Source organism: Rhinoderma darwinii, chromosome 7 (assembly GCF_050947455.1).
Source record: "Rhinoderma darwinii isolate aRhiDar2 chromosome 7, aRhiDar2.hap1, whole genome shotgun sequence".
NCBI lineage: Eukaryota > Metazoa > Chordata > Amphibia > Anura > Rhinodermatidae > Rhinoderma > Rhinoderma darwinii.
In genome coordinates this window covers 46,036,247-46,108,335 of record NC_134693.1, presented here as the reverse complement: position 1 = coordinate 46,108,335, position 72,089 = coordinate 46,036,247, and the positions used below count along the sequence as shown (strand labels likewise).

Below are 72,089 nucleotides of genomic sequence, written 5' to 3'. Positions count from 1 at the left end.
GGTCTTTTCCACTTGCATTGAGAGCTCCTTTCACTTCGTGTTGTGGGTTCACGGCAACAGCGTCCAAATGCAAATGCCACACCTAGAATCAACTTCAGACCTTTTACCTGCTTATATATATATGCACAAACACTATATGTATACATACTATATATATATATATATATATATATATATATATACACACACTATATATGCACACATGTACATATCACAAACCCACACAAATATGCACATTACATGCACACATTATACACATATAAACTACACATTGTAAACACACATGCACTTACTTTTTATGTAGGATAATTGTGAAGGGAGTTCTGCAGCTTGACGGGGTTGGAGCCTACACTCAGCATTTCTCCTGCTCACAGCCGACACAGTGCCCGCAGACAGTCTCCCCTCCCACTCCCTCACGTCCCAACTGGTAACAGCAGCAGGAGGAGGAGGAGAGTTGTGAAGGGTAGGGAAGAGGAGGCTGGAGGGGGATATTCTAAAGTAGCACAGGGAGTTTAGTTAGATAGCAGCACAGACTACAGCTGCTTTTACATGAGTCGGACAGCAGTTCTTAGCTGCTGTGCCGCCCTCTTAGAATTGCGGTACCATGCCATCTGAGGCCGGCCGCCGACACTGATCGTTTGGGCGGCCAGCAGGCGGTCCACTGTTCAACGGCCCATCTGGCATTTGCCTGAACTGCCAGATGGCCAGTCCGGCCCTGGATATCATGCTGCAGCAAGTTATCAGTCACGTTAAACTTTGCTACATTGTTTTACATTCTCTATAGTTGTCCTGAGTTCCTCTTAGCAGATCTACAGACTCTCAATTTTGCTGGGGCCTGGCAACTTCGGGACTCATGAAGTAATGCATGAAGGTTCCTTTCACCTGTAAACCATGGTTGGATTGACTACCAGAGCCAAAGTTGACGTCAGAGTTACAGAAAGCTAGCTGTGTCTCCACTTCCATGTCCGAAGTGTCATAGGCACTGACGTCGATAGCAATATAGTAGGTGGTGTGCGTGCGAATGAGTCACAAGTGTGAGTGGTGTATGTGCGCATGTGTCCTAGGTGTGAGTGGTGCATGTGCGGCATATGTTCTAGGTGTGAGTGGGGGATGTGTTCTAGGTGTAAGTGGTGCGCGTGCGCATGTGTCCTTAGGTGTGTGCGGTGTAGTGTGCGTGCGCATATGTCCTAGGTGTAAGTGGTGTGCATGCGCATGTGTCCTAGGTGTGAGTGGTGTGCGTGCGTATGTGTCCTAGGTGTGAGTGGTGTGCGTGCGCATGTGTCCTAGGTGTGAGTGGCACGAATGCAGCATGTGTCCAGCTTGTGGGTTGCATCTGTGCATCATGTGTCCAACATGTGAGTGTGTGTGTATATGGCTGAATATAAAAGATTAGTTAAATCTCACCCACTTTGCTGCTACTGTATTCTCCTGCATATTTTCCGTCTGCAATTCTGCTACGTGTGGACAAGCTCTAACACTGCAGTCAGATGTTTGCTGAAAGTCATTGCTGAAATATTAAAAGCATTACAAACATTGCATTTTTTTGTGGTGTTTTTTTTCTTTGTCTGCCATTTTTTGGCTTAGTGGCGATTTCTCAAAATCACAGCAAGTTTGGTTTTCAGTTAGTGCCATTGTTCTCTCTCCATAGGTTTTATTCCCCTTCTCTAAAAAATAATGAATGTGGCCTAAAATATGTCTCCTTGGAGACCACACACTTTTCTCAACATTTTCATAAATCTGGCGACTGACTAGAAAAGTTGCAAATTGCCGCATGTAACCCAATGACGTGATGCACCCAACTATGTGTTGTCTGTATTAAATACAACAAGAATGCTCTATAATGAATGCAATGTGTTGCTGATTGGCTTATTTAGGGTGCAATCAGACATTTGCCTTGTATTTCCACAGTGTAAAAATAAGTTGCGTAAAAGTTTTCTGCATCATATTTAAATGCCGCGGAAATACAAGGCCAACGTGCCACTTGTGATTTTACCTTTATACTCTGTTATTAACATTAATTTAAATAGTGTCATCGGCTTTCTTAGTGTTGGGGTTGCACATTATAAGAATTACAAAATAAAGTGCTTTAGTGATCTGATTACTGTGATGCCCAGAGAAGGAACCAACCAGACAGCATATTTTCATGTAGCAAACCTCTTTCCCACAACTTCGGTTGCGAGTTACTGAGCTGGCCCCAATACTTGGGTGCTGTTAGCTAGTCCGGTGGTTAATTCACTCAGATAACAGCTAGTGGGGTGGGATCAGAAAGAAAGGATACAGTTGAAAGTATGGTTGCTATGAAAAATGAGAAATGTAAAGTCACTATGAACATACCGAGAAGGACGTACAGATGATGTGATATCAGTGGTGAAACGTAACATGTATGGGGTTTAGGAGAGCAGTCAGAAAAGCCAATGTTCAATAACAGGTTTAGCAGAGTCGAGTATACAGTACGGCAAGGACGTGGCAGAAGAGTATTGTATTAAGACAAGCCAATATTCAGTAACAGATGTGTAGCATAGCCGAGTAGGCAGTAAAGCAGGGACAAAGCAGAAGAGGAGTCACAACGGGAAAGGTCAAATAGGGAGTAAAATAATAATACTATACTAATAGTGAGCGAAACACAGACCTAGCTAGTGTAAGCGTAATAACTAGCGCTGAAGTAGAAAAACGGTGCTGGATTACGGGGAAGTGATTATGTTACACCTGCCCATACGAGTTTAAAATATATAAGGAATAAGAGATTTATACAGTACAACAGGACAGGGAAAGGAGTAAGCAACACTAGAAATGTCAGGTGGAGGCTGTGGGAATACCGATTTAGGAACAATTTCAGATCAGTTTATTTGGTGTCGGGAGGCGTACATTTTTAGCGTGCATTTGAAGTTTAGAGAATTGGAGAGTGTCCAAGGAACGAGTGAGAAATATCTAGAAGAGAGGATAGGCATGACAGTGAAAGTATAAAGAAGTGATCGGAGTGGTAGAGACGAGATTGTAAATGCGAATGTAAATGAGAATGCGGTAAAAGTTTTTGTGTTGGAGACGACATGAGGCAGTGTGATTACTCTAAGGCTGGGTTCACACGACCTATTTTCAGACGTAAACGAGGCGTTTTAAGCCTCGATTTACGTCTGAAAATACGGCTCCAATACATCGGCAAACATCTGCCCATTCATTTGAATGGGTTTGCCGACGTACTGTGCCGACGACCTGTCAAACGACGACGTGTAAAAAAGGCGGCTCATCAAAAGAAGTGCAGGACACTTCTTGAGACGTAATTTGAGCCGTTTTGCATTGAATCCAATGAAGAACAGCTCCAAATTACGGCCGTAATTGACGCCTCGCAAAACGCGAGAACATGCAATTACGTCTGAAATTACGGAGCTGTTTTCTCCTGAAAACAGCTCCGTCATTTCAGACGTAAATGCAGTTATCGTGTGCACATACCCTTAAAGGTAATGTATCAACATAAAATGACATATTATTTAAAATCAGGTTTTTACTATAAACTTCTTTATATTTTTTGTTTGCTATGCATAATAATCTTGAAATAATTCACCACATTTTGATTCTTCCTATTAATACATTTATGGCTTTATTAATTTTCTTTTTTTAACTGTTTTTCAAAAGTCAGCTTGAATATGAGGGTTGCTGTAATTGGAGCTGGAGTAAGCGGCTTAGCATCCATTAAGCGCTGTCTGGATGAAGGATTGGAGCCCACCTGCTTTGAAAGAAGCGATGATATTGGTGGGGTGTGGAGGTTTACTGTAAGTACATGTGAACTTTTAATGTTTGCAATTTCATGTCATATTAATTTTCCTTTGCTATTCTAGATAAGTCTTGAACATGAAATCTGTTCCCAACCTATAATCATACTGCTTTTATAATTTTTATCATTTAAATAAATGTCTGTTTTTCTGTTGAACAGCAGCACTCATTATCATTAAAATGTATATTTTTAATTTTGTGACATTTGTATGTTTGGTGGAGTGTAAAAGGTTAAAGGATTTGTGTAAGTTTGCAAAAAAAATGTTTATTGCTGCAATGCATCTAAGAAGGAAAAAAATTAAACAACTTTGCAAAACGTTTTGTGTTCCGCTTAAATGCAGACCTATGTGTCTCCATAGTTACAGACTACAAACAAACATTATGTGTGGTCTGATCCTGCATTGGCGTCTCTTTCTTTCCTATTCCTTCTATTGTACTGTTTAAAGATTGGCAAGGGGAAGGGACAGAGGGAGTGATGTAGGACAAGACTTTAGAATCAGACTACTCAAAGGGTTTGTTTGTAATCTGTAACCATGGAGACACAAAGGTCTACAAAAGAGCTGTAATACCCAAAAGAATAGTATCTTTAGTATCTTTCTAATGAACACAAAGTTGCAATGGAGCAATAAAAGTAGCAAAGCACTGCTTTTGGGTTCGTCTGCTGAAATGTAATACTAATATAAATAATCTGCACTTATCAATGGCATAAAGTGCACTGTGAGTCGTCAACACAGATGTAGTGCAATTCAGAGTATTGCAGCCTTCTCACATTCACTTCAATGTGAGAATAAAAAATAAAAAAACACACTGCAGGTCAATTTTTTGCGCTGTGTGTGGATGAGATTTGTTCACATCTCATCCTCTCTGCTGCTACTGTTATACGCTGCGGATTTTCCGCAATGAAATGTGTTGAATAAAATCCACAGCGTTCATGCCTAGTGTGTTCCTACCCTAACGATAAGGCCCAGTTCACAGAGTTTTTGGGCCTTGATATTGACTCGGACACTGCGTCAGAATCATGTCCTTTCTTGCCGCGGTTCCGCCTCTGACCTCCCATCAAAATCAATGGGAGGCAGAAAATGCATTTTTCGCTGCGCTTTTTGTCTGCGGTCCTCAATCGCCGCGGGCAAACAACGCAGCAAAAAACGCGGCAAGATAGTGTGGGCAGGTCAAAATCTGCCTCAAAATTCTTTAAGGAATTTTGAGGCAGATTTTTTTCTGCCTGCAAAATACTCCGTGTGAACAGGGCCATACTTAATCAGCACTTTCAGACACTTTACTTACTGTGTCAGAAGAACTGCTGGCTCCCACTCCAGTCCTCGTTGTCCGGCGATGTCTTCCAGGTCCAGTCTTCCATGTCCAGTCCTTCACCTCTAGGCTCCAGAAAATGGAGGGGATCGGAGAACGCCTGCCGCAGCCCTGCAACTTGACTCCTCCACCTACGCAGCTACACTCTGGAGGAGGAGGCCCAGGTGAGTCGTGTGTGCGCCGGTGTGCGCGGTCGCTCGCAGGTGTCCGCGGGTGCACGTGGTTGCGCACGTCTGCTAGCGGGAGCGCGCGGTTGTCTGTGGGTGCGTACGGGCATTCGCGGGTGCGTGCGGTAGCTCGCAGGTGCGCGCGAGTGGGCGGTGTTTGATGGCCAGGCCCCCATGATGAGAGTGTGGGCCCGCAACTTACGACTTTCTTTTGGTGAAAATAATGGGCCCCACTGTAGGGGCCTGTTTTTTTTCTACCAAAGGCAACTCGCGGCAATTTCCGGGCCCCCTTTCATTTAGGTTTGGCCAGGCCCCTTACAGCAGTACCCCTAGTACTGCCCTGATGGTGGCCCTGTGTACGGAGCCAACTGCTTCCATCTCCGTATATCGCATAATGGGCCATAACATCCGATGTCTGCAAGCCAGCATGACCCGCGCTCGATGATATACTGATGACCTATCCGGTGAATAGGTCATCAGTTGTCAGAAGGTGGAAAACCCCTTTAAGTCTTTAGAAAGCTCAAAAACAAGGAATCCTGGTACATAAACAAATAAGCATTGGTGCAAATGAAAAAATTCTAATTTGCAAGAAAAGTTTGCCAAGTGTCTCTTTCAGGAGTTTTCCCATAAATTACGTTAATGACATATCAATTACATATATTAAAGTCAAATTTGTGTCTGTCTGTTAGGCCTTATTCACACGAACGTGTTTAACGTCCGTGATACGCGCGTGAAAATCACGACTTGTCCTATACTTGGGCGTCTATCGCGCATCACGCTCCCATTGAAGTCAATGGGTGCGTGAAAATCACACGCAGCACACGGAAGCACTTCCGTGTGTCGCCCGTGATTCGCGCAACACTAGATAAAGAAATTAAGGAAAAAATAAAAGCACTTCCTTCATTTCTTTTTGTAAACATCAAAACCGCGTGTCATAAGCATGGCATATGCGTAAAAATCACGCAGCAAACTCTGATGACACACGGAACTGCAATGCGCAAAAAAAATGCAGCATTTATGGCGCGAACAAAATGCACACGTTCGTGTAAATAAGGCCAATGCCAAGAAAACAAGGGCCCTGGTGCAGATTTTATTGGAGGGCTCACTGTGCATACGGATGTTGCCACCTTTATCTTGACGCTGATAACTTGCTGCAGCATGATATCACACAACAAAAGCCATTGAAAAGTCATTAAAAACAACAATATAAGGGCATGTTCAGACATGGTGGAATTTTTCTGCTGCAAATGTTGGTGCAGATTCAGGACAATTACGCAACAAATCTGCACCAACATTTGCATATCTGACAGGTAATTCAGACGTTGCAGATATCACAGCGGAATTGCCACAGATTTCAGTTTTTGCATTGCAAATCCTGAAATCCACATTGAAATTCCGCTTCTCTCCGCAACATAATGAGCATGCTGCGGAGGGAAAATTCTGCACCGCAGCATAAATTCCGTACAGTTATTTTCCACAACCTCTGAACTAAGTCTCCTAAAAATGTATAGAAACAAATGTAAAAAACGGCTGCTGCAGAATTCCACTGCGAACTGTCTGCAGCGGAATTCAACCTCAATTCCGTCATGTCTGAATGTGCCCTAAGGGAACTTTCCACTGTGTATTTAATGCTTTAATAGTCAAGATAAAGATGGCTTTTTTTTTACAGTTGTGTAACTCTGCTACCGGTCAATGGAAAAATCATCCACCAGAGCCCCCCTGTAGATAGCTCCAGATACAGCCCCCATGTACATAGCAACAGACACAGCCCCCTGTAGATAGCTCCAGACACAGCCCCCCTGTACATAGCGCCAGATACAGCCCCCCTGTACATAGCGCCAGATACAGCCCCACTGTACATAGCGCCAGATACAGCCCCCTGTAGATAGCTCCACACACAGCCCCCCTGTAGATAGCTCCAGACACAGCCCCCCTGTAGACAGCTCCACACACAGCCCCCCTGTACATAGCTCCAGACACAGCCCCCTGTAGATAGCGCCAGACACAGCCCCCCTGTACATAGCGCCAGATACAGCCCCCCTGTAGATAGCGCCACACACAGCCCCCCTGTAGATAGCTCCAGATACAGCCCCCCTGTAGATAGCGCCAGACACAGCCCCCCTGTAGATAGCACCAGACACAGCCCCCCTGTATAGCTCCACACACAGACCTCCTGTAGATAGCACCAGACACAGCCCCCATGTATAGCTCCACACACAGCCCCCCTGTAGATAGCGCCAGACACAGCCCCCCTGTACACAGCTCCAGACACAGCACCCCTGTAGATAGTGCCAGACACAGCCCCCCTGTAGATAGCGCCACACACAGCCCCCCTGTAGATAGTGCCAGATACAGCCCCCCTGTAAATAGCTCCACACACAGTCACCCTGTAGGTTCCACATTGCCGCCAGAGCGGAGAGCGGTAGAGGTAGCCGGCCCTACTGCTGCCACTCTCCGCTTTTGACGTCGCTCACCATCAGAAGTCAGGAGTCTTGCAGCGGCGTTCTCACTGGTGTCGATGCCAGCCCGGGAGTGGACCAGTCCAGTCACCTGACCGGTGAGGTCCACTCCCGGGCCGGTATCGTTCGCAGTGAGAACACCACCGCAAGACTCCTGCCTTCTTCTGATCACTGCTGCAGTCAGCATTGATCAGCTGTTTGGATGCAGCGCCCATCGGGACATTTTGCAGACCACCGGGACAGCGGTGAGAAACCGTGACTGTCCCACCGAATCCGGGACGGTTGGGAGGTATGAGTAATGTAATAATTTCCCTTATTATATTATCACAAAACAAGCATAAAATTTGCAGCAAAAACTGCAGCAAAACTTTGATAAAATGGCAAGCATGAATATGGCTTAAAGAGGCTCTGTCACCACATTATAAGTGCCCTATCTTGTACATAATATGATCGGCGCTGTAATGTAGATTACAGCAGTGTGTTTTATTTAGAAAAACAATCATTTTTGACGGAGTTATGACCTATATTAGCTTTATGCTAATGAGTTTCTTAATGGACAACTGGGCGTGTTTTAATTTTTGGCCAAGTGAGCGTTGTGGAGAGAAGTGTATGATGCTGATAAATCAGTGACCAATCAGCGTCCTACACTTCTCCCCATTCATTTACACAGCACATAGCGATACAGCTATATCGCTATGTTCAGCCACATAAACACACTATAACGTTACTGCAGTGTCCTGACAATGAATATACATTACCTCCAGCCAGGACGTGATGTCTATTCAGAATCCCGTCACTTCTGTAGCGTCTCTGTGATATTTACAGCAAGGCAAGCGTAATCTCGCCATATTACGATGTAACCTGTCATTTCAAACGAGATTACGTTTGCCTTGCTGTAAATATCACACAGACGCTACAGAAGTGACAGGGTTCTGAATACACATCACGTCCTGGCTGGAGGTAATGTATATTCATTGTCAGGACACTGCAGTAATGTTATAGTGTGTTTATGTAGCTGCACATAGCGATATAGCTATATCGCTATGTGCTGTGTAAATGAATGGAGAGAAGTGTATGATGCAGATTGGTCAGCGTCATACACTCCTCTGTATAACGCCCACTTGGCCAAAAAGTAAAACACGCCCAGTTGTTCATTAAGAAACTCATTAGCATAAAGGTAATATAGGTCATAACTCCGTCAAAAATGATCGTTTTTCTAAATAAAAAACACTGCTGTAATCTACATTACTGTGCCGATCACATCATGTACAATATAGGGCACTTATAATGTGGTGACAGAGCCTCTTTATATAAAATAAGTACACCCAAGGATATGATTAGTCACAGTCATAAAATTGGCCAACGAACAGCATATTACACTGTGCTGTATTAGGAGCTGATGTGATACTGATACCTAGATTCATGTTTCATTTGAGTATTTGCTGGACCCCTACCCATCGAATATTAATGTTTTATTTTAATAATATGTCATCATTGTTCATACTGAAAAAAAAAACCTCAAGCACCAGGCCTATTTTGGCCTTAATGACCAAGCATTATTTTTAGATTTTTCCTCTTCGAATTCCAAGAGTCATATATTTTTATTTTTCAGTCGACATAGCCGTATAAGGGCTTGGTTTTTGCAGGACGAATAATATTTTTTAGTTTCAATAGATTTTTATTTGAATTTTCCAACACAAAACATAACACGTATGCAAAGACCTCTAAACATTTCGAGATCTGTCAATGTTACATGTATATATAAACAAGAAAATTATAAAAAATTATAAAGAATAAACAAACAAGAAATAAACAATGCCTCCATTGTAGGGAATATCCCACTACACCGCATTCCTGCTGTTTTGTTTGAAATGTTTAGAATTTAACCACCGTTCCCATAACTTTCTAGTACGGAGATGAGTCTGAGCTTGTGATAGTACTGATGTTTCATAATGACAATTCAAATTTACCCTCCTTATGACTTCAGCTATGGTAGGAGACTTAGGGGACTTCCATGCCTGAGCTATAGTTAGTCTAGTCGCAATTAGGATGTGATAAATCACCAATCTCTTGTCTGGTGGGATGTCTTCAAGCAAGATATCTAGTACTGCTAAAGAAGGATTAGGATTAATCGTGAAGTCTGATACTTCTGAAATTAGATTAAATGTCTTGCTCCATAAAGAAGCTATCATAGGACACGACCACCACATATGTAATAGAGATCCCATTGCTCCACACCCCCTCCAACACAATCTGGAAGACCCCTGATAAATATGTCCCATCCTAATAGGAGTAAGGTACCACCTTAGATGAATTTTCTTCATTAATTCCATATGATTCACACATTTGGACATTTTAGATGACCATGTAGAAGCTTTAATCCATTGTTCTATAGGGTAAGAAGTCCCCAATTCTCACTCCCATTTCTCCATATACACTGCTTTCCCATTTTCCCCCACCTTAAGAATAAGGTCATAACTACCCGCCATGCCTTTACAATTACCTGACCTTGCCCACACAAATTTGTGGAAGGCCCCAGCTTTATCTGGAGCCCTTGGAAATTGTACCGATTGCATTAGATGTCGTATTTGAAGATATTGCAAAAAATATCTAGACGAGATGTTATATGTGCTTGCTAGATTTTCAAATGATTTAAACATGTCTCTTTCAAAAAAGTCAGAAAACCACTCAATCCCCACTTCCCGCCATGGGGTAATTGATAAGTGAGGGAGACAGATTTCAATAATTTGGATTGGGATTTGAGTCTTTGGTACATGAATCCATTTTTCTTTACACACATATGCACTCCAAACCTGTAGAGAATCTGACATCGACCGCAAAGGCATAGGAGGTATTTTAGCCCCTAGGTAAGCAGCTATCATGAAATGCTTCATTATTAAGGAGGGAAACATTGCATCTTCTAATTGAGCCCATAGAGGTTGTTCTGAAGAAGCCCAACTTGGTCTCATCTGATCCATTATGGCCGCTATATTATATGCTTTTAAATTTGGAACTCCCAATCCTCCATGCTTTCCCCTTTTAAACAATATCAGTTTAGCCACCCTTGCTCTCTTGTTATTCCATATGAATTTCATAAGTACCGTTTGTAGTCGTGACAGCAACGAGGACGATATTATGTAAGGTATTGTCCTACAATAATATAAATATTTGGGTAGAAGTAGCATTTTTACTATATTAATCCTGGCCATCCACGTTAATTGGAACTCATCCAATCTGTTACATTCCTTCGTTATTTGGGATAGGAGATTTGTGTAATTTATGTTCATAACCATTGATGGGTCAGGAGTCAGTAGGATACCCAGGTATGGAAGACCATCATTTGCCCAAGTAAAATTGAAGCTAGCGAGAAGTGGTTTTAGTAATGGAGGGATATGAATGGGCATTAACATGGATTTCGATACATTCAATTTATTGTATGACATCTCCGAATAACAGTCTATAATCCTGGTTATTTCTGCTAATGAAGACATAGGTGACTGACAAATAAGAACCACATCATCCGCGTAAAGACCAATTTTGTGTTCTCTTCCCCCTACTGTAATACCTGAAATATGTGGTGATGTTCTAATCATTTCCGCAAAAGGTTCCATACATAAATCAAAAATTAAAGGGGAAAGCGGGCATTCTTGGCGAGTGCCGTTGCTTATCAAAAATGTTTTGGACAAGAATCCAGATGTGTATACCAGAGCCGATGGAGTGGAGTATAAGGATAGGACTGCCTGTTTTATAAATGAGTGGAAGCCGAATTTATTCAAAACAGCTTCTAAAAAACGCCAATGTACCCGATCAAATGCCTTTTCCGCATCTAATGAAAGGACTACCGTGGGTTCTGACGAATCATAAGCTATCTGAATCAGGTGTAATAATCGTCTGGTACCATCCCTGGCCTGACGTCCTTTCACAAACCCTACCTGATCTAAGGATACCAAGGAGGGTAAGCATTCATTAATCCGCATTGCCAATAGTTTTGAAAAAATTTTGATATCACTATTTAGCAGTGAAATTGGCCGAAAATTCTCAGGTCTATCCATCATTTTGTCTGGTTTAGGGAGAGTTATCAATATTGCCTGCAGCATTTCCGATGGGGGATACTGTTTGGCCGCTATCACATTAAATATTTTAGTCATATATGGAAGAAGTACTTCTTCAAATATTTTAAAGTATTCATTAGGGAGCCCGTCCGGACCCGGAGCTTTATTTAATTTTAACCCTTTCATTACCTTTTTAAGTTCAGCTTCCGCAATTGGCTCATTTAAGTTACCAATCTGTGCTTCAGATAGTTGTGGGAGGTTAATTTCAGATAAGAACTCTTTAATTGAGTCCGATGTAACATGGGGTAAAGAAGAGTCTTCTTTTAAGTTATATAGTCGGCTATAATAGTCTGCGAAGGAATCTGCAATCTTCTGGGGATCGTATACCTTTTTTCCATTTGGAAGGGATAAATATTGGATTTTTGATCTTGCTGTCTGTACTTTTACCCTTTTCGCTAAAATTTTACCAGGTCTATCCCCTTGTGTATAAAAATTCATTTTGAGGCGTTTCAAATTTTTATCATATTGAAATAGGTTCAGAACTTGAAGTTTATCCCTCAAATCTCGAAGAATTTCCCTTGTACCCTTTGTAGGGTTAGCTTTCATCACAGATTCATTGATCTTAATTGCTGTTAATAATGCATCCATTTCTTTATTTCTATCTCGTTTCGCCCTAGCCGCCTGTTGAATGAACAGACCTCTTACAAAAGCTTTATGAGTACACCACACCATTTCTGGCGTAGCAGAGGGAGCGTTTAATTTAAAGAACTCGAGTAATGCTGTCCGTATCATTTCCTGATTTATCTGAGATTTCAAAAGGAATGTGTTTAATTTCCAGGAGGGTAGACAGTATTTTGCCTTCAGGGTTAAGGATATAGGGGCATGATCCGACCAGGTAATAACCCCTATGTCAGTTTTTTCCGAGTTTAAGAGAATCTCACTATCTACTAGGAAAAAATCTATTCGGGAGTATGCTGTATGAGGTGCCGAGAAGAAAGTGAAGTCTTTTTCAGATGCGTGTTGGTAACGCCATACATCGTGCAAGTATTCCCCTGCTATCAGAGATTCCATCTCCAATCCTCTGCCTCTCTCTGGGTTAGATCTATCCAATCTATTATACATAACAGTATTAAAATCCCCACAGATTAGTAAACCTCCCTGTTGCATTGCTTTAGCTTTAGTAAGAATTTTAGTAATAAACGGAATTTGTCGGTTATTAGGTACATATGAAGAAACAATAGTATACATAACCGAATCCAACTTGCATACCAGAATTACATATCTACCCTGGGGATCTATGGAAGACGTAATTTTTTCAAACACTACCGAATTTTTAATTGCGATAGTAACCCCTGCTGTTTTCACGTTATTTGTGGCTGAAATAATATTCTGAAATTTAGGGTGTTTAAGAAGATGAACATCTTTGGTGCGTAAATGTGACTCTTGAATGCATATTACATCCCCTCTAGAGTTATTTGCTTCCTTCCATAACATAGAACGCTTATAAGGTGAGTTCAAACCATGTACATTAATTGATACAAACTTAAGACCCATTATAGTTGAATAAGGTTTCCTCAAGTACAGCAGTAGTCTTAGCAGTGGGGAGGCCGAAAAATAACCAAAACACAACGCAATCTACATTGTAGAAACCAATCACCGTCTGAACTAACGGCTTGCTGAAGTAACCCAACAGCATGTTATTTCCCTCTTTCAGGGAAAAAAATAGGAGCTAACAACAGTAGGACCTGCCTTCCTTAAATAGGTATGAACTACCTCTTCAATCTACCAACGAGCATACCTAAGACATTTGAAGCTCTTATACAGTTAGCACAATATGTTTATACATATATCCATCTATCAATCTCCCGTTCTTTTTCTGGACCGGCTACCTTGTTCCGACCACAGTGGAGTGATTACTTCTGGACGTGAGTCTTCTCTGCAGCGAGGACTCTGTAGTGATGACGCATTTATCAGTCCCCATTCTTGAAGTATTGTTTTCGCTGCCTCCGGAGAATTACACACATGCACATTCCCATTCTTGGAAATTATGAGTTTCACTGGAAATCCCCATTTGTATAGGATTCCTTTTTCTCGTAAAATTTTGGTGAGTGGCATGTATTCTCTACGCCTTAACATAGTAGCTGCTGACAGGTCTGGATAAATCGCAATTTCCTTGAAACGGTCTGGCAAATCTGGAGAATTTTTCAGAGCACGCAGGAACTCCTCTTTTATGTGATAAAAATGAATCCTAGCGATGGAATCTCTCAGGAGATGTGGCGCGATATGCCTCGGCTTAGGAATACGATGAATCCTATCTATAGTCATATCCAAGTTTGTTTTTTGAGGTAACACCACAGCCAGGAGATCTGTTAGGTATATAGAGAGTTGGTCCGGGGTCACCGATTCCGGAATACCCCTAATTCGGATATTGTTCCTGCGTGATCTATCTTCAAGATCCAACACTTTGTTAGATAACCTCTGTACTTCCTCCTCTAGCGTTGAATTTGCGTCTATTAGCAGATTATGCGATTTAGCAAAGGTTTCGAATTTATGTTCAATATGGTCTGTTCGAGATGCTATGGCAAGAATGTCAGTTTTCAATTCTCCCAAAATGTTTTTGATGTCTGACTGCAGAGAATCCCTCAAAGAATTCAATAGCTTTTTAATTGTATTCTCCGATACTGGCTGTATGTCTGAATCCTCTCCCATGTCATTATTTAGTGATTCTGCTCTGGAGGAAGATGCAGGGGACAGTGGAGGTAGCGATAATCGCCTCTTTGCTCCTGCCTTCCTGGAAGGAGAAGTAGCAAAAAACTCTGTGAGTTTAGTAGGTTTGGATTTCTGATCCTTTTTTTTGGTAGTGCCTCCCATTGGGAGCTTTGTGTGCTGGTTATATAAAGATATAATCAAAAACGACCCCCCTCTGTCTGTTTCAGACCGTCAGATTTTGAGGCTGGAGGCTTGCCTATTACACTTTGTTTGCAGTGATGTAAAGGAGGGGGGAGAAGGGGGAAAATGGCGCCTGTTCCCTCCAAAACTGTATGTTCACCGTTCTCTTCTCTATGTACTCGTATTCCAGAGTAGAGATGATAAGATGCAGAGGTATTTATGGAAAGGAAGGTTTGTCAGTCTATGTTGTTTCCCTTCAGCATAGGGCAGATTTCTAGGACATACCTCCTTAGATCTGGATGCACGGGATGCACAAGATGGCGGATCTTCTCCCTCTACCCGTTCTCCTCCTCTCTGCACCTCTCCCCCTGGATTTGTCGACAGCCGTGTCACTCCCCACGTCGCGTACCCCAGCCGCTCCTGCTTGTCGCTTCAGGCTATGAGCACTCAGCCGCTGCTCTTATAACACAGTCCGAGCACAAGCCCTCGCACCTCGTGACACCACTCCGCCGTTGCAATGGAGCCCAGCTCCGAACCCGCTCCGGTCCGCTTCCTGTCTTGCACCTCCAGTCGTTCCCTGTTCGCCAGACGTCCGCACACTCCGGGAGAGAGAGGTAGGTACTGGAGTTTGGGTTTATTTATGCCGCTTCTGAGCTTCTTAGCCACGGAGCTCCCGGTCACACGTCCGTCCTCATGCAGGTCCCAGCCACGCCCCCCGAATAATATTTTTTAATGGCACCATTTTTTGTACATATAATATATTGATTAACTTTTATTGACTTTTTTTTCGGGAGAGAAAGAAAAAAAACACTTATTCCAGCATTGGTTTTTAGCCTTATTAATTTACGACGTTTACTATGCAGCAAAAATAACATGATAGCTTTATTCTAGGATTACGGTTATACCGAATATGTAGAGGTTTTTTTTTATGTTTACTACGTTTGCACAATAAAAACACTTTAAACAAAAAATAATGTGTTTTAGCATTATCTAATTCCAAGAGCCATAACTTTTTTATTTTTCTGTCGATATAGCCATATGTGGTCTTTTGGTGCACAAAGTGTAGTTTTAATTGGTACTATTTCGTGGTACATGGGACTTATTAACTTTTATTATATTATTTAAATTTACTGTTGCCTTTTGCATTTTATTTGTACAGCATTCGCCCGGCGGTTTAATTAATGTGTTAATTTTATTGTTTGGGTTGTTACGATTGCGGTGATACCATGTATGTGTATTTTTTTTTTACACTTTTACCAAGTAAAACCACTTGTAATGGAAAAAAATGGTTTTATTTTATTTATACTGTGCACCATATTTTTTGTTTTTTTAATAAACTTTATTTAACTGTTTTGTTTTTTTTCAGTCTTATTAGGGGACTTCACAATGCGAGTTTCTGATCCCTGATATAATGCTTTGGTATATTCAATATACCAAAGCATTACTGCCTGTCAGTGTAAAACTGACAGGCAGTCTATTAGGCTGTGCCTCTGGCACAGTCTAATGGCATATAGTCATGGCAGGCCTGGGGGCCTTTGTTAGGCCTCTGGCTGCCATGGCAATCCATCAGCGCCCAGGGATTGCGTTCACGGGCTGCCGATGGGTGACAGAGACAGTCCTCATCCTATGTCAAACCATTTAAATGACGCGGTCAGTCACAGCCAGGCTTCCACGACAATCAAGCGGGCACAGCTTCTGTGCCTGCACTATCACCATCATGTACATATTGGAATGCGGGACGGTGACCCTGAGGGTATGTTCACACGCAGTGTTTTCAGATGTAATTCTGGCGTTTTACGCCTCGAATTACGCCTGAAAAAACGCCCCTAATACGCCTACAAACATCTGCCCATTGCTTTCAATGGGAATTAAGATGTTCTGTTCCCACGAGCCTTTATTTTACGCGTCGCTATCAAAATACGGAGCGTAAAATGCAGGACACTGCTTGGGACATTTTTGGAGGCTTTTTTCATTGACTCCATTGAAAAACAGCTCCAAAAACGGCCGTGAAAAACGCTAGTTGTTAAAAAAAAAAAAGTCTGAAAATCAGGAGCTGTTTTCGCTGAGAAAACAGCTCGGTATTTTCAGACAGTTTTGCTCAATGCATGTGAACCTACTCTTACCATGACGGAAATGTACGGGATAATGCGGGCAGGGGTTAAGTAGTAGTCCACCCTTATAAAGCCTAATAACAAATGATGCGAATATTCTTTGTGTTTCAATTCCTTACAATCCACTTTCAAGATCTATTGAGTTAATCCCGTCCTCAAATAGCCCTATTTACACAACTAAGGGTATGTCACAAGGTATTAGTCTAGGCAATCTTTAGGGATCAAAGCATCTGCAGAAATCACTCCCTTGTTTTGGCCCAAAGGGTTTTTAGCTCGTATCTATATGGATGAATCATATTCTTAGCTCTGTAATCAGGACATTCGTGTTTAAGACAAACACGAATGTCCTGATCACTCAGCTAAGTATATGATGCATCCATATAGATAAGAGCTAAAAACCCTTAGGGCCAAAACAAGAGGGTGATTTCTGCAGCTCCCTAAAGACTGCCTAGACTAGTACCTTTTTGACAAACCCTTAGATTTGTAAATAGGGCTATTTGAGGACGGGATTAAGGGCCTGTTCACACCAGCGTGGCTTTCCGTTGAGGGGTTCTATCTGAGCTCTCCGTCGGGGGAACCGCCCAACGGAAAGGCAAACGGAAAGCTTAGCTTCCGTTTGCATCACCATTGATCTCAATGATGACGGAAACTTTGCTAATGGTTTCCGTTTCTCACCGTTATGAAAGGGCTCCGTTGTTTTGACGGAATCAATAGCTCAGAATCGACTGTGCTATTGATTCCGTCGAAACAACGGAAACCTTTCACAATCGTGACAAACGGAAACCATTAGCAAGGTTTCCGTCACCATTGAGATCAATGGTGATGCAAACGGAAGATATGGTTTCGGTTTGCCTTTCCGTTGAGGTGATGTGAACACAGCCTTACTCAATAGATCTTGAAAGTGGAAAGTAAGGAATTGAAATAACCCTCATTAATTTGTTGGATCTTTCTGTCATGAGCAATTTAGACTAAAGAACCTACTTTAAATTTGGATATGACAAAACAGGCATAATATGTGACACCAGAAGCAAAATTTAATGTGGACCACCATTAAATGGTGACATTAGCCACTATCTCTTTTGTCATCCTTAAGACTCTTGTCATCAGTGTGAGAAAATGCAAAGATTTTGAAAGCAGTGGACAGTGGTATGTCTCCACAGAAAAGTATGGGAAGCAGGAGACAACCATTTTTGATGCTGTCATGAGTTGTTCTGGGCACCACACTGATACATACTATCCACTGGAATCTTATCAAGGTCGGATAATTTCATATATATATATATATCATATTCATTCATTGTCCATAACTTATCTAAAGAACATTGAATTTAACATACAGTTTGTGTTTTCAGTAATATCACATATTTTAGAAATCTTGATCGAAGGCTAGATTCACACGAGTGTAGCAAACCTCGGACGTGAAAAACTGCAGTTTTTCATGTCCGAGGTGCAACCGTGCTGCACCCCTGTGGGACGCGTTATTACATAACCCCCATAGACTAGCGTCTATAGAGGGATGCGTGAAGCGCAAAAAAATAGGACATGTCCTATTTTTTCACGGACCCTTCACACGCTAAGTTGAAACAACAGCTGTATGAACGGCCCCATTGTATTACATAGGTCCATGTGACGGCCGTTGTTTCAAAAAGGTACAAAAAGTCACTGCAGTGCATGTCTATATAAAGGACATGCAAGACACAGGCAGCAAACGCAGAGGCCAAACAACAAGAGTTGCACACAGCCCTAGAGAATATAAGGCTGGATTCACAGGAGCATGTTCGGTCCGTAAAGGACGGAACGTATTTCAGCCGCAAGTCCCGGACCGAACACACTGCAGGGAGCCGGGCTCCTAGCATCATAGTTATGTACGACGCTAGGAGTCCCTGCCTCGGTGCGGGACAACTGTCAGGTACGGCAATCATGTTTTCAGTATGGGACAGTAGTTCCACGGCAAGGCAGGGACTCCTAGCGTCATAGATAACTATGATGCTAGGAGCCCGGCTCCCTGCAGTGTGTTCTTCCCAGGACTTCCGGCCGAAATACGTTCCGTCCTTTACGGACCGAACATGCTTGTGTGAATCCAGCCTAGGACAGATGCCTGTACAAAAGGAGGTACATACCAGGGTTCATGTTCCAGCACCTGAGGAGACGCCACAGCCTGACGCGCGTTTCGGCAGATGCCTTTGTCCGGGGGTGGCGTCATCCTGGCAGGACACTCCCCTTTAGTCGATTGACATACGTAGGATCCAATCATGGAATCCCATCAAGAGGGAGAAAACTGTGTCAGGCAGTGGGTACGAAGATGGCTGCCGCCCCACTTCCGGTACCGCGTCATCAAAGAGGATGTGAAGCGGCGGTGTCTAACAACACCGCCCACATCCAACCCTGATAGGAGACAGCGGGCGAAAGGTGCGTAAGCCACTCTCTACCCTCGCCAGCGCACGGTCCCTCCCATGGTATCCACAAGGTAATTAGTCAACAATAATTGGACAGCACGATGTTGGGTTCCCCCATTTTTATAACCAGCCAGATACAACATAGCAACAGCTGCCTAGCATTACCAGGGTGGGAAGGGTCACAGTTTTTGGCCTTTCCCAGCCTAATAGTACCAGAGTGCGGCCGCCCCAGTGCCCCTCTGTCAGTACAGATGGTCGGGTACTAGATCATACCCGGCTCTAACTGGTGGCGCTGGGTACCAGGGTAATAATGGGGATTAGTGTTAACCTCTTCATGTCTAACCTTAAGTCCCCCCCTTAGTAATGGGCGTTGTGAATCAGACAGCGACAATTACTAGGGCGGTAGTTATAAAGTTTAAACAAATACAAAGACATAGATAAAATATTTTATTGAAATAAAAATTCCAGACAACCCTTGTTATCCATTTTATTGAGAATAAAAAAAACGCAGTTATCGAAGTCGTCCTAGAATCTGAAGTAGTCCAACAACCGAACTTGTAAAAAAACAAACACAAAAATAATTAGTATCACGTCAAAAAGGAAAATAATTATTATTCTTACCTTTCCTGGGTCCAGAGCTGGAGCTGCAATGTCAGCGAGCTAGGCCCTATATCTAATCCTATCATGTGTGATTCTGTCTGCTGGGCCCTATATCTAATCCAATCATGTGTGATACTGTCTGCTGAGCCACTGTGTCTAATCCGATCATGTGTGATACTGTCTGCTGAGCCACTGTATCTAATCCTATCATGTGTGATACTGTCTGCTGGGTCCTATATCTAATCCTATAATATGTGATACTGACTGTTGAGCTGTGTATCTAATCCTAACATGTGTGATACTGTCTGCTGAGCCACTGTGTCTAATCCTATCATGTGTGATGCTGTTTGTTGAGCCACTGTATCTAATCCTATAATGTCTGATACTGTCTGCTGAGCCGCTGTATCTAATCTTATCCATAGCTTTAGGGTCATAGTGCTATAGATATGCTGTCTTATATATATATATATATACACACACATATTCATAGACGCACGCATATTTTATTTTTATTGGGGGGGGGCGCACATATGTATTGGGGCCATTCCCCCTGATGTTTAAAGTCCTTAGTGACCCCCTGGCTGCTAGTGCTGCATTGTTTGATCACTTAGGAGACCCAGCGATGCAGCTGAAAGCTGCGGGCCATCAGCCCTGAGAAGTTTTGGGGGGGGGGGGCCCCAAGAAGGACCTTTGCATCGGGGCCCATGAGCCTTTAGCTACGCCCCCGGGTGGATAAGTAGTTGTTCTTTAGAGGTAACACAGTACACTCCACACCACACCACACCGTTATGTCTCTCTATTTACTGCTGCCATTCTGTTATTTATTTTGATACCTACCTGACACCCACATTTTTATGTATGTATTCATCTGGTCATCCATTTTGTTGCTTTTTAGAATATTGAAATACATTTATTTTTTAACTAATTTCATCAAAGACTTTATAAATTTTTTTCAGTCTGTATACTCCTATAAAAAGTCTATACAGGTTAAATTTTGTGTTGGAGTTTAATTGCACGTTATGTTGTTTGTTGGTATTATATTTTTGGAATTCCAATATTTATAGATGGTTAATATAAATTGTAAAAAAAGATCAACATTTCCTGGGGCAAAGCGCTAAATTCAGGAACACTGTCTGGAGAAAAGAGTAGGGACATAAAGCCACTATGTTTGCATAAATAAATAAAGAACATGTTCACTTGGATGTTGCTGTTGCACCATGTTAATATGCTCTTTTCTGTTTTCACAAATAACAATTAGGGTATGTTCACACGCAGAGTCAAAAACGTCTCAAAATACGGAGCTGTTTTCAAGGGAAAACAGCTCCTGATTTTCAGACGTTTTATGAGCAACTCGCGTTTTTCACTGCGTTTTCACTGCATTTTCGCAGCGTTTTTTACGGACGTTTTTGGAGCCGTTTTCAATAGAGTCTATGAGAAAACGGCTCCAAAAACGTCCCAATAAAGCGTAAAATGACAGCTCGTCTGCACAGAACATCGTAAGACCCATTGCAAGCAATGGGCAGATGTTTGCCGACGTATTGGAGCCGTCTTTTCAGGCGTAATTCGAGGCGTAAAACGCCTCCATTACGTCTGAAAAGAGGTCGTGTGAACATACCATGAAGGTAATACAGTTTCCAATTACTACTTCAAAGTCTCCATGTGTTACAATTATATTGCATGCTCAATAAAACATGGAAACCATAAAATAAAATAAAAACAATTGTATTTAAATGCTATGTTCACCTTTGCAACCATGTTTATATTGCTCTAATGCATCTAAAATAAAACATACAGCAACTTTAAAAATGTCCTATAGTTTTGTTTCTACATCTCCTATGCAGACCTATGTGTCTCCATGGTCACATACTATAAACAACCCCATGTAGTCTGATCCTGCAGTCATACTACACTCCATCTGACCTCAACTTCTTACTAAAATGCATTCGGTCAGTTTGCAAGTAGTAGAGAACAAATAGAACTCTCTTGCTTGCAGAACCAGACTACACAGGGTTTGTTCCATGAAGATATACAGTTTTGCATAGAAGTTGTGGATACAAACCAATAGGACATTTTTAATCAACAGAACTTGCAAAGTTGCTTCAAGTTGTTACGGTGTACATAACCTTTATATGGGATACCCCACAATAAAAGAGTATCACCTATCCATAGGATAGGTGATAAAGGTATAATTACTGGGGACACCACAGCTGGCACCCACCGATTACTAGAACGAGGGTCCAGGGCTAGTGAGGAGGAGTTTGAATGGAGCAGTGGTCATGCATGCGCCCTGCCATTCAGACTTTGGGGACAAAGGAGACAGTTGAGTACAACGCTCTGCTGTTACCATCAGCACTATAATCATTGAATAGAGTGGCATTGCGCATGTGTGACTACTGTTTCATTCAAACTCGTCCTTACTTCAATAGTGCGGTGAGGAGGAACGGGGGACATGCGACCCCCATTCTAGTGATCGGTAAGGGGCCCCCAGTGATTATACATTTATCACCTATCCTGTGGATAGGTGATAAAAGTTTATCGTGACATAACCCATTTCAGGGTGTTAAAGGAACTGTACTACCCTCAAGGGCAGTGTTTCTCAGCATTTCCAAGCAAAGTGGCCTAAAGTCAAAGAAATTTCAATAACATACTTGTTACATTTCTTGCCAAATTGGTTTGGCGATTGCTAGACTGGGGTGTGAAGTCTAATAAATCTTGCTGTTTTTCACCCTTAACCCCTCAAGGAAGTATGAACTTTCCTGGTCGGATTCCCTGGTCACGGTCCCAAGAATATTGGCAGCGGTTGAGCTGTAGCGGAATCAGAAACCTATCCAGGGGTTGTCAGATTACCTCCTAACCTCCATGAGGCGGATGTCAATTGCCTTATTAGGGTGAAAATTCCTCCCCGACTCCAAATATGGCTTTAAGAATAAATCGCTGAATCCCATCTCCAGAATCTAGTATCCATAATAGCATGAAATATATTTTTTAAGAAAGATATTCAGGCCCTCCTTGAACATGCTAATGAACTAACTATCACAACATCCTGTGACAGAGTTCCACAGTCTCACTGCTCTTACAGTAAAGAATCCGTGTCTATGATTATGGTGAAACCTTCTTTCCTCTAGACGTAGAAGATGCCCTCTTGGTAACAGGGCTAGGTGTAAAAAGATCATTAGAAAGATTTCTGTACTGTCCATACATATATTCGTACATATATTCGTACATTGTAATGAGATTGCATATTTTTCTAAATTCAATAAACCTTGGTCACCCTCCTTTGCACCCACTCTAGTTCAGCCATGTCCTTCTTATACACAGGTCCCCAAAATTGTACACAATATTCCATGTGTGGTCTGACTAATCATTTGTATAGAGGCAGCAGTTGCCGCAATCTTTTTTAGTGGCAGTTTTACCCAAACCTGTAATAGTCAGAAAGTAGCAAATTGGAGGATGAGACAAAATAAGATTCAGACCAACAGTCGATACCAGAAGTAGAACCACAGAAGTCAAGCGAGAAATCCAATGGGCGAGACAGGAGCGTAATAAAGGAACAAGGTCAAGGTCAATCTCAGTATCCGTGTCAAGTGCAGAGTCAAATATCAATAGGAACAATAGCCAAATAATAGATGTACATTGATCTGCAGGCGAGGCCCGGCAGGCTGATTCCCCTTTAAATAGGCTGCAAGGCCTGATGTTATCAGGATTCACTGGTAGCCCTGGCAACCTAACGCTGCCGGCCATGGTGAGGAGGTGAGCGGCTGAGATTTTGACCAGCGAAGGAGAAGGCTTATGGTTGCCTAGTGTGGTATCCCAGAGGATGCAGATGTTATGAGAGGACCTGATGGGGGTAGTAGTCTCCCTAATGGCTTGTTTATTAGGGATGTCACGGTCGCGGCAGTGGGGTCCTACCCTGGGCACCTCTCTTAGGACACGCACAAAGTCAATTATCAAAAATGGAAAGCAAAATCAGACACAGTCCTCTGCTAACCAAAAGTCTCTCTACTGAGGAGAACTTCCATAAAGTGCAGCAATAATTCACAGCAATGCAGGCTCTCATTACAAGTATAGTGGAGTGTGCATGTGAGGAGGACCCCTTGTTAGCTGACTTTCAGGGATATGCTTGTGAGGAGTGATGCTGACACAGTACTTTCCTCAGATTATGCAGTTTATGGTTTTGGGGGAGACACAGTCCTTATTATGGCTACAGAAGGGATCTGCACCGGTTGGCTCCTGGCGGGTGACTAACTTGAGGCAAATGTAGTTACTCACGGTTACTGGGCCGCAGTATCCGACAGCCGAACGCAGACCTAAGACACGTGGCTTGGAAACCACGGAGCACTGGACTTGACCGGAGGCCTACTTTAAGGTCCAGGATTGCAGAAAGGCTCCTCTTGAAACTGCTCCTTTCTGGCAGATAGATTCTCTCCTTCTCGGAGGCGGTAGGAATGTATATGTTATCCCCTCTGTATGGACTGGTGAAGGGTCCTAGGAATATCTGTGCTTTGCATGGGCCGTGAGATTCACCATGCAGCTCCTAGACGTGGCAGTGTATGCACAGGAAATACATGACAAAACAGAGGCATACTGACACACAGTACTATTACATTGTGACAAACCTACTACCATACGACGACTACTCCTATTATGGAAGTAGGGAGTGTACTGGGACACTACACTAGCAACTGGACGCGGCCGTCAGCAGGAGCTGCGGCCGCTCGCTGGGACTTATTGCTGAAGTCAGATCACGTGAGTAACAGTGCCTCTAATATCAAACACAATTGGGAACAAAATTGCTCAGCTACATTTTATCACACTTTTTAGAGTTGTGTCGCTTCTCTTAGCAACCAATACCATGACTTATGTTTTAAATTTGGTGGGGGATGACACCATTAGCTTAGTCATATTGTTTATGTACATAGTATGGCGCCATCTGGTTTTCAAAGTGTATAGTAATGTGTATGTCCAGCTAAAGAGTCGAGTGCTGGTGGACATGCATGCTTAGTCACTCTCTCCACAGTTAATTCTATGCATACTGATCCTCTGTTCCAGGAACGTTACAAGATGGAGGTGGTCCCCAATCCCACCCACCCGGTCGGACATTTTAAAAAATAATTTACTCACCGATCCTCTTCTCTTGTCTGCAGGGGGCCCGTCCCACATGCGCTTTACACTGTCACATCAAGCAACAGAGCAAACAAGGTCCTGATGGACAGCGCCAGTATGTTACATGCGATGCAGCACACGTCCACTTTGTGTGCTGCGTAGCATACAACGTCCTGATTCTACGCGGCGTTGACATTTTAGGCGCCGCGGAACAGACCTTTGCTGGTGTCTGATTATTAAACCAAAAAAGAGATCTTGATATCATGTAATTATTTTGTCAAAATACAATTAAATTTTTATTTAAATACTTTACAATTTATTATACATCAATACAAAAATAACCCCCCTCCCAAGTATATACTATAGACATGTAAAAAATATAAAAGAAAACCAGGTGACCTCAAATATGATGTCATAAATCATGAATGGTATAAACTCCTCATGAAAGTGCAATTACACCTCAGGTGAAGTGAGTAACATGTATTCCCATAAAGCCCGATCAACATGGCAATATGATGACATAAGTCATGAATAGTATAGACTTCTCATGAAGTCAATTACACCTCAGGTGAAGTGAATAACATATATTCCCATAGAGCACGATCAACATGGCAATTGAAGTCACAGTGCGATAAGTTTATTTAAATAGCATATCCACGCTGGTAATCCTGCTAAGGGTAATATAAGAAAAATAGCATTGCAATAGGCAACAGTAATTGCAAAGGACCAACCAATGTTAGAAGTAGAGCATACCTGAGGAGGACATAGTGTATATATGATAGGGCACCTGGACACCGAGCACCTCGACGCGCGTTTCGCAACCTGCGTTTGCTGGTGTCTGTCCTGATGTGGCAACCTGAGGAGATCCAGTGAGTGTCCCCTGTGAGCACCTTCCCCTCCAGGCCAGGTTGCGGATGCACCCCCATTGTTACATCACTGCTCTGATATTGCAGAGCAGCCAATAGAAGTAGCTTTCTTTCCCTTCTTATCAGGAAAGGAGAAAAACCTACGCAGTAGTATGGTAGTATAGCTGAAGACACCCTTACTTCTCTGCTTGTTAGGATTGTAAAGCTCTGCATCCTGACAGCAGAATTATTATTTTATTTCATTATATTTTCATTGATTTATAAGGGAGTGCATACTGTGGATGTCACACAGTATATATCTTCACTAATCTGGATGCCATGTAACCTATCTGCAGGGAAAGTAAGAAGGGGCTAGATTGTCAATGCCAGAGGGGCAAGGAGACTGATTCTGCCGAGAGCCCGCCCTTAGCGCATAGATTAGAAGCAGCACCAAGAGGGAAACGGAAAGTAAAACAGATAAGAAAGGTTTTTTATATGCTAGAAACACTGACAATTTATTTTAAAACAGCTATTAACAGCATTTCTGGACTTGTTATGAAAATGATTAATTGCATAACTCCTATAAGAGGCCCCTATAACAGAGCAAATCACAGTCTACCATACAAGATTAAAAGCAAAAGGAAGACCCCTAGTGGCTGGCAGGGATGAATAAACAATGAGAAAGAATGTGCCGAGGCACAGAGGTCCCAATTTCCCAGCCACCATAGAAATGGTGTCAATGGTAGCAGTTAAAATATAACTTTTATTAGTGGATCAAACAGACAGACAGCAACACAAAGTTAAAATTGTATCAAAAGGCGGCTCATGTGTATCGTAAAGATCAATGTGCACGCACCCAGCACATCGCTGGATGCAATGAGAGAGACCGATTCGGCAGCTGCAGACTGCCGTTCGTAGGATCAGTCCCACACAATTAGAGCAAGTGACTAAGCCGTCAGTGATTATTAAGATGGCGATAGCCCCCCCGACATGTTTCGTTACAGAAGCAACGTCCTCAGGGGATAACACGGGGCTAATGAGCGATGTGCTGGGTGCGTGCACATTGATCTTTACGATACACATGAGCCGTCTTTTGATACAATTTTAACTTTGTGTTGCTGTCTGTCTGTTTGATCCACTAATAAAAGTTATATTTTAACTGCTACCATTGACACCATTTCTATGGTGGCTGGGAAATTGGGACCTCTGTGCCTCGGCACATTCTTTCTCATTACCATACAAGATTCACACACAGTACCCCTATAACAGTGCCAATCACAGTCTACCATACAAGATTCACACACAGTACCCCTATAACGGAGCCAATCATAGTCTACAATACAAGATTCACACGCACAGTACCCCTATAACAGAGCCAATCATAGTCTACAATACAAGATTCACACACTACCCCTATAACAGAGCCAATCATAGTCTACAATACAAGATTCACACACACAGTACCCCTATAACCGTGTCAATCACAGTCTACCATACAAGATTCACACTCACACACACACACACACACACACACACACACACACAGTACCCCTATAACGGAGCCAATCACAGTCTACCATACAAGATTCACACACAGTACCCCTATAACAGTGCCAGCTACAGACTGCCATTCAAGATCCTTACACAGTACCCCTATAACAGTGCCAGTCACAGACTACCATTCAAGATTCACACACAGTACCCCTATAACAGAGCCAATCACAGTCTACCATACAAGATTCACACACAGTACCCCTATAACAGAGCCAATCATAGTCTACAAAACAAGATTCACACTCACTGCCCCTTTAACAGTGCCAATCACTGTCTACCATACAAGATTCACACACACAGTACCCCTATAATGGAACCAATCACAGTCTACCACACAAGATTCACAGACAGTACCCCTATAAGGGTATGTGCACACGATAACTGCAATTACGTCTGAAATTACGCAGCTGTTTTCAGGAGAAAACAGCTCCTGAATTTCAGACGTTATTGCATGCACTCGCGTTTTGCGGGGCGTCTTTTTTCCGGACGTAATTTGGAGCTGTTCTTCATTTGAGTCAATGAAAAACGTCTCCTATTACGTAACAAGAAGTGTCCTGCACTTCTTTTGACGAGGCTGTAATTTTACGCGCCGTCTTTTGACAGGGACGCGTAAAATAACAGGCCGTCGGCACAGTACATCGTAAAGCCCATTGAAAGTAATGGGCAGATGTTTGCCGACGTATTGGAGCCATTTTTTCAGAGGAGTAAAACGTCTCCATTACGTGTGAAAATAGGTCGTGTGAACCCAGCCTAACGGAGCAAATCGCAGTCTACCATACAAGATTCACACACAGTGCCCCTATAACAGTGCCAGTCACAGACTACCATTCAAGATTCACACACAGTACCCCTATAACGGAGCCAATCACAGTCTACCATACAAGATTCACACACAATACCCCTATAACAGTGCCAATCACAGTCTACCATACAAGATTCACACACAGTACCACTATAACAGTGCCAGTCACAGACTACCATTCAAGATTCACACACAGTACCCCTATAACAGTGCCAATCACAGTCTACCATACCATACAAGATTCACACACACACACACACACACACACACACACACACACACACACACACACACACACACACAGTACCCCTATAACGGAGCAAATCACAGTCTACCATGCAAGACTCACACACAGTACCCCTATAACAGTGCCAGTCACAGACTACCATTCAAGATTCACACACAGTACCCCTATAACGGAGCCCATCACAGTTTACCATACAAGATTCACAAACAGTACCCCTTTAACAGTGCCAATTACAGTCTACCATACAAGATTCACACATCCACAAATTAACATTCTAACCGCTGTCACGATCATGAACCATTCTGCCCAGATTAGGCAGGTCTGTACTCCCTGGTGTATTTGTTTCATGAGTTTAGAACATTTTTTTTATATATCTTTCTTTATTGCAAAATTATTATACATAATATATGACAAAATCATTAAAGGCCTAAACACATGATTTCAATAACCATTTCTGCTCTACTTTCGCTATCCCCTTTCCTACACTGGGGGAAAAAAATTAACACAATTCCTGCAGCATACACCAATAAGCAACTTTAAAAAAAAAAATCTCAGAAACATTTCATTTATTCTTCTCCACAGAATATATTTTTTTTCCCCTGTATTACCTTATTTACATAATACACCTTTATTGCAGACTCTTTTAGTATCCACTTAGGCCTCATGCACACAAAGGTATTTTTGTCCTCCCGTAAATACTGGCGTAAATACGGGTCCGGTGTCACCTGTATTCCACCCGTATTTACGGGCACGTTTTCGCTGCAAAATTACACTGCAGTAATCGGCAGCCCCTTCTCTCTATCAGTGCAGGATAGAGAGAAGGGACAGCCCTTTCCGCAGAAAAAGTAAAAGACATTCATATTTACCCAGCAGTTGTCTTGGTGTCGCGTCCCTCTCTTGACATCCGGTCCGACCTCCCTGGATGGCGCGGCAGCCTGTGACTGGCCTGTGATTGGCTGCAGCGGTCACATGGGCTGAAACGTTATCCCAGGAGGTCGGACTGTAGGAAGAAGCAGGGAGTTCTGGGTAAGTATGAACGTATTTTTTTTTTTTACAGGTTGATGTATATTGTGATCTGAAGTCACTGTCCAGAGTGTTGAAACAGTTACTGCCGATTGTTTAACTCTTTCAGCACTCTAGACAGTGACTATTTACTGACGTCGCCTAGCAACGCTCCCGTAATTACGGGTGCACACACGTAGTCACCCGTAATTACGGGAGCCCCATAGACTTCTATGGGCCTGCCCGTGCCGTAATTACGGCCTGAAATAGGACATGTTCTATATTTTTCAACGGCACGGGCACCTTCCCATAAGCATACGGGGAGGTACCCGTGGCTAATAGAAGTCCATTGGCCCGTAAAAACGTGACATAATTACGGCCTGTAATTACGGGCGTTTTTACGTTCGTGTGCATGGGGCCTTAGTCATAATCATTTTCCTTGTATAATAAAGTAGTTATTTTACTACTACTACTACTACTACTACTACTCTTCTTATAACAAATTATCATCTCACTTACTACGTACTTAAAATGCAAATGACTGCATATAATAGATGATTTATTGTATATAATTAGTTATTTCATGTTTTTACCTCTTTGTCAAAACCAAGCTATTAGGAGGCACACAATTACCATATGCAATAGATACCGGAGTACACCTACACATTATGGACATAATGGACTTTTATTTTGAATAAATTTTTGCCCATCTATAAGGGGAATAATACACTCTGTTAACAATATAATTTTGGTCAAACGAAACAAAGGGCTGAATGAAAGTCTCAAAATATTCGGCTATACACGATCCCAGGGTAGTCTATTACTTTAGTTTATCAAGCTCAGGCTGCTTAAATACAAGATTCAGGGTGACCATGTCCTGGAATGCTGTGACTTTAAGTCATAATCCATAATCTATTGCTATAATCCATAATCCATTAAAGAGGCTCTGTCACCAGATTATCAAATCCCTATCTCCTATTGCATGTGATCGGCGCTGCAATGTAGATAACAGGAAAGTTTTTTGGCCAAGTTATGAGCAATTTTATTTTTATGCAAATGAGCTTTGAAATGAACAACTGGGCGTGTTTTCTTTCGTATTTCCAACTGGGCATGTATTGTGTTTTTAACAACTGGGTGTGTTTACTTGTTTTACTAACTGGGCGTTGTGAATAGAACTGAATGATGCTGACTAATCAGCATCATACACTTCACATCGTTCCCACCCAGCTTCTTTCACTAAAGACACACAGCGTGACGTCACCCACAGGTCCTTCAACCTTGGCATCGGAAGAGAGAAGACACCACAGCTCCAGGCGTACAGTTGAATTTGCAGCAGCATCACCATGTGCAGGTAAGCATAGTAAACTCCCTAGGGACGAGCATATTAACCTTTTGGACGCCTTTCAGCCGATGTATCTTCTTTGTCCGACGACAAGGTTGAAGGACCTGTGGGTGACGTCACGCTGTGTGTCTTTAGTGAAAGAAGCTGGGTGGGAACGATGAGAAGTGTATGATGCTCATTTGTCAGCATCATACAATTCTATTCACAACGCCCAGTTAGTAAAACAAGTAAACACGCCCAGTTGTTAAAAATACAATACACGCCCAGTTGGAAATACGAAAAAAAACACGCCCAGTTGTCCATTTCAAAGCTCATTTGCATAAACATAAAATTGCTCATAACTTGGCCAAAAATTATAGTTTAAAAAAAACAAAACTTTACTGTTATCTACATTGCGCCAATCACATGCAATAGGAGATAGGGATTTGATAATCTGGTGACAGAGCCTCTTTAAGTTTTGGCCTTCCCCAGATCCAAATTGACTATTGGTATTAGTGGTCAGGAACACCTGCTATATTAGTGGTCAGGAACACCTGCTATATGATTTTCTTAGAGCCTTAAAGCCCCCTCAAAAAACAAGGGGGCGTTCCCTCCGTCTGGAGGAAAAAAGGTTCAATCTGCAGAGGCGACAAGCCTTCTTTACTGTGAGAACTGTGAATCTATGGAATAGTCACTGCAGGAGCTGGTCACATCAGGGACAGTAGATGGCTCTAAAAAAGGCTTAGATAATTTCCTAGAACAAAAAAATATCAGCTCCTATGTGTAGAAATTTTTATCTTCCCTTTTCCCGTCCCTTGGTTGAACTTGATGGACATGTGTCTTTTTTCAACCGTACAAATTATGTAACTATGTAACTCATATGAAAAATTGTACCGCTCTGCCCATTTGTAATGGGCATCTTGTACATGTAAATTATATTTATTTTCTCACTGAGCGTCTTGCTTTCAATACATAGACTTCGTTCGGCTCCCCGTGCGGTCGTGTGATCGTCTTATGTGTGAATCGGGAGCCAGTTTCTCCATGTAAGTCTATGAGACTCACATTCTGAGTCTCATAGAGACTAAGAATCTGCATTGAGAGCCTGAGTTCTGGATTATTCAAAAGCACAGTGACTTCAGACAAGTCAGAGGGAAGATCACGTGAGCGGCGCTGGACGCGAAAAAGACAAGATGTGGGGATCGGTAAGTTAGCAATAAAAAAATAAAGTGGAGTGCTTCTTTAAAATAATAACTAATAATAAGACTAACAGCAATTCATTGGAAGACCACATATATTTACATGTATATGTTACAGTATATAAATCTTATTAAAATCAAATAATACAATTTTAAACTACTGAATATTTCGACCTCATGTACACGACCGTGCAGTATTTGCAGTAAGTAAATACTGCACAGACGGGCCACGGAGTGTCACCTGCATTTGCGGACAGTGCTCACATTGAAAAGTATAGGAGCTCTGATGGAGCAGAACAACAGATTGCCGAACGCTGATGTGAACAGGGCCTTGTTACTAGCAATCATTCACTTACTTTTGAAAGTAGGTGAATGTCCACTAATAACTCCTAGCACAGGGACTCCTTTGTATCGGAAGGAGTCCCCACACTAGGTTTTTTTTTGTGGCGTACGTACCCGAGGTGTGCTAAAATTCTGGCACATCTCGGGTGATCCTTCGCCAAATTAAGCAGTGACATCTCTGAGCTGTCATAGTTTATATCAAGTGGCGCCCTGTTACCTCAGTTCATTGGCCTACTTGCGGCCGGCTGGTCCTGCTCTCATTGGTAAGATGCACGCGCGCGCTGTCCCGGCCTTAAAGGGCTAGCGCTCACACATGTTTAAAGTTCTCTAATCAACCCCTGCCGATCCTGGCCTATAAGATGGGCCCTGCCGTTCCATTCCCTGCCTGAGCGTTGTTGTAGTTTTCCCATGTTTGCAATGCAAACGGTCCCTCAGTGTTTTCCTGCTCCCAGTGTTCCCTTGTCCTGCCTCCTATATCCTGTATCCCGTGCTGTGCCTTGTACCGAGCCTGTGTAGTACCTGACCCGTACCTTGCCTTGTCTGCTCGAATTCTCCACGTTGGCTGTCGTCTGTCCTTCTAGATACCATCCGCAACCCACGACTTCCAGCCCCATCTGTGCCAGAGCCGTTGCCGCCATCCGGACTATCCCAGGTACCTGTGCGTAGAGTGCGAGTTGGTAAGCGGCCTCTCCGCTACGGCAGAGCAGCCTAGTGGGTCCACATACCCTTGGATCGAGATATATACATAAGGGCACTAAAAAAAATTATTTACTTCAATTTTTTAGCAGCTTAATTGGCCATAGCTAGAAGCTGGAATATCCCTTCACTGCCCCTAGACTTAGTTAAGAATAAATTAGAATGGATAATGACGAATGACAGATTAAATTGTATCCTGCCTGACTCTCAAACTAAATTTAATGCGGTTTAAAAACCATGGATGTCGTATCTGGAAGGTCTGTCTCAATAATAAATATGTTTTCCCTTGCATACTATGGTTTTAAGTATTTTCTTGCTCCTCTTCCCTTTGTCTGTCTTATATTTTTACCTTTTGTGTATCTAAATGCCTACCCCTGGGTATCTGACCGGGGATTGTTCTTTTTTTTTTTTTAAATGTCATTACAGTTATCTTAAATGTTCTTCCTTTTCATTGTTGGCAATAGAACATGCTAAGCTATGTCACAACCCATAACATTTCAGAAAATCTTTTTTTGTTAAACGGTCTTCATATTAAAATGCAATAAGCTGTGCATACTTAATGCCTTAGATATGCTTAATATTTGATCCTTCCTTATGTCACGAAGCGGGTTAGTGGACCCACTAGGCCGTACCGCCGTAGTGGGGAGGCAGCTGGCCAAACAAGAGGAAACCCCAGCAATACAATGTCCCGCACAAGGGTACTTGGATAGTCCAGACAGTGGCCGCAGCTCTGGCACTGATGGAGATGGTTGCAGCGGATAACGCCAAACGTGGCGGATGACACAGGTGCCGCAGGTTGCGCCAGACGTGGCAGATTCCTCCGGACGTGGCAGATAACACAGGACGTGGCGGATTCCTCCGGACGTGGCAGATGACACAGTACGTGGCGGATTCCTCCGGACGTGGCAGATGGCACAGGACGTGGCACGACTCGATACTAAAGGCACAGCATGGGAAACAGGAACAGGGAACAAGGCACGGGTAACAACTGGAACGGGAAACACTAAGGGACCATTTGCAAGACAGACTGGGAAAACTAACAACGCTCAGGCAAGGATCAGAAGGCCTGGGGCCTTCTTATAGACCAGGAAATCGTGGCAGTTGATGATGATGACAATCACCCTACGGGACACAGCAGACTGGAGTGGAAGTGAGCGCTGGCATCTCCTAGGAAGGAGATGGGGACCAGCGCTCACGGATCCATGGCTGCGGGCGTCGGGAGATGAGTAATCCCGACGGCCCGCGGCCATGGACGCTAGACTTTACCTCTGTTGTAAACATTGTAAAATCTTTAATTCAAATTTGTGAAAATAAACAGCTGTTTACATGAGAATTGCAATGTGTAGCAGGACACGAAAACATACTGTATAAATATATAAGCAGACTGAATCAGTAGGAATTATTGTATCAGGTGATTCAGTATTTTGTAGGCATTAAACACATTTTTTACTTTAGTTCCTATACGCCTTCCCTCTCGAGCTTATGGGAATGTGTCGCAAATGAAACTTTTTTTTTTTTTTTAAGTAAGTTACTTATTTCTATTATATTTTTTACGTTTTTTGCTGTATTTTATTTTCTTCCACATGGTGGAAAGTATTAAAAATTAAATAATAATTTGTAATGTTTTCCTATGTTGGCCACCAGAGGGAGCACTTCCCAGAATTACAGCAAGGTGAATAAGGCAAAGCAACCTGACTCACAGCTGCCGTAAATGTGGGAGGGAATTTCACCCCCCCCCCCCCTCCTACAAGCCAGGAAAAGGTGTTTTCAAATTACTTTGCAGTGTCCGTCTGCCATTTTGGGTGTGATTGTTGAAATGCAGCTTGCAGAAGCTATAGGACACACCAAAAGTCTAAGGGTATGTTCACATGCTTACTAAACAAAGGGAAACAGCTCCTGATTTTCAGCCATTTTTTTTATCAAACTCGCGTTGTTGGCGGGTTTTTTTTATGGTCGTTTTTGGAGCTGTTTTTCTATAGTGTCAATGAAAAACGGCTCCAAAAACGTCCCAAGAAGTGACATGCACTTCTTTTTGGCGGGCGTCTTTTTACGTGCCGTTTTTGTAAAATGTCCACGTAAAAAAAAACGCCCCGTCGGAACAGAATGCCGTATTTCCCATTGAAACTAATGGGCAGATGTTTGGAGGCATTCTGCTTCCGATTTCTCAGCCGTTTTTCGGGACATTTACGGCCCGAAAAACGGCTGAAAACACTGCGTGTGAATATAGTCTTGGAATGATGAATTTGAAGTGAATGACTTTTCAGTTGACAGGTTCACACGGTGTGTATTTGACATGCATTTTACATGCCTCTCCTGCTAAATGTCTTTATCCCTCCATCCTGCTGACAGTCTCCTCCAGGATCACCACCCAATACTGCTGACAGTTTCCTCCAGCGTCACCATACAATCCTGCTGACAGTCTTCAGTATTGGGTGGTGATGCTGGAGGAGACTGTCAGCAGGATTGTATGGTGACGCTTGAGGAGACTGTCAGCAAGATTGGGGGATGATAATGGAGGAGACTGTCAGCAAGATTTGGTGGGGACGCATCACCATACAATCTTGCTGACAGTCTCCTCCAGCATCACCACCCAATACTGCTGACAGTCTCCTCCATCGTCCCCATACAATCTTGCTGACAGTCTCCTCCGCAGTAGAGGAGACTGTCACACCACTCTGAGATAGGAATAACCATCTGCTGCTGACAGTCCCCTCCCTGACCTCCTGCTGACGGATATCTCACCTCCTCACCCGATCACAGTCCACACACCGTCCACACTGACAATACATCTCACACTCAGCACTGTTACATACATACATACACACTCAGCTCTACTACACAGACACACACAGTCAGAACTGCTACATACAGACACTGGCAGGGATTTTACAAGGAACACAAAGAAGCAATGGCCCTTAGAAGATGAGAACAAGCACGATATGTTATCAGCAGGAGCTGCACTGATAATAAACCGGCAGGGGATGACAGACTCCACGGCTGCACTGCAGGTATTGTCAGCTGAATACAAGGGCCGTTTATGTCAGCTTGTAGTCTGCAATGCAATGCATGGGCGGCTCGTTAGGGGTCACGAGAGCGGGGGTCTGTGTGAGAGAGAGAGGGACAGACAAAGACACACACCTTACCTGCAGTGCAGCTGGTCTTCATAATGGCGCCTGCTATCTCCCTACAAACCGGCTTCTCTGCTGTGTGACTCTGACCTGCGTCTGCGCAGTACAGAGCCAGATAGCAGAGCCAATGGACAGCCGCCGTTCATTGTGCCCTATGCATTGTAGCCAGTGGCGGATTAAGAAGACCATGGGCCCTGGGCTGTTACCCAAACTTGGGCCCCCCCCTTCTCCACCGCCGCCCTGCCGCGCCGTAACTATTGCTAACACTACCTTTTTGCACAAGCATTAACAAATGGGTGTTACGATTCCCTTTCACAGGGCTGTGTCCCTACATACTGACAGTATCACACTGTGCAGGGACACAGCGCCAACCCCCCATGTAGACAGCGCCACACACACCCCCCCTGTAGCTAGAGCCACACACACCACCTGTAGATAGAGCCACACACACACACACACACACACACCCCTGTAGATAGAACCACACAGACACACCCCCCTGTAGATAGAGCCACACACACACACACACACACACACCTGTAGATAGAGCCACACAGACACACCCCCATGTAGACAGAGCCACACACACCCCTGTAGATAGAGCCACACAGACACACCCCCCTGTAGATAGAGCCACACACACACACACACACACACACACACACACCCCAGTAGATAGAGCCACACACACACACACCCCCCTGTAGACAGAGCCACACACACCCCCCTGTAGAGAGCTCCCACAGCCCCCTATGGATAGCATCACACAGCCCCCTATAGATAGCATCACACAGCACTCCCCCTTATATATAGTGCCACACAGCGCTCCCCCCTTGTATATAGTGCCACACAGCGTTGCTACACTGCAGCCCTGGGATGACATTTTATCCCATATGACTACTGCAGCCTGTGATTGGCTGCAGCGGTCACATGGGGTGAAACGTCATCCCAGGAGGCCACCATCTCCCAAAATTGAGAAAAACGCAGCAAAATACGCACCATTTTTTGCAGCAAAATTTCTGCTAGTTTCTACGGAATTGCTGCAGAAATTATATATATATATATATATATATATATACACACACACACATACCTACATGAGTATGCACATTATACACATATAAAGTACACATGAGTATGCACATATAAAGTACACATGAGTATGCACATTATACACATATAAAGTACACATGAGTATGCACATTATACACATATAAAGTACACATGACTATGCACATTATACACATATAAAGTACACAATAGTATGCACATTATACACATATAAAGTACACATTGTAAACACACATGTACTTACCTTTTATGTAGGATATTTGAGAGTCTTCACTGCAGCTCTTCTCCTACTCACAGCCCGGCACAGAGCCCACCGACAGTCTCCCCTCCCCCATGTCCCTACAGCTAGCAGCAGGAGGAGAGATGTTTAGAGCAGGGAAGGGGGGCTGGAGGGGGAGCTTCTAAAGCAGCAGAGGCCACGGCTGCTAAGTAGGAGCGAAGCTCCCCTCGTCTCATGACAGGTGTGGTCCTGGCACAGGGGCTCCCTCCGGTGCTAGCGATGCCACTGGGCATAAGGGGGTTCAGGTGGCTATGGGCCCCGTGGGAGCCTTGTGCACCAGGCGGCCACCCGAACCGCCCTAATGATAATCCACCACTGATTGTAGCTGCCGTATTCCATCTCTGTATGTGTCGTTAATCGACACATACAGAGATGAAAAAAAATGGCAGCCCCCATAGAGAAGTAAAAGTATAAATACATTAAAAAGTAGAAAGTGATAACACAAATAAATACATTTTTTGCTTACATTATATTAAAAGCAATATAATAATTTTTAAAAAAAAATAACCATTACCTATTATATCTCACACCGCTTGTCATCGGCACAGCACGTCATTGCTGACACCATAGTAAACAAAGACTGGCGAGATTGACTGGAACATCAGTGCTGGTGCGGCGTAGGACTCAATAGGTAAGTAATGATAATTTTTATATTTTCTAAAAATTCCTGCTCTTAGCCTGGTTTTCTAAACTCTTGGACAACCCCTTTAAAATCATCTTCTTCTAGTCATATCACCTTATTATTCTTTTAGTTAAATATTACCGAAATAATTATGTTTAGTCACCTATAATCACATTAGTAAGTATTCATTTTTTTTTACAATATGCTATATTGAGATATATATAAAACATCATATAGATAATAAGTGGCTTAGAAGAGCAAATAATCATAGAGCAAATAGTCATACATTACTATAGTGAAACCTCTTAGGGTATGTTCACACGGCGAGGGTCCGTAACGGCTGAAATTACGGGGATGTTTCAGCCTGAAAACATCCCCGTAATTTCAGCCGTACCGGCATGTGCAGGCGCTTGAACGCCGCGTCAATTACGGCCGTAATTAGCGCTGCTATTCATTGGAGTCAATGAATAGCGGCTCCAATTACGGCCAAAGAAGTGACAGGTCACTTCTTTGACGCGGGCGTCTATTTGCGCGCCGTCATTTGACAGCGGCGCGTAAATATACGCCTCGTGTGAACAGACAAACGTCTGCCCATTGCTTTCAATGGGCAGATGTTTGTCAGCGCTATTGAGGCGCTATTTTCGGGCGTAATTCGGGGCAAAAACGCCCGATTTACGTCCGTAAATAGGCCGTGTGAACATACCCTTAGAGACGATCATCAAAATCATCAAAAATTACACTTCTAGAGGGATGATCCACTCAAAGAATAGGGCCTATATAACATACATAGGATATAAGGAACTGAAAATCAATCACAGAAAAATCTGGTCTAAATCAGGAGTGGTCTTCTCAAAGTGGTGATCCTTTGTATAAATTTCACTGTGCTATAACACTGGATCAGGCTCTGCTCACATTGAAATCATGGATTCCATTTTACAGGGTTTATGACACATATGATGGATATCATGATCTGTTGTGATCCATTTTTTTTATGCCCATTGACTTATAATGGGTTTATCAGTGTAATGAATCGGGGTAGGGAGAAGGACAGGTGAGCCCTAATCTACCCGCAACTCAGTCCCTGCCTACTTGCACGGCCCGTCCTAAGTGACGGCGTACAACTGGGTGACGGTCCCTACGCTCAGTAAGTGCAAGACAGACAACAAAAGACAAGGGCACACAGAAGCAAAGGGGGAAGTAGGGGCAGTTGCCCACGGCAACACCGTGAGCAACAGGAGAGGAGAACGAGCCGAATCAAACCAGGAGTGTACGTAGTAGCCAAATCAGAGCAGGAGAATAGTCAGGCAAGCCAGGGTCAAAGTTACAGTGGTCAATCAGATAAATAGCAGGAAAAGTAGAGCCAGACAATCACAGGCAAGGAGCATGCTGCAAGTGAGCCTGTAAGCCTGAGTGGTAACAGATCGCGTCACTTTAGCAGACCTTGGAGCTGATGAAGGCTGATTAACCCCGGGCGTCGATACGGAACCTGTGTCTGGCAAACCCTTTACAATCAGGCATCCTTTTTTTTATTGGATAGTATACCTCAGCATGATACGCTATCCTACCCACCAAAATGCAACATAAACCTGGTGAAATAGGAGTAACACATCGAGAATAGAACCCAAACAGAGATATATATACATATATATATATATATATATATATATATATATATATACATACATACACATACAGTACATGTGTATTAATAAACTTCCGAGTGTTCTAAAAAGAAAATAATTATAAATTATTTGATGACAGGATGTGAATATGTAAGTTACGTACTGTTCTATATATGTTACGGTGGGAGAAATGTAAAAACAACCTCATTCTGGGGGCTATATTCAGTGCGACAAACCACATTCATTGATAAGAACCATTTTTATTTTTAGTTGATAACGTGCCCTCCAATAAAACTGAACAAAGTGTTGTTACATATCAACCTCTTATGCTGACAGCTAATACTAAAATCCCAATAAAAATTATCCAAGGCATAAATGATGTCAAATTAAATTGCGAACTTTGTTTCACCCCCCTTGTTCTTAGGGGCTTTTCAATTCGATCCCACTGGGTAAAAATAGCTTTTCGAGCTCCAGACCATTTTCCTGGACCAGTCAGACGGAATTGATAGGAGTTACAGGGTCCAAAAACAACCTTCCATGCCAAAACTGGGTCTGTTAGGAACAACTTCCATATGTTTAGCTGCACGCCAATATCTGAGGCTAGATCATCCATGTATGAAATGTAATTTGTACGACGAAAGTTATTATCGGCTGATGCAAACCTTATTGTATAAACAAATATAATAAAATGTATTAATTATGAATCCTTTTATAACCATCATATTAGTATTATTCCACTACATCTGAATAATGAATTTTGTTTGTATTCGTATGTGTGCATATTCATGGTTGTTTGGTTTAAAAAACCCATTTTCAAATATTCTACTAGAAAAATTTTAGATAAACTGACCATTCAGGACCCTATTAATCAGAGGGAGAGTGGCTAGAAAGAGTGCTTCAAGTTCTGGAGGACCCAGCATGTCTGAGATTACTGATTTCAATGGGCACCATGTAAAGTGGGGCCTCCACCGGAACAACAGATTTATCAGAATTTACACCAGAAACTAGCGTGAGATATGTCGCAAATTTACACCTACTCTTAGCAGGCGTAGATTTACATTTCTCGCTCACGGACAGCCAAAAATGCGGCAACTATATTAAGAGGTGTACAACTCTTAAGATATTTGGCCCATTTTCTGACAATATAAATTAATTTAAAACTGGCGTTTGACATGGCAGTCTTATTATATTTCCCCATTGTGTGAAACGTTTCAGCTGCATCCCCCTTTTCCCCACCTGCCATCTTCTATAACTGCAGGCAGTTAAAAGGAATTACAGACTGCTTGAGGGTCAAGCCAAGTTCCTGCGTATTATAAAGTATTTTATATGTCCTACTGATTTAAAAACAATATTAACCCCTTCCCGACCAAAATAACTTTCAGATTGAAATTTTCGTTTTTTCCTCCCCACATTCCAGAAGCCATAGCGTCTTTATTTTTCCGTCAATATAGTACTATGAGGGCTTGATTTTTGCGGGACGAGTTGTAGTTTTTCGTAGCACCATTTATTTTTCCGTATAATGTACTAGGAAATGGGGAAAAAATTATTTGTGGGGTAGAAAATGAAAAAAACTGCGATTCCTCCATGGTTTTTTGCGCGCTGTTTTTACAGAATTCACTGTGCAATTAAAACATCATGTTAACTTTATTCTGCAGGTCAATACGATTACGGCTATACCAAATATGTATGGTTTTTTCTATATTTTACTACTTTTACAATTAAAAACCTAAGTGTAAAAAAGAAAATTTATTTTGCGTCGCCAAATTCCGAGAGCCATAACTTTTTTATTTTTCCGTCGATTAAGTGGTATGAGGGCTTCTTTTTTGCGGGATCAGCTGTAGTTTTTAATAATACCATTTTGGTGTAAATGCGATGGTTTGATCACTTTTTATTTAATTGTTTGTGGGAGATTGGATAACCAAAAAATAGAGATTCTGGCGTTTACAATTTTTTTTTTTTCTACAGCGTTCACCGTGCGGGTTAAATAATGATATATTGTAATAGTTCAGACTTTTACGGACGTGGCGATACCAATGTATATTTATTTTATTTTTTTACTATGCTCTAGGGGGAAAATGGGAAAAAGTTTTTTTTTGTAACCTTTAATTTTTTTATATTTTTTTTTTTTTTTTTACACAAAAAAAACCTTTAACTCATTTTTACTTTTTTTATTAGTCCCCCTAGGGGACTTCAACCAGTGATCGTTAGATCGCTTGCACGATATACTGCAATACTAATGTATTGCAGTATATTGTGATTCTGACAGGCATCTATTAAGCCCTGTCAGAGGCAAGACTTAATGGGTGTACAAAGATGGCGGACCTGGGGGTCTTCATTAGGCCCCCAGGCAGCCATAGCAACCATCGCCCCCCCCCCCCGCCATTGACCGCGGCATTTAACTAAACTAGCGGGATCGCGCTCAAGCCGCTAGTAACTCTGAAGTGTCGGCTGTAACATACAGCTGACACCGGCATCGTATGGAGCGAGGTCACTGCGTGAGCCCGCTCCATACTTTCCCTTCCCGGCTATGACGTAACTGTATGTCATATGTCGGGTAGGGGTTAAACAGTATATATTATTATGAGCACCGAAATTTATCTTGGATCTAGTCTACAATTTGATATTGGCTTTTAAAAAACATGGTACGCGCAGACAAACCCATAAAGATTAACTTATCTCTATTCGCAATTAACTACTTCATGAATTACATATTAAAAATGCTGTCTTTCAACTTACCATTTCTTTCTAAGTTGCTCATTCTTTAGCATTTCATTTTTCATTCCTTCAATGTTTGGGAGTTTGTGTAATCCTGAAAATAAAATTGTTATATAAAAATAATTAAATGACATTGTTTCACGCCCAGTATTACTTCCTTCCTTTATGTTAATATTTTTGTGTATATGGTTTAACACTTCCTTACCTTTGAAAAGTCTAATGGCCCATCGAGACTGAAGTTCAGCAACCACCATAGTTGGCCCAATTGGAAGGACAAATGCAATGAAGGCTATTGTGGGTTTTTCAATCCCCAAGGGGATTATCTTTTTGTAAAAAGATCCTTTGTTTTCATCCTTTTTAACAATAGCTTCATCCAGAAAAGGATAACTGTAGTCATAACCTGTGGCAAGTAAAACAACATCAAGATTGTCCACAACAGAACCATCTGCAAAATGGACTGATGTCTCAGTGAACCTTGTCACATGTGGCTTGACCATAACTGAGCCTGACAAAATTCGGCTTGGAAGTTCCTCATTCACCAAAGGTTCTTTCCATACAGTTCTATGAATAAGAAACACATATTAGTAATGATAACAATTTCAAATACAGGAACATGTTATAAAATACTGAATCAGTAAAGCAAATTACATCATGTTTCAAATAGATACCAAGGCAAAGTACCAACAAAAAAGTCAACCTCTGTTCCATCAGACCACAGAGTCTTCTTTTTCACAGTCTGAGAGTCCTTTAGTTGCTTTTTTGCAAACTCCAGATGGGCTTTCATGTGTGATTTACTGAGGAGAGGCTTCTTTCTGGCCACTTTGCCATAAAGCCGAGATTGGTTTAGTGCTGCAGTGATGGTTGACCGTCTGGAAGTTTCTCCCATCTGCAAACAGGATCTTTGGAGCTCAGTCAGAGTGACCATTGGGTTCTTGGTCACCTCTCATACCAAGGCCCTTCTCCCCTTATTACTTAGTTTGTTGGTGTGGCCAGCTCTAGGAAGCATTCTGGTTGTTCCAAACTTGTTCCATTTAAGAATTTTGGAGGCCACTGTGCTCTTGGGAACTTTCAATCCAGCAGAATTTTTTTTGTACCCATCTCCAGATCTGTGCCTCCACACAATACTGTTTCTGAACTCTACAGGCAGTTCTTTCCTCCTCATGGCTTGGTTTTTGCTCTGATATGCATTGTCCGCTGTGAGACCTTATATAGAGAGGGGTGTGTCTTTCCAAATTATGTCCAATCAAATGAATTTAGCACAGGTGGACTCCAATCAAGGTGTAGAATTATTTTAAAGATGATCTAGAGCAGACATGGGCAAACTACGGCCCGCGGGCCACATACGGCCCGTTAGGCTTTTTAATCCGGCCCGCCGAACTTGTCCAAGATATATCCGTCCTCAGCAGCTGCTAGTTCGCGCAGGAGGACGGATATATCCGTCCTGTGATCGCGCGGGTACTGACAGTTTACCCACGCGATCAGCGGCAGGAGCACGGCTGTTATACACAGCCTGGCTCCTGCTGCAACTGCCGGAATCGAAGCACGCGTCGATTCCGGCAGTTTAACCCATTAAATGCCGCTGTCAACAGTGACAGCGGCATTTAATGTGTTTGACAGAGGGGGGAACTCCCTCTGTCTCCCGATCGGCGCCCCCGCAAACAAATCGCGGGTCGCCGTCGGGTTTCCATGACAGCCGGGGGTCTAACAAAGACCCCCAGGTCTGTCTTCAGCATCTGCCTGTTAGGTCATGCCTCTGGCATCGCCTAACAGGTTGCCTGTCCGTTTTACACTGACAGGCAATAATGCTTTGGTATACGAAGTATACCAAAGCATTATATATGCGATCGGCATATCGCATAGTGAAGTCCCCTGGTGGGACTAAAAAAAAAAGTAAAACCGTTAAATAAAGTTTGTGAAAAAAAAATAAAAAAAATTACAGTCAAAGTCAAATAAAACTACTTTTTTGCCCCAAAAAGTGGTTTTATTTAATAAAACGGTCAAAACAAATCACACATACACATATATGGTATCCCCGCGATCGTAACAACTTGACCAATAAAATGAACACATTAAACCGCCGGATGAACGGCGTCCAAAGAAAACGCAAAAAACAACGGCAAAATTCTCTCTTTTCTCCCATTCCCCCCATAAAAAATAAAATAAAAGTTCATCTATAAGTCCTATGTACCCCAAAATAGTACTAATGAAAACTACACATTGTCCCGCAAAAATCAATCCCACGTACGGCCACATCGACGGAAAAATAAAAAAATTACGCCTCTTGGAACGCGGCGATGCAAAAACAAGTAATTTTTTTCTAAAAGGGTTTTTATTGTGCAAACGTAGAAAAAACATATAAAACCTTTACACATTTGGTATCCCTGTAATCGTGCCGACCCATAGAATAAAGTTAACATGTTATTTACGCTGCATAGTAAACGGCGTAAATTTATAACGTGAAAATTAATGCTGGAATAGCTGCTTATTTTCAATTCTCTCCTAAAATAAAGTTAATAAAAGTTAATCAATATGTTATAAGCATCTAAAAATGGTACAATTACAAAATACAACTCGTCCCGGAAAAAACAAGCCCTTATACGGCTATGTCGACGTAATAAAAAAAAAGTTACGACTCTTGGAATGCGACCGTGGAAAAACAAAAAATAATCCTTGGTCATTAACGTGCAAAATGGCCCGGTCATTAAGGGGTTAATGTGGCGCGTATTTCTCTTTATTTCACTTCGTTTCACGTCACCATTAAGCCCTTCGGTTTTCAAAGAGTACAATATCAGCCGTCACTTTGCCATGAAGCATGCAAACTATGCTAGCAAGCAGTCAACACAAGAACGGGCGGCTACTGCTCAGAGGTTGGCAGCTAATTTACAGAGTCAACAGAACTTTTTTCTTGATAAATCACAGTGCGTATGTTATTTTAATCTATTTACATTTCCTCCTCCCAGTATCTGCGAAATAGTATGTAAATGCCATATCTTGCATATTCCTTGAGACAAATTTATTAACTGATAAGGGCTATTTTTCACATTTGAAAGACAGTTAATAAATTGGGTTGTAGTGTTCTTACTGTGCTATGAGGTTTGCACACACTACATTTAATGCTTTAGTATATCCGGCCCAAACACTCCCTCCAAATGCTCCTGGCCCGGCCCCTCTGTCAAATTTTAGAACCCATTGTGGCCCGCGAGTCAAAAAGTTTGCCCACCCCTGATCTAGAGAGATGGAAGGCCCTCAGAGCTGAATTTCAAGTGTCATAGCAAGGGATCTGAATACTTATGTCCAAAAATTCCTAAAATTCTGTTTTCACTTTGTCATTATGGGGTATTTAGTGCAGAATGATGGGGAACACTAGATTTTTTTTTCTTTTTAGCACAAGGACAATAACAAAATGTGAAAAAAGTGAAAGCGTCTGAAGACTTCAAATGCACTAAAAAAATATCTATCTATCTATCTATCTATATATATATATATCGATAGATATATATATATATATATATATATATATATAGATAGAAAAAAGCAAAGCAAAAGCAGCACCGTTCTTCCAGTATCGGGTGCACAGGTTCTTGTTCAGACACACGATCAGTGTCCCAAATAACCAACAAAATCCAAAACACAAGACAGCATTCCAAATTCAGTGAAAAATCGGATGACTTTAATCACCACTTGCGACGTTTCAGCCCTACTCCATGGGGCCTTTCTCAAGCAAAGAGAAAGGCCCCATGGAGTAGGGCTGAAATGTCACAAGTGGTGATTAAAGTGATCTGATTTTTCACTGAATTTGGAGTGCTGTCTTGTGTTTTGGATTTTGCTTTTTCTAGATAGATAGATAGATAGATAGATATATTCTTGTTGAGGTCTGTGGAAAGCTTGTTGACAAACACTTTCAGAACTGTAATAGCTACCACTAAAACTAAATAGAGAGAAGGGATCGCAGCACTGAAAGTAGAATTTTTTTTGATTTCTTTAATTCATCAAAAAGACCTATTGTCTCAGGGGTTGGTTCTATTTTCACACCAATTGCAAAGTTTTTAGATCAGATCTTAAGGAAGGGGGCTACAGGAGCTCAATCGTATATTAGAGATACAACTGAATTTCTGAACAAAATAGAAGATTTGATAATTAGAGATGATTGATGACTTGTGTAGTTCGATGTAGTATCACTTTATACAAGTATTGAACATGATAAGGGCGTATAGGCTGTTGCAGAGTCGATGCGACATTGTACCCTGGGGGGTCCAGGGTTTAATTTATTATCTCTCCTAGAGATTGTGTTACAGTACAATTATCTTCTCTTCCAATATGACTTCTAAATACAGTGCAGTGGCACCGCTATGTCACACCGACCTATGCAAATATTTTTATGGCGTCTTTTGAAGAAAAATTTGTGTACCCAGCCAGGCTTATCCAATATGTGGAGGGCTGGATGAGGTACATTGATAACATTTTCTTTGTTTGGAATGGTGATGAACCTACATTACTTAAATTTAAAAATTAGATAAATTCCCACCTTAATGAACTCCAGTTTACTCTTGTTTATTAACAAGAGGAGTTACAGTTTCTTGACACGATGGTAATAAGATGTGATGACAGATTGGCTATGGATCTGTTTATAAAGCCTACAGACCGTAACAATCTGTTGCATTTTCAAAGTAGTCACCCAAAAGGGACTGTAGAATCACTCCCTTTTAGTCAACTCCTTAGAGTTAAACGGATAGTTGCAGATGAAGATCTGGTAGATGACAGGCTAAAAATGATGATTGATAAATTCTCAGAAAGAAATGCTCCTAAACCAATCCTTATCAGAGCTTTGAATAAGGTTAAGGATTTAGAATGATGTACTCTACTTAAAGAAAAAAGAAGAGTATGCAGACAAGAATTCCATTTGTATTCACCTATGCCCCTATTTGTGGTAAGATCTCCAATATCCTTAGGGAACATCGGGCGGTCTTGAAAGATACATTCCCAAATACTATAGACTTTCAAAAACCACCCCTGATGGTGTACAGGTGATCCACTGATCTAAAAGATAGACTGGTTAGGGCCTATATAGGCTCAAAGAAATGACAAAAAATTGTTAATAAGAAAGGCTGTTACCCTTGTCTCGAATGTTGCAATTGCAATTGTTTGATCAAGGGTAACACCTTTCTACATCCGAGAACAGGCAAGATATATAACATTAAAGACATTATACAAGCCAATCGTCATGTTATACATATCATCCAATGCCCATGTGGGCAATTGTATGTTGGTGAGACAACACAGGAATGCAGAACTCGATTAAACCAACACAAATATACGATTAGAAATGTAAAAAATTAATTGTCAGTCCCTGAACATTTTATTAAATATAAACACAATGTTTCACAGCTACGATTTATAAATTATACATGGGGTTCCACCAATGAGGAGGGGAGAAGATAGAGAACAGGCCCTAAAGAGATTAGAACTCAAATGAATCTTTGAACTAGATACTTTGGAAACGAAAGGTCTTAATAGAGAGTTCAGGATGACTGGTATCTGTCGTTAATGGTTTTCCCGTGTAGGATCCTGGTGACATCATCATCTGAATATGTAGTTGAAAAAAAGGCTTGAGAAAGAGCCTGATATGGTTGAAACACTGCACGTCAATGTTTTGATGAATTATAGAAAACAACATTTTTTTCTACTTTGAGTGCTGCGGTCTCTTCTCTCTATATGGATTTGTGATCCCATTAAGTTGGGATACTATTGTTCCATCTCAATTGCTGACCGTGCTACTGGATATTCAAGTTTTACCACTAAAACTAGAAATTTTACTTCTAGTAGTTTAAAAAGGCCTTTCAATTAAATAGTAAATTAAAGACAGTTAGGTATTGTGTTGCTTTTGTCAGGTGAAAAAAGAAATTTTTAAAGGTTAAAATTTGTGCATATTTACTGGAACAGAATTTTCTTCATTTTTAGAGGATCCTAGATAGATGAATCTGTTATGATCCTTCATGAACTGCTTAAGGCAACAGAAAACGGACTGAATAGAACGAAAGTGTGAGGCTAAGAATGGTTCTGGCCACTCTACTAGTTTTTAGAGGGTTTACAATCCTATGGTGATCTCAGTAGAACCCCAGGCACCAGGGTGTTTTGGTCGTAATGTTGACACTATTATGCAAATATTTTACAGCTGCATGAAACCATTCTTTATTGTTTTTATTCTAGTAATAATACATTTTATGGGTATAATGGTTAGATAAGTGAGTATTTATATGAAGGAATGTACATGTACTCATACTATGAGTATTCACTACAAGAGCCGATTAGGGCTAGATCTGCATAAATGCAGTTTGTATTATTATACCCATGTTCTAGTAAGTTTCCTTCAGGCTCCGGCAAGATGTTACTTTAAAGTCTATGGTAAAGTATGAGATAGCCTACATAAATAGTGTGTTTAGAGGGTTTTTATAGCAATTTGGGGTCAGTGGCTTTTTAAAAAAAAAAAAAAATAACTTCATTCTTTGTGCAATACTATGGAATATGTTGGCCCACAAACAAATAAATTGAAATAACAATACATACATAGGTGGACTCCCATGGTGGGAACTCCATCCAGGGTCCTATAGTAAATTATTTACAGATAGAAAACACAGTAGAAAATTCACCACGGTCACCTTCTACAAAATAACCTTTTAACCCCAACGACATGCCACGTACATGTATATGTCAGCCATTAAGAGAAAGTAAGGAGTGGGCTCATGGGTTGAATTGTGCCATTAAAAAATATAACTTGTCCTGCAGAAAACAAGCGCTCACTGTAATGACGGGGATGGGTAGACAGACAAGTGAGCCCTAATCTACCCACCACTCAGTCCCTGCCTACTTGCAACGACCCACCCTAGGCGACGGGGTACAACTGGGCGACGGTCCCTACACTCAATAAGTGCACGACAGACAAACAGACAAGGGTACACAGAGCTAGGGGGAGAAAGGGGCAGTTGCCCACGGCCCAAGAGAAGTGAACAAGCCGAGTCAAACCAGGAGAGTACGAGGTGCTAAACGCAGAGCAGAAGAGTAGTAAACAAGCCGAGTCAAACCAGGAGTGTACGAGGTACCAAACGCAGAGCAGGAGAGTAGTCAGCAAGCCGGGGTCAATATGAAGCAAGGACAAATGGTACAAGAAGCTGCAGCAGGGCCAGGAAACCAAACAAGAAGAAATCACAAGCAAAGGAGGAACAGGAAAGGCAGGTATAAATAGACAGAGGGCGGGAGCTAGCTCCATCTGGCCAGGCTGTGATAGGTTTTCCCACTCCTAAGCCTGCCACCCTGAGTGGTGGAAGATGGAGTCAGTCTCACAGACATAGAAGCAGGTGCAGACTGATTATCTATGGGCGTTAACCCCGAAGCTGTGCCTGGCAGATCCTTTACACTCACACAGCAATGTCTACAGGAAAATGTAAAAATTATGGCTTTTAAAATGCAACGATCAAAAAAACTTAAAAAAATCACTTTGTCATTAAGGCCCAAAATAGGCTGGCCATTAATGGATTAAGGTTTGTCTGTCCGTCCATTTATTTATTAAATAATTTATCTATCTATAGTATAGTACAAATAACATTAATTTACCCCTCAGGTTGTATGTTGTACAATTCATGGTTAAATTGGTTGTTCATGTATTTCTTTAGCATCCATCGAGACACAGCTGCTGGCATTATATTGTTGATCCAATTGTAGTAACGGCATAGGAATTCCAAATCAAAAGGGAGTCCTCCTTTTCCAAGACGTTGCATAACCCAAACCCCTTGTCTAGAGCTAAGATATACCTGTAAACAATAAATAATGGACAAGGTCAAATACAGGCATCTCAACTAACATATGAGCTATGGGTAATAGTGCAATGTCCAAGTTTTGATCTCAAGTGTGCTCCTCATGACACTCCACGCTAACGTGTAGGAGGCATATCCCTCCTGATTTGAGATCATTATAAGCGGGCTATTGGTCCCTGATGCAAGAAAGGAGAAGGAATCATTGTACTGGAGAGATGATCGGTGCCTGCCTGTCAATGCAGGGAGAAGGGAAATAAAAGGGATCAGGGTAGGTAAACAGGCAGAGCATTGTCATAATGGGCATGGACCGTCTACTGCAGCATAGAATTCCCACTTTGCCTTGGATGTGTCAATCGGGATGGAAAATCTGCAGCAAATCTGCTACGTGTTTACATGGTTTTACTGTTAAAACAAATGTGTGACTTGAACTGTAAATTTGTTTATTATAGTGAAGTGGAATATACCTGTGAGGCTCTCGTGCATAATTCAGTTGAGATATCAACTCCAGTGTTACCCATTCCAATTATTAATACTCGCTTCCCATCAAACCCATTGGGCCTTTTGTATTCTCGGCAATGTAGTACTTGACCTCTAAATTTTTCGATACCTTAAAAGAAACAAAGCAAATATGTGGACTGGAAATTGTATTCAGGGGTGCAAAGTTTTGTAAAATAACAAGCAAATATATACATACATAGATACATAGATACACACAGACAGACAAAGAATAAAGACAATATCAATGAGTATTGCTCATGGCAAGCATGGCTTATACACAATGGTGGGCCTCGGGCTAAATTTCCTATTAGAAAATGATTCCAGAATGTTTACAAATTAAATAAGTGACTTTACCATTTAGATGAATTGAAGTGTATACGCAAATGATAGTCTTTTGGCCTAAGATTGATATAGGAATATATATAGCTGCATTAGTACTGTTTGTCAATTTAGCACGGACCCTGAACAATGAGTCTATAGAGGTCACTTGCGACCGGGCCCCTAAGCCTGGGGGGCCCACGGGCCCCCTGTGCCATACAGCACGCTTCCTAAAGAAATGTTCTGTGCCAAGCCGGTACTTCCTGGTTACGGTCACATGGTACACTTAGTGTACCATGTGACCTTGTTGTCACGTGGCACGGCTTCCAGACAGTGGAATGGAAGAGTCGGTGCGGAGGACTCCAGGTAAGCTGCAGTCTGGAATGTAATGTATTGTGATGTAATGTCTTGTGTTGTAATGTAATGTCTTGTAATGTATTGTGTTGGATTGTGCTGTTTGCGGTGGAGAGGGGGGGGGGGGGCGTTAAATCACAGCCCCCCCTCCTCTCTCCACCGCAAACTGCACAATCCAACACAATACAGTATAGTACACATGAGTGTATGAGAGCGGGGCTGCGGCTGTGTAATACAGCCATTGCCCCGCTCCTGAGTCCTGACATGTGCGCGCCGTCAGGATGATGCGATGCGGCCGGCGCTGCACTAATGATCTGTGGCACTGAAGACAGAAAATGGCGGGCGCTCTACAAAACACCCCCATGTTCTGTCTTCAGTGCCTGAACCGCCGCTCATTAGTGCAGCACCGTCCGCATCACCTCATGCTGACCTTATGTCAGGAGCGGGGCAATGGCCCCGCTCTATAACGGCGGAGATCAGAGAAACCGCTCATCTCCGCCGCTATTCTCCTGAATGCTGCGATCACAGTGGACTGCAGCATTCAGGGGAAAATGAGAAGGGGAAATGCCCCTGGATCGTGTCACAGGGAATTCCTGTGACGCGATCGAGGGTCATACCATATATGGGCAGACAACCCAGGGTCCATTGAAGGACCCCAGGGCTGTCTTACCATATTTCCTGTTGTTAGGGCATACTTAGGTATGTCCTAACAACTACACCGAAAAAGACCATACTTACAAATGGATTTTCAGCACCTGCTCACTCTCCTTCATCAGCGTTTCTGACCTGGCTGTGTCCATTTGTAAGTATGGCCTTTTTCTGTGTTTTTGTATATATGTCCCCTTGTTTATATCTGTTTTGTCTGTGCATCAGGAGCTTTTCGTTCCAGTTAGGGACTCGCAAGTCTGGGGATCCTTGTCGTGGATTGCAAGCTTGCGTCCTTTTGGCCAAAATGATCACTAATACCCCAGGTATTTTTCATTATTACTTATATTCGCTTCTTTTGGACACAGCCGGGTCTTTGATGCTGGGAGAGCATGGTGTGTTGTTGTTTGGCTTAGCAAGCAGGGTAGCCCGCTCTATGAATTATCAAGGCGTCACAAATAGGCTTCTACCTGACTATACACGTTGCGCCTCATGACTTGCACACTATCCCTCCATGTTTCACACACTTGCACCCCATTATTCATTTATTTTTGAGGCACTTTACTCATTACTGCCCCCTATATTTCACTTACATTATTACACTTGCACATACACTATTCACTTATTATTTCTTACTACACATCCCATGCACCACACACCACTCCCCTCAAGACTAGTGGGAGTGGCTATTATTATTTAAAGCACCTGCTCACTCTCCTTCATCAGCGTTTCTGACCTGGCTGTGTCCATTTGTAAGTATGGCCTTTTTCTGTGTTTTTGTATATATGTCCCCTTGTTTTTATCTGTTTTGTATGTCCTAACAACTGCCTGTGTGCTATCCGTCCACAGGCTAATGTACTGCATATATCGGATATATGTCAGTACATTAAAGTTTAAAAATAAAGTAAAAACAAAGTAATGTTAAATAAAAAAAATACACATTCACCTTTTTTACAATAAACATTAAAATAAGTCTCAATACTTAAAACATACACATTCAGTATTGGCGCGGCCGTAATAACCTGCACAACATTTTTTTTGCATCATTTATGATGTGTGCACTGTAAAAAAATAAAAATAAAAACTGCTTTCTATCACTTATTGTGGGGCATGAAGTGCGATGATAAATTTAACCTCCATGTTCCTCACATTCAGGGCTCATTTACACGAGCGTGTTATACGTCCGTGCGACGCGCGTGATTTTCACGCGCGTCGCAGGGACCTATATTAGTCTATGGGGCCGTGTAGACAGGTGCGTGATTTTTACGCAGCGTATGTCCGCTGCGTGAAACGCACGACATGTCCTATATTTGTGCGCTGTTCGCGCATCACGCACCCATTGAAGTCAATGGGTGTGTGAAAACAACGCATGTCACACGGAAGCACTTCCATGGGACAAGCGTGATTCGCGCTACAGCACTGTAAAGGATGAATGAAAACAGAAAAGCATCACATGCTTTTCTGTTTACAAACATCCAAACAGAGTGTCATAATGATGGCGGCTGCGCGAAAATCACGCAGCCACGCATCATATGCTAATGACACACGGAGCTGTTAAGTGCCTTTTGCGCGCTCAAAACGCCGCAATTTTTGCGTGCGCAAAGCGCACACACTCATGTAAACCTGGCCTAATAGTAATTAACCCCATCATGTACCTCACACATTAACCCATTATGACTGAGAAAAATGATGGGGTTATTTACTATTAATGTGAGGCACATTCAAAATTCAGCATCACACCTCGCGCCTCACATTAGAAAACGAAAGAACTTTTTTTTTTTTATTACTGTTCACAATGTAAACGAAGTATCGGTATCGAAGTCCAAATTTTGGTATCGTGACATCCCTACACTGTGGGTCGCGTCCCCCTGAGGGTTCGTGTGAAGACCTCCGGGAGGTCACGAGTCACTCACCGAGGTCCCGGTTCCATTCAATCCTGGAGCAAGGAGCTGACATCTCCTTGATCCAGCATTCCCTGTGCCCTGAGCGGCTGGACACAGGCCGGCGGGATGTAGCGACATCATCGCGCCTGTCTGCACTGAGTCACTCATAGTACACACCGGAGGAGGCGAAGGATCCTCCACCCGACGTGGGAACAGGGATAGGTAAGTAATTATGCTATTTTTCTATTATGCACATATTGGGGCATTATACTGTATGGGGGCTGATAAGATGGGGGGCATTATACTGTATGGGGAGCATTATACGGTAAGGGGCTGTTATGGGGGGGGGGCATTATACGTTATGGGGCATTATACTGTGTGGGGGCATTATACTATGGGGGCTGTTGGGCAAGGCGTATGGGCATAGGCGCGCGGAGGGGTCTGATGATGATGATGGTGGTGTTGGGGAGTGGTAGGGGGGACCAAGCTGAATTCTTGCACCCGGGCCCATGAGCCTTTAACTACGCCCCTGCATGTAATGGGGCATAACACGATTTTTGCCTCATATACAATTGAAGGCTCACAGAGGTATAGTATGGCTCAATACAATTCTTACATTTAGAAGTTGTGCGCATGAGCAGTTGGTACAATTTGTAAGAGAGGAACTGTTTTTAAGCCGTGATTATTAAGTAAAACACTTTACTATTATTTTTAAACAAAATGGAAACAATAAAATCATTATTTTCAATTGAATATTAATAGATTTTGCATCACTTTAAAATTAGCAGCAGCTATACTGTAAAAGTAGTAGCTGCAGACCGGTCTTCGTGTACCTGTAAACAGGTAGAAATAGTGACTAGATATTAAGAATTAGGGTATGTTCACACGGCGGGGGTCCGTAACGGCTGAAATTACGGGGATGTTTCAGCCTGAAAACATCCCCGTAATTTCAGCCGTACCGGCATGTGCAGGCGCTTGAACGCCGCGTCAATTACGGCCGTAATTAGCGCTGCTATTCATTGGAGTCAATGAATAACGGCTCTAATTACGGCCAAAGAAGTGACAGGTCACTTCTTCTACGCGGGCGTCTATTTACGCGCCGTCATTTGACAGCGTCGCGTAAATATACGCCTCGTGTGAACAGACAAACGTCTGCCCATTGCTTTCAATGGGCAGATGTTTGTCAGCGCTATTGAGGCGCTATTTTCGGGCGTAATTCGGGGCAATAACGCCCGATTTACGTCCGTAAATAGGCCGTGTGAACATACCCTTAGGGAACATCAAGCCGATACAGTATGTCCTCAGGTGATTGGTCCTTTGTTCATTAACTTTGGGATTTTCTCATACGGCTGTGTTAATAATTGCCTGAATGAAACTAACTCGCTAGGATAACCTTCAATCCTAAAGGTTATGCAGTGAATAGTTTTACTTGTGGAAACCTTAAAATCTCTTTAACCCCTTCCCGCCACAGTTATTTTTTGTATTTTAATTTTCCCCACCCCACCTTCCAAAAGCCATAACCTTTTTTTATTTTTCTCTTGATATAGCCGTAGGGCTTGATTTTTGCGGGACAAGTTGTAGTTTTTCATGGCACTATTTAGGCCTTATGCCCACTTCAGTTATTTTCTTCAGTCTGCTATCTGTTTTTTTAACGGATAGCACCATCCACACTTCCGCTGTTTTAACGGAAACGTGCGGCTGTTCCGACAAAAAAAATAGGACAGGTCCTTCTCCTGTCCGTTTTTGGTGAAACCGTCTCGGCCATTTAATTATTTTTGTCCATTGAAACAACGGACTGCACACGGAAGCCATCGGTGTGCAGTCCATGTTTCACGGATCCGTTGTTAGCAGCCGTACGACGGAAGTGTGCATGTGTACCGTCTAATGTACTAGGGAATGGGAAAAAAAATCTGTGGAATGGAAAAAAAACTGAAATCTCCATTGTTTTTTGGGCTTCGTTTTTTACGGTGTTCACCGTGCAATTAAAACAAAACGTTAACTTTATTTTGCAGGTCAATACGATTACGGCGATGCCAAATTTATAGATTTTTTTTTATATTTTTCTACTTTCACAAGGGAAAAACGAATTGTTAAAAATAAAACTTGTTTTGTGTCGCCATATTCTGAGAGCTAACACTTTTATTTTTCCATCGGTATGAGGATTTATTTTTTTGCGGGATTAGCTTTAGTTTTTAATGGTACCATTTTAGAGTACATGGGAGTTTTTGTTAATTTTTTATAAATTTTTTTGTGGGGGATGAGGTGAGCAAAAAAGTGATTCTGGAATTTTATTTTTTTATGGCATTGACCAAGCAGGTTAAATAATGTTATCTTGTAATAGTTCAAACTTTCATGGACGCGGTGATACCAATTATGTTTATGATTTCTTTTTTAGGGCTTATTCAGACAACGTGATATACGTCCGTGAAACGCGCATGATTTTCACACGCCTGGAACGGACCTATATTAGTCTATGCGGCCGTGCAGACAATTCGTGATTTTTACGCAGCGTGAGTCCACTGAGTAAAACTCACGACATGTCTGTGAAAATCACGCGCACCACACGGAAGCGCTTCCGTGGGACGCGTGTGATTCGCGCAACAGCACTGAAAAGTATGAGTGAAAATAGAAAAGCACGTGGTGCTTTTCTGTTTACAAACATCCAAACGGAGTGTCATCATGATGGCGGCTGCGCGAAAAGCATGCAGCCGCGCATCATATGGTGATGACACACGGAGCTGTCATGTGCCTTTTGCGCACGCAAAACGCTGCGTTTCTTGCGCGCGCAAAGCGCACACGCTCGTGTGAATCCGGCCTTAGACTGCTTTAGGGTACGAGCACACACAGCGTAAACACTGCGGATTTTCTGCAAAGGATTAATTGCGGAAAATCTGCAGCGTATTACAGAAGCAGCAGTGTGGGTGAGATTTCAACTAATCTCGTCCCTACACTGCAGAAAAATGCTGCCGAAAAATCAATATTGATCGTGCCTACATAAAAATAATTTATACATATTATTAGCATATATTGTATGCTGCTCATACGACTATTAGACTAATTATGCAGTTCCAATCAAAGGTGTGTTTGAAATTAGGGTCATTGGTGATGAAATGGTGACAATTGTACTGATGGAAACGTCAATCAGATACTCGTAGCGGTTTATCAAAACACAGTGTTGCTACGTGTAAATAGCTTTTATGTGAAACCACAGATAACACATCACAATGAGCTGAGCCAGGAGGCAGAAAATATACAGTATGATATCACAAATAACAATTCCCCTAGTAGGATGAAAAATGTATTAAAAAAGAAGTTTAATAAAATCAATTGCAAAAAATTTATAGGTCTCAGAATATGGTGACTGAAAATAATTTTTTGGACACATTGTTTTTAATTTGTAAAAGTAGTAAAACATAAAAATATACATCAATTTGTTAAAGCTGTAATCTGAATGACCAGCAGAATAAAGCTAACATGTAATTTATACCGCATAGCGAATGGCGTAAAATGAAAACCCAAAAAACACTGGTGGAATTTCTATTTTTCTTCCATTCCACCACACAAAAATTATTTTTCAATGTTTTTCAGCACATTATATGGTAGATTAAATGGTGCCATTACAAAATAGAACTAAAAAAAGCCCTCATGCGGCTATGTCGGCAGAAAAATAAAAAAGTTATGGCTCTTGGAATGCAAAGAAGAAATAAATGAAAAAACAAAAGCTGTCTGCAGTGGGAAGTGGTTAATAAAAACTTACTTGACCAAAACTCAGGACTGAACATGCAAATTTAGCAACATTAGGTTTGCTAAATCCACATATCCTGTCCTGTTTACTTGACCATGAGATTTCTAAATTATGTTAAATGAAGGGATTAGAGGCTATGTACACCTTTGAAATATATATTTTTTTAAATTAAAATGTCTGTCAATGATACAGCTGCTTTGTATCCTGTATACAGAGCAGCAGTATCTAGCACTGAAACCTCTATCCATCAGGTCAGCGACACTGACGGATTCAGTGTCAGCAGGTCCTGCATGTCTCTGACATGCAGGATTAAGCTGTTACCGATCACATCTAAATTCATAACTTGATTAAATCCATAACAGATGGATCCTGCATGTCAGAGACACGCAGGACCCACTGTCACTGAACCCATCAGTGCCGCTGACCTGACGGATTTAGGTCTCAGCGCAAGATACAGCTGCTCTGTATACAGAATACAAAGAAGCTGTATCTCAAAAAGTAACAATTATTTTTAATAAAAACTATTTAGAAAGTTGCACCAGACACACTGACAGATATTTTTTTATAAAAAACAAAAAACAAATACGATTTCTTAAGGTGTACATAGCCTTTAATTAAAAGAAAAATAGAATGTGTAGAAGAAATGAAAAAGAAGATGAAGCAGATAAGAGTGTCTAATTCATAATTACCTGGAAAGGTATCCAAGGGCACCACAGGTTGTACATGTTGACCAGTACAAACCACAACTGCATCAAAAATGTCTGTCTTTTTTTCTCCATTGCCTTCTGTAGTAACTTGCCACTGTCCAGTAACAGAGAAGTCAGAATGCTTCTCTACTCGGTACACTGTTGTCTATGACCAAGACACAAAATAAATATAAAGAATACTAGTGTCAATAGGAGAATGCTCTGTGTTGACAATATAATGGGCTGCAGGGTCAAGACCAGGTATTTGTGTGCCCTAGGCAGATCAGGCAAATTGCGCCCCCCCCCCACACTGTGCCCCCGTGTCACGTACTGCACCCCATGAAAACAACTTTGTCACACACTGTGCCCCTGAATACAATTGTGTCACACACACACATACACGGTGCCTCTTGAAAATAGTGCCATAGGTTGTGCCCCATGAAAAAAAAGCATCAAACATACAGTGCATGCTAAAGAGTGCTACATGCTGTGCCCCCTGAAAGTAGTGCCACAAGCTGTGGCTCATGCTTATAAAGCAGCACACTCAGTGTCCCATATAAATACAGCGCCACACACACACACGATGTGCCCCCTTGTAGAAAGTGCCATATGCTGTGCCTCCAGTAGAAACTGCAACATACTGTGATCCTGTAGACAGTGCCACACAATAGTGCCTTTAGATAGTGCCGCAAAGTGCCCCCGTAGATAGTGCCACACAGTGCCCCTTGTGGACAGTGCTCCCTGTAGATAGTGCCGCACAGCACCCACTGCTGATAGTATTACAAGGTGCCCATTGTAGATAATGCCACATTGTGCCGCACTGTGCATCTACATTCAGGCCTGAGACCAGAATAAAAGTAAATGTACTCATCACTCCTTGCTCCTCTTCTGCTCTGGGTGCTGCACAAGGTCCTGTGTATAGTGTTCTTTGTGTGCTGCCACCGCTCAGGGCCCTGACGTAATCTAGCGCCACCACACACTACATCCTGATACTCGAAGACAACAAGATCCTGAGTGCAGCACTGGAGTCTGGAACAGAGGAGGACTGGGAAGTGGTGAGTTAACCGCCTGCCACGTACACCGCTTCCCCCCTTCTTGGCCTCCTGTACCAATGAGTGCCTCCTTTACTGATGAAACCGGTCATTGGGAAATTGTGCTTCCCTCACAGTGTGGCAAGATGGTGGCACCTACCTTCGCTAACTCCTCGTCCTGGCTCTAATGGGCTGCAGTTGTAGCAAGGAAGATATAACATTATCTAATTTCAGTATTTTTTAGTAAATTGGAGTACATTACTTTATGTTTCACAAATTGGTTGACTTTATACTCACCACAGGATCACTATCACAGGATCACAGAGATATAGCTAATGGGCCTTGGAACAAAAGTTCATCACTACACTAAAACCAAAATGCTACATTTTAATCCTTCATACACAGAAAGTACCCCCACATTACACACACACACACACACACACAACACACACACGGCAACCACACCTGAAACACAGCACTACCACTCAACACAAACATAAACAGTCAGCACCCATACCTTACATAAATACACACAGACAGCACCCCTACCTTAGGCCCAGTTCATATATTGTTCTTTCCCCATGTCTGTACATCAGGAAAGCTCCTGTCTGGTTGGTAAAAATCAGTATACCTTTTTTTTTTTTTTTAAGTATGGAATAGTATAGTAGACTTTGCTATTCCAGCAGGCGGGGTCCCGCAAAAAAAAAGTAAACCGTGTGGTATATATATTTTGTTTTAACATGGATGACATATGCCACTGTAGAGTATACATCATAGGAATACTTTAAACGTATATGTCATGAGCTTTTCAATAGCTGCACATGACATCAGGGGCGTAACTAGGAAAGACTGTGCCCCATAGCAAAATTTTGACTGGGCCCCCTCTCCCCTGAGTGCCACACACAGCCTACCCTTATAGATAGTGCCCCCTGTAGATAGTGCCCCCTCCTACCCCTTGTAGATCGTGCCATACAGCCTCCCTTGTATTTAGCGCCATACTGCGCCCTGTAGATAATGCCCCCCCCACCTATCCCTTGTAGATAGTGCCATACAGCCTCCCTTGTAGATAGTGCCATACAGCCCCCTGTAGATAGTGTCTCCCACCTCTCCCTTGTAGATAGTGCCATACAGCCCCCATGTAGACAATGAACACATCTCCCCCTTGTAGATAGTGCCCCCCAAACAAATACAACAAAAAATTATACTCACCTAGGCCTCATTCCAGTGACGAACGGAGCTGCTCCACAACAGCCCCAACACCGACGGGATTCTAGCATAGGCTGTCATGATCCAGTGACGTCATCACGCCGGCCGCGCAAGGATCCTGTCTAAGCTGCAGGCTGAAAGTGGCCTGTAGCCTAGTAAATGGCAGAGCAGGGAGATACCTCCCTGCTTTGTAAAAGGATTCAATGTGGCGTCCCTACCACTGTAGCAGCCATAGCGGCTGCTAGAGGCACCTCCAGGCATGGAGGGGCCGTGCTTGTGGGCGGCAGGGGCCCACTCATGCTGCAAGCCTTATAGCAGCTGCTATGGCTGCTACAGCGGTATTTCCACCACTGCATGAAATATACATTAAACATATGCCATAATACCCAATGGGTGACAATCGCCAGTGACCCATAGGCTATAATGGTATCTTTTTAACGGATATGTTATGGGTGACGGATGCCACTGTAAGGCATTCATCAAAGCATGCATTTAACGTGTACGTCGGGAGCTTTTCCTGGCATATACTTTAAACTTAGGCAAAAAACAAGATGTGTATGGAGACTTACATAAACACACATAGACAATCGTACTTGTTTGAATGACTCTTCTCTGCATCCTCCAAATCTGCGGTGCAGGAGTTCCATCCCCAGGAGCAATGAAGGTACTTCACTGTTCTAAGAAATGTAAAGTAGCCATCCTATAGAACCCAAACTACGGATGCCAGTTGTCCAGACCCCTGCTATCTGGACCGGCAAGCAACACGTTGTATTATGCCGGTGTCAGGACGAAACGGAAGTGCTTGTTTTTTTTCTCACATTACAGCGGTGAAGGAGGTAAGTCCCTCCTTTACTGCAGCAGCATGTAAGTGAGCTTTTAACTTTTAGGTGGAGTGAGGGAGGAAGAATGGGAGGGGGAAGGGCACAGCAGAGCACGATGGGAACGCGTCACTGCAGGCAAGGACCACCTACCACAGTGTTAGTAGCGCGTTCCCATCGTGTCTGTGCCTCTCTGTCAGTGGTCCACTGTGAAGACAGCGGATACTTCAAATGTAATACTAAAAAAATAATGACATTACATGTTAATAAGGCACATGAAGTTACTAATTTAATATCTCCATGTGCCTCACATTAGTAAAATAGAAATCCATGTTATTACTGTTTGGTTATACATGTACTTGTGAATCTGCGTTCTCTACTATGAATCTGGTGAAGAACAAACGCCGCACTCGGATCATAGATGAGCATTTGTATTAGTCTGTTTTAGTGGCAGTCATCCCCTTTGTACCTAATTTTAAAGGGCTACTGGTGTTCAGTCAAAACTTCACCTGATGAGACCCCGGTAAGTGGACCTTTGCTAATAGTAGTTGAGTATCCCTGCTTTAGAAGGTTTTACTGTGCTTCCGCTGTTTAAAATGGCAAAAAATTATTCTGCTGCATGTGAAGGGGTCATCTACTTCTTAGGTGTAGTTTTGCGGACTTATACTATCTGAAATTGCGGAACCGCAATTGTGGATAGTATAGAACATATGCTAACGTATGGACCAATGCACGCGACCGTGGTTACCACGGTCCGTGCATTGCCCGGAGCCCGGACCGCAAAAAAAATAGGTCATTATACGGTCCACAATTGCGGTCTGGGCCCATTGAAATGAATGCACAACATGTGTGTGCATGATCCGTGATTGCGGACAGTCCGCGGATGACACTCCGCTGCCTGTCCGTGCCGTAATCACAAACCGTGCACACAGCTACGGCCATGTGCAGGAGGATTCAGCTGCAGTGCAGTCGATAATGATACAAATGTGACTTAACTCCAAGGCTTCAGCATTCAGTCAATTTTATAAAACTAATAAATAGACATAAATCCACATGTAAAATCACACTTATGTTTTAGGTTACGATTAGAATTTAAAATCTATACATCTTACCTTAAATTTGATGTATTTCAACAGTTTAAAATGTTCTGCATAGAGCTTGATGTATTCAAAGTATTTGTGATTGGGTAGGAAGTTTGGAAAATCGTCAGGCATTGGAAAGTCACTAAGACACATTATTTCTTTGGAAACATTGGTAACCAAAGACTTGTAGATGCTGGCTCTTCCATCTTCTACTTCATCCTAAAATAGTGCATGGTCACTATATATATTCACCCAAATTCTGTCATTATTTAGATATTTTTAATTAAATGTGTTGTCCCACGAAAATTAATTTGAAAAAAAGGTTTTGTCTCTAGATATTGGTGTTACATATTTGTTATGGCACCCCCTGTTTATTCCGGTGTTACAATGTCCAATTAATGTAGTCAGCGCTGGGGAGAAGCTGCTTCTAGTGCACCAATTCTTATGGCTCTTAACCCCACTAGGTGGATGTTCTAAAAAGAGAATTAAAAGAACACCGGGGGCGCCATAACAAGTATGTAATAGCAATATATCTAGACACAGGAGCTTTTCTTATTAAGTGATTACAATTGCTATGTTATGCTACAGATGTAGCCGTCTTTACCTTGACTTTTAACGCATTAAATATACAGTGGCAAGATCCTTTATCTTGAGTTTTTCAATGACTTTTCAATGGCTTTTGTTGTGTGATATCACGCTGCAGCAAGTTACCACAGTCGAGATAAAGATGGCTACATCCGTATTTGAAAATGTTATATTTTTCTAATGGAGAAATGTAATATATAATTGTGAAACAATCTCTTTAATACAGTAAGTATAAGTTGAGCTGGTGTGCACTCACTGTGAACCTCCAGAGGCCTCCAATATCTTCACTTCTTTCAAAGCAAGTAGGCTCCAGACCTTCCTCTACGCATGCCTTGATAGCTCCCAAGCCGCTAATACCAGCTCCAATGATAGCAACTGTTTTAACCATGGTTTTATCTACAACAAAGAAAATAAGGTGTAAATCCACATGTTAATTAGTTACGTTACAAAATGTATGGGTTCAGTAGCATTTCCCTGTTTTCTCATTATTTTTAACAGTTAATTCAAATATATAGAAATTCTTTAAAATCTCATGTGCATACACTAGTGGAAAGAGTTTCTAAACTATCGTTAAAATCCGGCATGCACTCTCCACAGTACTAGCAACGTGTCTGCTAGCACTGTGTCTATTGTATGCTTAGCCAGTACGGCAAGAAAGAGTTTGAGCAGGAAACTTTCCCTGCATTTGAAGGCAGGCTCCCTCTCTGGGTATACAGGAAGGCAGGACTAATTCATGGCACCTTTGCAGCCTGTGTAGATTTGAGCAGTATTTCATTTGAATAGGTAATGAAAAAATCGCAGCCTTCCTAGAATTTTTTTTCCCCAACCCAAAACAGATGCCTCACTTTCCCTGCTGCCCTGACCCACCAAGTGCCTAACTGTCCCTGCTGCTCTCATCCGCCAGTTGCCTTACTGTCCCTGCTACCCCCTCCCACCAGGTGCCTCAATATTCCTGCTGCCGCCTCCAACCAGGTGCCTTACTGTCCATGTTGATCCCATCCCCTGGTGCCTCACCTTAACAAGAAGGAGAATGAGTCCTATCAGAAAATACATCACTTTTGAGTCACTGGATTGAACAGTTTTTGCTGCCTCTGACAGCTTTGGATCAGTACTGGTTTCACATGTCACATGTAGTAAGCTTGGTTCTGGTATTGTATGTTTATACTAAGCTTGGTCTGGGTACCGTAGTTATGTACTGAGCTTGGTTATGGTACTAAACTTTATTTTGGTAGTCTCTCTATGTACTGAGCTTTGTTCTGGTACTGCATCTATGTAATTTACCTTGTTCTCGTACTGTATCTATGTAATTGACCTTGTTCTGGTACTGTATCTATGTAATTTACCTTGTTCTGGTACTGTATCTATGTTGTTTCTCGGACCGTAAATATATATATATATATATATATATATATGTGTGCTGAGCTCGGTACTGGTACCGTATCTCTGGATTGAGCTTGGTTCTGTTGCTGTATTTATTTACTAAGTTTGGTTCTGGCACCGTTTCTATCCGTTACGCCTGAGTCTAATACTGTACACTAAACTTGCGTACAGTGTGGCAAAGTGTAAGTTTTGCCGCACACAAGGTTCCACCTACTTCCAGTGCACACCTTAAGGAAATGGGTACAGACTGTTCATATATAGGTCTTTAAAGGGATCCTGTCATCAACATCTTACCTGTGAAACTCGCCTGACCCCTCAATGGCTGCAGCTGTCCAGAGTTCGTTCCTGTTCTCTTCTTTCCTGAAGTCCTCCTCTGTCGGTAAATGTAGTCGTTTAAACTTTTGCCGCCTTTTATGGTAATAATTTTTCCCTCTGGGACGCAGCTTCTTAACCCCGCCCACCGCCGCCACCTGTCCAACCCTAACTGGCGAAGGAGCTGTCAATCAAAAAGAAGGAGGTGGAGTCCACTCTGAGACGCTGGAGGAATGAAAATCTGACTCTTTTCAGATGAAGATTTTACTCTTTTCTGCTCATTTGCAGAGCTTACTTAGAACATATTTATAGCTTAGAGGACAATGATTTTTCGCACACTTTCACCAGGTATTGATGGCTTTATAGCTAAAATGCTGGTGACAGGTTCCCTTTAAGTAATGCATGAGTTTACAGTGGACCTGTCACCTTTCCTGACGTGTCTATTTTAGTAATTACTTGTATTTCACATGAGAACAATTCTGGAACATATTTTCTTAGAACTTTGCATTGTGCCATTCCTATTTTTTCCTCCTAGAAATGTATGAATAAATTGAAAAATGGGTATTACCATCCTCCTTGTCATAGGGGTGTGTCATTATACAGTCTGAGAGTGAGCCCTGATTGGACAATGTCAGACTGTGTAGGGACACACTCCCAGCTGGTAACACCCAGTTGTTAATTTATTCATACATTTCTAGTAGGAATAAGAGAGGAATGGTACAACGCAGAGTTCTAAGAAAGATTCTCCACAATTGTTATTTCATTGTAAATAACGTACAATTATTTACTAAAACAAACATGTCAGGAGAGGTGACAGGTACTCTTTGTATTTGAGTTGGTATGTGTGAATGCATATGTAATTATATTTATAATCGGAAATTCTGGGCAGGGGGCAGTCCACACATGTTTAGGAAATGTATAAGATATTATTATTACGTGCCCAAATTTTTACTTAGGGTCCACATTTATTAAGTATATTTAGACTAATATTTTTCACACGATGCCCCCCCCCCCTTACGCATAGCTTTGTCGGCCAAGTAGGGAACCTGTTAAAATATTAAATGGACGCCTATTTTTAAAAATATACTCAGGACTAGAGATGAGCAAATTTTCCAAAGTCCGTTTCGGTCCGATTCGCTAGAATGAGCACTATGTGACGATCGCGATTCTTAGCTCACGTCACTTGGAAGGATGTAAACTATGGAGCCTACTAGATTTATCATACAGATTCACACACACACCTACTTAAAGGGTAACTAAACATTTGACAAACTTTTGACGTCGTTTTGATTTGTGGGGGTTCGAGCACTGAGACCCCCCACTAATCGCAACGAAGTGGCAGAAGCTCTCCTGGAAACGTATGGTTTCCGTTTGTTTCAGTCAGGGTCCCGTTCTGACGGGAAGCTCCTACAGAATGTCCGAATGGGACCCTGACGCAGATGTGAACAAAGCCTTAGATCTTTGGTCAATATGTGTGGGTAATTACCTCCACCCCTGGGTGAGGATGTTATCTGATGCTAAATTCTGGCCTTAGAGATAAAACCTTCAATCAATACTTCTGGCACCTTCATCAGCATAGGGCCAATTAAACATTTGCCTGACTGTGGACATTGTTTGATCCTAAAGATATACATTTCTGACAAAACTCAATGTTTTTTCTGTGTCAGAGGGGTTTATGATGTACCGGCCAGATAATGGTTTTGACTAGGAGACTGAATTCTCCTATAACCACCACACCCCAATTGCCCTGAAAACTTGTGCTTAGCTCTGATGTCTTAGTGGCATAACACGTAGTTTTATAAAAGATGCTCCAGGATTGTTATATTATGTTAAATGCAAGTATTTACTGTACGAAAACAAGCATGTCAGGAGAGCTATCAGGTCCCCTTTAAGCATCAGGATCTTCATTGAATTGTGCAGCTTGTTTTCCTCTAGCTCCATAAAATATTGCAGATAATAAATAGTAGTATCAGAAAATACAGAACATTTCTGATATCAGAAAGTCTCAGATAGTGTTTTTCTATATCTATGCTTTCTGTGCAGGTTATATATTTCACCACTCATCTGAAATAATTTATAACTAGTTTCTTTGAACAGTACTCGACACCAGACAATTTTTCCATTATTTTTTTTTTCTAAAAAGATTCAGGTACAAAGGGGTCTGTGCATAATATATGAAAGTTATACAATTATTAATGTATGATTCTTAATTTGGGCTATGCCTACTATCGTTATAAAGTGTGTGGTTTATGCAAATAAAATTGTAATTGTAATTTTTTTTTAGAAATTAAACATAATTGCATTAAATTGATCAGAACTGGACTGGGAAACATTTGAGAAGATTATATTTCATTTTCTCACAGTATTGGCAGAACCGGTTGATCTGCTAATCCCTTAATTTTGTTATGGGTTAAAAAAAAGACTGCATTTAAAGAGATTGTGTGGTTTAGAAAACCCAGTTTCAAATACACTATTAGGGAATATAGATGGGGGTCTCCGGTTCGGGTTCCTTATATATTAGCCAAAGCAGAGGGTGGCTACGAAAAGTTTCTCACTCTGGAGGATACAGCATGTCCATGAACTGCATGGACAGCCCATTGATTTTAATCGAAACTGTGTAATGCTTCGTTTCCCCAGTAGGGGCACTTCTGGGCAAATAAACACTTGATGCCAGGTTCCCCTACAAATTACAACGGATTGTTGGGACCCCAGCAGCGGGACAAGCATTTTTACACAAAGCGATTGTGGCATGTTATATAAGAGTACAGAATGGATAAGATCACAATTCATACAGCGTATTTAACAAAACATTTTTAAAGATAAATCTTTAATTCTACATACACAAAATGTATAACTAAATATCATCATATTGGATGATGGAAGTGACCATATGACTTTTTTGTTCTTTTTTTTGTGTCTGATAATCCATGGATTCTCTTGGTGGGTGAGTTGTCTCATTTGAGGGCCTGTTCACACGGAGTATTTTGACAAGCTTTTTGGAGCGGAAACCGCTCCGCAAAACTCGTCAAAAACCGGCCAAAAATGTCTCCCATTGATTTCAATGGGAGGCGTGGGCGGTTTTCTCCCGCAAGCGGTAGAACAGCATCGCGCGAGAAAGAAGGGACATGCCCTATCTTCGCGCATTTACGCCTCTGACCTCCCATTGACATCAATGGGAGGCAGAGAAAACGTATTTCGCTGAGTTTTTTGCCCGTAGCACTCAATGGCCGCGGGCGAAAAACGGCGTGAAAAATCGCTGCAAACGACGTGCAGGAAGGACAAAATCAGCCTCAAAATCCCAAACGGAATTTTGAGCCAGAATTTTCCTCCTGCAAAAAACTCTGTGTGAACGAGGCCTTAGACACGCAACAAAACTCAAGTTTTATAATAAAGTGAAAATGTAGTTTTATTTGTAAATTAGTTATAGATTATCTAAGCCCTTAAAAGTTGCATTAGTTCTATTTTTTATTTTTTTGCAATCTTGATTTCTTTCATGTTGCTCTGACTTGTCTTTTCAGAATGACTCTTCAGAAGAAAAAAAAAAAAACTTTGGGTGATACCTGCCGATGTGATTCACCTCCCTACTTTCTGTAGTGATGCACCTCCCTCCTGCCGTGTGATTATTGTCTCATCACAGCAAACTGCATTGTGGTATGTACTACATACTCTCCATCTGCCTTCTGATGTGTGAGATCTTTCTATTTTACGATGAGGCAACCCACTCCTTCCTATCCCGTTTTAGCACTCTAGGCTATAATGTGTCCTCAGTCCTCACTTTTCCCTGCTGCTGAGTTGGTTCTTCTTAGTCACTGCAGCCTGAGAGGAGAGGCATCTGCAGGATCAATTACTTGAAAAACCAGTCTGTGTGCTGGGGAGTCTAAGGCCCTGTTCACACTGAGGTTTTTTTGCTGCGGTTTTTGCAGCGGAAGCCGTGTCGGCAAAAAATGGACAAAATCGCCTCCCTTTGATTTCAATGAGAGGCGGAGGCGTTTTTCCCGTGAGCGGAATAAACGCTCACGGGGAAAAGCAACATGCCCTTTCTTCAGGCGTTTCCGTCTCTGACCTCCCATTTACATCAATGGGAGGCAGAAAAAGCGTTTTTCGCTGCGTTTTTTTAAACAGCGTGTAGACAGGTCAAAATCTGCCTCAAAAGGAAGGAAGGAATTTTGAGGCAGATTTTTCTGCCTGCAAAAAACTTTGTGTGAACAGGGCCTTAAAGGGAAGCTTTTATTGTTAGAACCTGACTACAGAGGAGAATGTTTGTAGTCAGGATTCACCAGTTAAAAACTGGATTCTGTACAACAGTAGCAAATATGCCCAAGGATGAAACAGGACTAAAGAGGTAACATATGTTATCAAGTACATTCACACAGTGGATATTTTTTATATTGTCTAAAAGTAAACTTGCACTTTAAGGCTGGATTCACACGAGCGTGCCGTTTTTGCGCATGCAAAAAATGCGCCGTTTTGCCTGCGCAAAAGGCACTTGACAGCTCCGTGTGGCAGCATCATATGATGCGTGGCTGTGTGCTTTTCGCGCAGCCGCCATCATTATGACACTCCATTTGGATGTTTGTAAACAGAAAAGCACGTGGTGCTTTTCTGTTTTCATTCATCCTTTTGACAGCTGTTGCGCGAATCACGCTGTTCGCACGGAAGTGCTTCCGTGTGACATGCGTGGTTTTCACGCACCCATTGACTTCACTGGGTGCGTAATGCGAGAAAAACACCCAAAGAACGGACATGTCGTGACTTGTACGCAGCGGACCAACACTGCGTAAAAATCACGCACATGTCTGCATGGCCCCATAGACTAACATAGGTCCGTGCAACGCGCGTGCAGTTGCACGGACGTATATCCCGTTTGTCTGAATAAGCCCTAAATTTTACTTTTTTTTTTTATCATTGTAAATATAATTGGTAAGTCCCATAATGGAATGGACTACAACCTTGACACTTTTACTTATAAGAAAGGCACTTTAGTCAAAGTTCTTAATTCTCACAAAGGAAACAAATTGCCCAATGCACATGCCTCCGAAAACTGGTCATTTATTAGACTAATTAAGTAAAACATTACAGAATAAATTATACATGAATATAGCAATGGTTTCTGTTGATCTGAATTATATTGAATTAATGTACTTAATACTGTCATGTCTAAATATGATATTACTAGCGCACTGATTCTGCTTAGGTCTCCCACACACGAGCGTGTTTGGTCCGTGATATACGCTCCGTACGTCGGCCGCATTTCCCGGACCAAACACATTGCAGGGAGCCGGGCTCCTAGCATCATAGTTATCTATGATGTTAGGTGTCCCTGCCTCGCTGCGGGACAATTGTCTCGTATTGTAATCATGTTTTCAGTACAGGACAGTTTTCACCGCAGCCAGGCAGTGACAACTAGCGTCACAGATAACTATGATTCTAGGAGCCCGGCTCCCTCAGGGTATGTTCACACGACAGCGTCCGTAAAGGCCGAAAGTACGGGGCTGTTTCCAGGAGAAAACAGCCCCGTCATTTCAGCCGTAACGGCATGTGCAGGTGCTTGAACGCCGCGTCATTTACGGACGTAACTGGAGCTGGTTTTCCATGGAGTCCATGGAAAACGGCTCCATTTACGTCTGAAGAAGTGACATGACACTTCTTTGGCGCGGGCGTCTATTTACGCTCTGTCTTTTGACAGCGACGCATAAATATACGCCTCTTGTGAACAGACAAACGTCAGCCCATTGCTTTCAATGATCAGATGTTTGCCAACGCTATCGAGGCGCATTTTCGGACGTAATTCGAGGCGTAAATCGCCCGAATTACGTCCGTAAATAGGCCGTGTGAACATACCCTCAGTGTGTTCGGTCTGGGAAATGAGGCCGACGTACGGAGCGTATATCCACAGTACAAATGATGTTAATTTAAAGAGATTATATACGTATATCAAATTTCCTTAAACAGTGCAGCAAGTATAATTTAGGTATAGGAAATAATACAATATGTGAGCACTAAACTTGTTCATACTGTTCACACAGTTGTATCCTATTCATATGCAACCCCTTTTAGAATTATATCTGTTTTTTTGTGCGGTCAGATGTTACATTAAAGTATATAGTCATATATAAAATGCACTACATAAACTTCGATTTGGTTGGTTTTTGTGTCTTTTTGGTCAGATGTGTTTTTTTCAAAACACAACATGCTCTGGGTGTTGATTTTTTTGGGTAATTTTTTTCCCATGGAATGCTCTAAAAATTCCAGGGAAAAAAAAAGCACATGTACAAAATTACACTGAATAAAAAAAAACGCTACTAAAAATGACATAAAAAACACTTTAAAAATGTTGGCATTTTTACATGCATTTTTTCATGCAGTTTAAATCGGCAGAAAAAAAATCTGTGTGTGAATGAGCATTAAGAGCAAAACCTTCTACAAAATGTATTTACACATTTTATATATCATCTTGAATCACTATAAAGCATTGCATATTTTAAATTAAGATAACATTCAACTATTGTTTAGGTGCAACAAGTCAACATTCATTCTTATAGTAGATACAAATCGAATAGAAGTCAGAAGCCATAAATCGAACACATACATATTAGTTCTTATTTAATAGCGTGTAACAAATTACTGCAGTACTTACACAAGATGACACATATAGCAAATCGAATTATTCCTCATTGAATACGCATTGTTTTCTATTAGAAACTGCACAGTACAAAAGAAATATATAAATCATCGATCTATCTATATAAAACAAAAGTTGATTTATCATATACACACACTCACATTAAATGTGTCTCGAAACGTTCTTGTAAAGTTCCTTTTTCTTTTAGTCAGAACCAGTTTTGTCAGTTTGCTACTAAAAGGAGGTTGCAACCTAATGAGTTAAGAGAAGATAAGGACATAAATGTAGTTTGGCAGACATGAGGTTTTTTTTCCTGAGTATTTCTCAATCACCTTTTAATACCATCCTGTAAACACATGCCATGCATCAATAGGCTAATCTCAATAAACAGTTCTCAGCCACAGCTTATCAACCATGAGAACAAAGGTTTAGGCATGTTTGAATCCGATAAAAAAAATTAACTATGTTTGCCATTTATATGCTCTTAAAAAAATGATCCAGTTAAGACATTTAGTTACATAATATGGTGCCACCTGGTGTTCAATCTGTATACCAATGTGCATGTCCACCAAATGGGCTGAGTGCTGGTGGACACACATGCTCAGTCAGTCTCCACAGCCAGATCTCTTTACAGTGATCCTCTATTACCTGTAGATATTTCTTCACTGCTTTTAAGGGAAGTTTCAGAGCCCCTGCAAGTCCCAATCACATGAATGAGGCAGTCACAGAAACCTCTGCAACAAACCTGCCGCTTGTGAATACACCCTTATACTACTTCTTTTTTTTGGAGCCAAACCAAGTGTTAGCTAAGGGTATGTTC

At 42.0% G+C, this 72,089-nt stretch overlaps 1 protein-coding gene across 3 annotated transcripts; it reads right to left on the bottom strand.

Moving 5' to 3' along the window:
* Nucleotides 1–39,821: 39,821 nt before the first annotated feature.
* On the bottom strand, nt 39,822–71,671 carry LOC142657852 (dimethylaniline monooxygenase [N-oxide-forming] 2-like). Of its 3 annotated transcripts, none has more exons than XM_075833319.1 (11): nt 71,602–71,659; nt 71,431–71,521; nt 64,630–64,708; nt 63,212–63,351; nt 62,401–62,589; nt 58,237–58,399; nt 50,569–50,711; nt 49,905–50,101; nt 42,502–42,857; nt 42,318–42,390; nt 39,822–40,243 (listed from the first exon to the last, which is right to left on the bottom strand). In XM_075833319.1, the coding sequence occupies exons 1-11, from the start codon at nt 71,634–71,636 to the stop codon at nt 39,898–39,900; spliced, it is 1,812 nt and encodes a 603-aa protein (XP_075689434.1). In that variant the 5' UTR covers nt 71,637–71,659; the 3' UTR covers nt 39,822–39,897. The 3 variants fall into 3 exon arrangements, with proteins under 3 accessions (XP_075689434.1, XP_075689435.1, XP_075689436.1); XM_075833320.1 differs by lacking the exon at nt 71,602–71,659 and adding an exon at nt 71,285–71,349 and having other exon boundaries at nt 71,431–71,535; XM_075833321.1 differs by having other exon boundaries at nt 40,046–40,133; nt 71,602–71,671.
* Nucleotides 71,672–72,089: the final 418 nt, after the last annotated feature.

What these genes read in the sequence shown, in the direction of transcription:
- LOC142657852 (XM_075833319.1), bottom strand. Translation starts at nt 71,636, where the DNA reads ATGCATGGCATGTGTTTACAGGATGGTATTAAAAG. An exon ending in GCCCTTGGATACCTTTCCAG is followed by an intron (nt 50,712 to 58,236) that starts GTAATTATGAAT and finishes GTTTCTTTTAAG; the next exon opens with GTATCGAAAAATTTAGAGGT. An exon ending in GGCCATTAGACTTTTCAAAG is followed by an intron (nt 42,391 to 42,501) that starts GTAAGGAAGTGT and finishes TTTTATTTTCAG; the next exon opens with GATTACACAAACTCCCAAAC.